We start from the raw sequence: 72089 nt of genomic DNA, 5'->3' as shown, positions 1-72089 counted from the left end.
TTTTTCCGGACAACCAAGGCATAATTAAGTGCCTGTTCCCTTCCTCTTGTGACCCTGCAATAAACTCTCTGTTTGATCAATTACGCATCAGCTTGGAGCAAGGAACACCCCTTTTATGGAGAAAATAGGGAACCCGATTTAACAGGCTTAAACATTAAAACAGTAATCAATGTTTTATCTATCAATGTTTATCCATGCTCCAATAACTTGAGCCAATCAAATGTTGGCGCGCCGAAAAATAATCCACCAACCAGGTTCCAGTAAACACACGTGGGATTCTGTCGCATCAGTGACTTTGTTAGCATAAAAACTCACCAAAAAGCTTAAGAACTGTGTGCTCTGAGGGGGCTGTGAGGGGCTCTGAGCGATAAGACACTTGTTCAGCCATAAGAATATTGTGTGCATCCCAAGTCAGCTTGAATGGAACCTGTTGCAACCTCGTCTTCAAAGAGGAAGTTTCTCAAGAGTCCCTGCGCACCTGCCACAGACCTACGACCAGCTGACGAGCTGATTTCTCACCTAACGGAATCAAGGACTGGCCTACTCTTTTATTGCCGTTAAGTATTGAAAGACATTTTATTTAACACTGACATCAAACCATGGGATAGCGTAAAACTTGTATTGCCTGATTAAGTCATTTTACTGCTGTTTGTGTTTGTTTTGCTATACGTATTCTCAGTAGTCTTCAGATTATCAGAGGGAAACAGTGAATTCTATACGATATTATATTGTTTGTAAGAATGTGGCCTGCCCTGCCCTACACAAGCAGAAAAGGAAATGTGATTGGGGCAATTTAAAATCCACTGATACCCTAATCTAGGCAGACGATCTATGGGTCTCACCTCCTGCACAGTTTGTCTCAGAAGAGACAAACCAGAAGACAACGGACACCATATCTGGGGTCAGAGATCCTGCATGGCTATGTGCCTAACATTTCTCTTTAAGTTTGAATGCAATCTTTAGATAGGCCAGTCCTTGTCATAAATGAGTCTGACCACCCTTCCCTTTTCTCCTACACCTTAACTCAGCATCACCCAATCAGGACAAACATCCTCAAGCCATGCTGGGTAAGGTATTTAAGGAAAAAGGAAAAAAAAAATGGCCAAAGTTGGGTTGTATTGCGGTTGGTTTCGGAACCTTGGAGCAGAAGAGTTTTTCTCTTTTTATTTTGGTGGTGGTTCCTTGGTTGTTTGTTTTTTAGCTGGTTTCCTTTCATCCTGTGGCATTTTAACTGGAAATGGGTGATACTTTGGCAAGGTCTGGCTTATCCATCTCTCTCTTTTCTGGCATTTCAAAAGTAATAGTTTAATGTTTTGTGTAATGTCTTTGTAATTTAGAATTAGTGAGAATATATGATTTCAATTCATTAATCTAATTTACTACAATTAGATTGAATTCAATTATTTAATCTTAAAACCTCATGTAGAACTTGTTTTGACTTGTTGGTTGATTCTACCAGTTCACTGTAGACTGACCTATCAATTAATTGGCGATTTAATTGATCATTCTCATTTTAAACATAATTATGAAATCACATAAAATCTATTTTATATGTAGGCTAAGTGAGGGGTTCTAGTACGCAGTATTGCTTGTGTTCAGTATTCAGAGTGCTGAACATTTTAACAAGGGCAGTGACTGTTGGAACCGCTGGATTCAGAAAATAAAAATATTTTAAATTAATCCTTGCTAGTCCCACAGTATGTTGGTCTGGAATGGCAAATTCCCTGACCTTACTGTTTTACATACATAGATAAAATTTCATGAGACTGATTAAATGAACTAACTACATAATATAGAGCAGCGTGTCACTAACCCAAAACACAAATTAACCTTTGTTAAATGGTAGTATAGTAACCTCTATGTTAGCCAGAATGATAATTTCCTCTGATTCGAATCGCATAATATTATTCCTCATATTATGCAAATCATTGTTTTAAATTAGCCTATTCACATATTCATTATCATAGGCAATAAATATATCCTTTATTTACAAACCATTGACGTGTCTATGACGGGTCTTTACAGACGTACCAAATACTGATTGGTTGTTGAACTCCATTGTTTTGAACAAACCTGACCAAACCTCACTACATAGGGTATAGGATTAACAATGACAAGGTTCAGAAATAAAAGCAATATCTAACCAGTGCCATCTTGCCATCACTTCCTCAGAAATAAGGACCCCAATTTCCACATTGTGGCCTTTCATTTGCACCTTGTACTTTTTAGCTGTGGGTTTAAGGCCTTTTCTGAATTCTGACCTTTATATAGTGCTCATTTTTGAAAACACACCATGATTTTAGCATTTTTTTGGCTCTTGGCTTTGAGTTTCTGTTAAAACAGTTTCTTCAGAAAGACCCCATTTATCATCTCTTTCACATTTGGTCAAAATATTTTAACTAAAGATGAATCATAAATGTGTTTTTATTGTGTTGGTAAAGTGGTTAAAATATTTTTAAGAGGTACTTTTAAATGTGGAAAAAGTTCAGGGGAGTTAACATTTTCTGAAGGCACTGCAATAATGTGCTTTCTAAAAATCTAAAAATATTATATTAATATTTAAAATATAAAAATATGAATTGGTGCAGTGGGTAGCACTGTCATCTCACAGCAAGGAGGTTGTGGGTTTGAATCTTGGCTTGGGGCCTTTCTGTGTGGGGTTTGCATGTTCTCCCCGTGTCCACGTGGGTTTCCTCCAGTTTCCTTTCATAGTCCAAAAACATGCAGATAGGCCAGTTGGAGGCTCTAAATTTCCCATAGGTATGAGTGTGTGAGTGAATGGTGTGTGTGCCCTTCAACAGATTGGCAGCCTGTCTAGGGTGTATTCCTGCCTCTCCCCCAATGCACGTTGGGATAGGCTCCAGCACCCCTCACTACCCTGCTCAGGATAAGTGGGTACAGATTATGGATGGATGGAAATACGAATTGTAGCTATAGAATTTATGGAAACAAACTGAAAAATGAAAAATGAAGACAACAGGATCTCACAATGTGATTATACTGTAGGACAGCTGCTGCCCGGCAGGATGGGGAACTTGATCGGACACTTCCATGCATCTTCCGACTGATTACAGAAGGAGATGAAAGGCAACAAGGCCGAATATCCAGGTACCAAACTAACTATAATACTGATTACAGAAAGAGATGAAAGGGAACCTCGCCACATATCCAGGTACCAAACTAATTATAATACGAGTGTAGCATTCAGTCCGCCAGAGAAGCGGATTGGTCTTGGCTGCCACGGCTGGTGGAGAGAGCACACGTACCTGGGTTGCGTTAGCTAATCAGCCCAGGTGCTTAAAGGTGTGCTGCTTTCCACAGTTCGGGGCTGAGACCAAGACCAAGACCGCGTATTTTGGAGTTTTTCTTCGAGCACGCAAGATGGAAAAAGTAATCCACCACTGAAAAGTGGGAGGAGCCAATCAGGTGAAAATCTGACCAGCTACAGGGAACTGAAAAATCTCTGCTCTGTTTTGCTTACTTTTGTCTTTGTTATATTAGTTTGTTGTTTTAGTTCATTGTTTTTGCCTGGAACCCATGAAGGGGGAGGGTGAAGGTTTTCATTTATTTGATTTCATGTTTTGTGTGGGTGCTCTCTCTCTCTCTCTCTCCATGCGGAAACCAACGGTGTTTCCTGGAACAGTCGCATCTCCCTCCCAGAGGTGTCGCGCTGGCGTGTGACAACTACTTTTAGTTCTTCGTGGGCAGAATGTGTCCTGTTAGTGCAAGGACAGTCGTCCATTAATTAAAAACGTGTACATGATGAGAGATATAAAATCATATTTGAAATCCTACCCAATGCAGAGAAAGCACAAGTGAAGTGTTGATGGCTGCCTCCATATGACTCAAATTATAGATAAATGAAGAAGTGCTGAGATAAGCCACTATTGGTCTAGGGAAAGGCAGAGTGCTCGAGTGCTGTAGTGCTAAGAAACATGGCCTGCTCAAGCACAATATAGTACTGGGAAAAACTTACTTGAAATATCACTTGTTAATAAATGCAATTGAATCAATGTCTAAAATATGTAGAAGTTCATCCAGTTCCACAATCCCCTGCGTGAAGACACGCCCTGCACTATAAATTCATCTGCTCAACAGTTCAGAATATTTTTTTTAAGTTTGTCATCTTATCAAGTACGAAGTGGATGGACCAATGGGATATGCACACAGTTTGACCCAGTGCTCGTAGAAGTTGTATTATCATGTAGTATCACCTCAAATTGACTTCATTATTTCAGATGCCTTTTGTGAATTACACTGTTTTCTTTTCATAGAAAATGTTACCAAAAGGTGACCCGCTAAAGTGGCTGAGTTGCTCGCCACCGCCGAATTCTACCAGCATTTGGCGAGTGGCGGGTGGTAGGTGTTAATGGTTAATGTCAAGCCCTGCATGGCATGACGTTTCAATATAAGACTTGTATTCATATCTGGTGCTTGTAATTTACATGGGTCTGACTACTGGAGGAATTCCTGGAGTAATTGCAAAAATGGTGTCTCTGGAAAACTTGCATCCATCTAGGATCTGCATTGGACCTTTTTAATAATGTTGATGTTGAAGCTCCACAGATGCACTTTTATTCATTTTTTATTTATATTTTATTTACATTTCAATAGGAAAATGCCAGTGTTGGTGATGTGGAGATAACTACACCGGTATAGGTTCGCACACCATATACCACTTAACCCGAACACCACAACAAGCCTAGTGTCAGCAAAATGTAAATGTAAAGGTCTGTGCGGGAGAGGTGGTGTTAATATGAAGAGAAAATGAGTGCATTCCTTCATACTACCAATGTACTGCTTGCTCCTGTATGACCACATTTTGAGTAGCAGTGCTTTGGGACTTGGCATGTTTACTTATTGTTAAACATATTGGTGACATTTTATTTGTAACTTGGCTTTTTATGCTGAACATTTTATACTGCGATGGATTGGCAACCTATCCGTGGTGTATTCCTGCCTCTTTCCAAGTGCATGTTGGGATAGGCTTCCACCCCCTTAGTGGGTTATATATGTTATTGATGGATGACCATTTTTTTATACATCTACTTACTACTGTATAAGCAAGAAGCTTTCTACTGTGAGAATCTGACATTTCACTGAATTAAAATGAATCAAATGTATATATATTCCATCAAAAAAGATTTACCACATGGTTTGGTGAAACAATTACATTAGATTTCTTGTGGTGCAAATGGACAACATCTGCAATAGCAGATTAATACTGCATTTCAAACAGCCAGACCAAAACAATTATAATAAATAAAAAACAGTTATAAATAAAAACAACTGTTATACCCCAAAAACTTTCATCTTGCATTCATCTTACATAGCCTACACAGTTGGTGGTTGCTACAAAAACTGCAAAATATCAAATGCCACCTAACAGACACAGAGAAAGTGGTCAAAGATGAGGGTAAAATGCATAGAATGAGATTTATTTTCACCAATCAACAGGAGCAAATACTCACACAAAGAGACAACCAACCAGACAAAGGGAAATTAAAAGCTAAAAATTCAGGCCTTCCCCAATGGGAAAGCAGACCTGAAATCCCTCAACCTGCCAAAAGGCGAGGAGTGAGGAATACATAGATTAAGGGGTACAGGTGAGGGTGCTTCCAAATTAGTGCAGCAGCTGGTACTTCCCAATTACCACAGGAAGTTCCAATTCAGCACGGTGCAGACAAGGGGGGAAGAAAGATAATGTAGTGTTACACAATCCATAGAAAAATAATCCAATTCAGCAGACCATTAAAAAGGATGACAGATAAATCTTGCATAATATTTTCGGAATCCTTTCATGTTTCCTGTCAACTGTCTGAGATGCCTGTAATGCATTTATAAGCCATGTTTCTTTTTCTTTGTGTTTTATTTACTTCAAAGGAACCAGTGGATTTTAAAATACACATTTCTGAGGATTAATTAATCCATGTTTTTATTGAATCACAAAAGGAAAGCTGTCTGTGGCTTTATAACCAATAGGCTCAGGAATTTACTGCTTAAAATGATCACATATTCATGATAGCTATTTGTTACCAATACGCTTCCATTAAAGGCAATCTATTCACAGTATTGAACATTAACTACAGTTGTTATCTGAATAGGGGCCTATTCAGACTTGTGGTATATGTGTGCCAAGTCAACCTAATCTGCACATCTAAGCAGACTGAGAAATGCTTAAATGATGCACAAATCTGAATTTGCGCATCAAGTAGAGGAGGTTCACAAAAAGTGAAACTATTTGAAGTTTTTTTTGTTGTAGAAATGTTTTCCTTGATAGGTTCCTTGATAACTTCATCATCAAGATTTTAGTTGAATGTGATCACTAAATCTGTCGTAGCATGCAGTGTCATATTTTAACTGAAACATTGGATTGTGATTTCAAACATTAAATAAACCCGTACAACACATGACAGCTTTTACTTAATGTATTTGATGGCTCAAGTGTAGGCTCAAGCTGATAGTCTTACAAGCTGATACAACTGTATAAGGTTCATGACTGGATTGTTTGCAAAAGCACACATGTTTTTCATGGATCTAGCCACTTAATTTTACTCTCAAAAGTACACTCAATTGATGCACTGTTAAAATTTACAAAATAATTTCAGACCCCCTACAGGGTTCAAGGTCCCCCCGACCACAGTTTCCTAAAATCCTGTCATATCATCATTAAAATTAACTCCATATATATATATATATATATATATATATATATATATATATATATATATATAGAGAGAGAGAGAGAGAGAGAGAGAAAGAGAGAGAGAGAGCTATTAATGAGTTATGTAAATTTTATCTCTTATCTGTTTAAGGACTATATGTAATTTATCATTTCATTATATAGTCATTGGTCAATTTCAAAATGATTTCAGTGAGCTATTAATTAATTTAGAATTACACAACGTTCTTCTGTAAATGTCTTCTCATATTTGTTTACTTAAGGACCGCATGTGTGTTCTTTCAATTGATGATTGCTGAATTGACACAAGAAATACTACATTTACCTAAAATTATGAGCCACAATTTGAGTCTATATATATATATATATATATATATTTATTTTATTTTATTTTATTTTTTTGCTTTTCGATCATAGTGCAACTGCAGTCTGCCATGTTAACTGACTAATTTAGCAATGGCAACCGATACAGTGAAAAAGTAGGCTGACATCCAAATCAAAAATGGACTAATTCCTCAAACAAAAGACCCCAACCTCTCCACCTGACCCATTACCATCACCCTTTTGCAACAGCAGTCAACATGTAGGGCAACAGGAAAGCTAGACTGGTGAACAATAGACTGTACAGTGACAGTTATTTCCTACAGGATTACATACATCAGAGATCCATCTCGGCTCATTCTGCTATGCCTTACATTCTCATGTCATGGCATTATTCCAAGCACACATGCATCACCTGACTACCAATTATCTCTTATGTATTAACTTGGACCTTATTATTAATGATTATTTAAATTATATATATATTAATATTATATTAAATTAAATTTATATAATGATTATTTAAATGTTTTAGAGAACAAACTCAATACCAGGTGCAAATGTTCATCAAACAATACAGTCAGCAGACTGATTTAATGTCTGGTGCTATTTTCACGTCTAGTGAAAAAAGTTGCACAGCCAATTATTTTATTTCTGTTTAGTTTCTGACAAATTGACGTGTCATGGAATTTTGTCATTTTTGTTAAGTGTGTCACAGCTGTGGGTTGGGAAATGCTGCTGTAGACTATTATCAACCTGTCAAATGACTTGATTCAGAAGGTTTTGATTTACATGTAATCAAAGCGCATCTGACAGTAATGTATATTCCGTTACACCCATTTGTGCTTTAAAATGTAAAGTGGAGGGGGCTTCATTATTTAAATGATCGATTTGGCCCTTATTTTAACACACAGATCTTTGGGGGAGCTAAAATATTGCACTCTCATTGCACTGGACAATTAGAAACAAAATATGGGCTGCACATCAACACAAACATTAGTATTTTTAATAGGCTACTCTTTCAATCGGGCCTATTGATCCAAACTGTTATGGCATTTTATTCTTTCAAACTGTTTTTCAGCTTTATAGTGACTGCTTAAAGCAATGTTTTATAGCAAATGGACAGAAACCACACCCAAGTGCATTTTATTTTTTTAAATACACTTAAAGTATAGAACTAATCTGTGTTTAGAGATGGAAATGCCATGAAAGTGGAATTCCAGTGTCCATATTGTCCACCTGTGTGCTTAAGCTTAGCAAAATTATATTTTTCCAGACTGCCAAAGGACATGTTTAAGTGGGTGTGGAAATCTGCCAAGTCTGAATAGGGCCCATACCAAATGTAAAATAACCAAATGTTAACACATAGTGGCCACCAAGGTAAAGGATATGTAATCATTTCCCAGCAGCAACAGTTAGTATGCAGTTAGCCAATTCAAAACATAAAAATATTTTGTAAAGCAAGCATTAGCAGCAGTTGTCATGCTCATCAGCCCACTAAAGGAGCACGAGATACAACATGTAAGCAGAAGTGCATCTCCTGCACCAATCATGTCAGCTGGCCAGCTATACAGCAAGTTGAGTTTTTGCAAGAAATTCTCAAGCTTATAATTAAAACCAAGCATCTGGCTCACTAATATTAGCTAACATGGCAATGGCATGTTTGTAGTAAACTCAAAATGATTATGATTAGACTTTCCCTTCATCCTAGTTAAAGTGTTGACTCATTGAGGTTTAATTTAAAAGGTAGGCAATGGAAATGTTGGGAAATACAACCAACTTATAAGGACCATATATTACTGTGCAATCGTACAGCTCAAGATTGGCTTTGGCACAGAAACTGCCTTCTTATAAGCATTAACACCATCCAGTCAATTTTCCGTGGATGTGAGGCTTGCTAACAAAATGTTGTGGGGAAACTGTGAAATAAGTTCTGAAGCTATGTGAGTATGTGTGTGTGTGTGTGTGTGTGCGTGTGTGTGTGTGTGTGTGTGCATGAGCATATGCACTGTTGAGTTTCTGCATGCACGTATAAATAATTTGTGTGTAGGTCATGCCTTTGAGCTCTGTGGGGACTCTTCCTCAATTCTGTACCTCCAGATAACACACTGAAATGTACCGTTATTTGATCCCTACGTTTTTGCCATTAGTCTTTGAAAATACAAAAGAAAACTGGGATAAGGCAGTAGGCCCTAATGGTATATACTCAAGAGGACTCAATAGGAGAAATACATTGCAAACAACAATCACTTAACATATTTTATGCAATCCCAATATGCAAAATTGGTGGGAATTAGATCAATACATGCAACATAAATTGTCTGGGTGGGTTCAACAATAGTTGCTAAGTAAAATATCAAGATAAACAACTGGAGGAGTCCTCCAGGAAATGTTGTTGGGATTCCCAATCTTCCTTATTTATGTAAGTGATCTGAATAAGGACATTAGTAGCAAAATAGTTACATTTGCAGATGACACAAACAGCTTGGATGCTACACATAATTTAATTCTATTTGTAAGACTTAGTATATAACGCGAGTCTAACATTATCTATTGCAGACATTATGGCAAAGCATTAAAAAGGTGGCAGGATGCTGAAAATACTGGAAATAAATATTGTGTGTGCATCAATGGACGTTACATTGATACAGTTGATACATTAAAATATAGTGCCTTAATCAGACCATGTTTACAGCACTGGGTGCAGTTCTAGGCATCACACTATAAGAAAAAATACAAAAACTGTTTAGGAATGAAATGTTTTGAGGAAAGACTTAAGGAACCGCCTATTGAGTCTTGGCAAAAGGAGACTTTTAAACGTTTTAAAATTCATACAAGGGATAAAAGATGTGAACTATCAATATATTTAGCTTTTTTTATTTTAGGGTTTCTGTGAGCATAAAAATGGGTTGTAGGTGTTAATTATTCCTCACTGATATCAGGAAGTATTTTTTACGAAGAGTTCTCAATGCAGTGGAACAGTCTGCCAGGTCATGTAGTAGAGCCACACATCCTTAGGGTGTTCAAGCCCGAGCTTGATGCAATGCTTGATACTCTCTAGATCAAAGATAAAGGATGCCGTCTCAAAAAGAATTATATTCTTTAAAATAAAATGAATTTATTATATTTATTATAATATTTAATCAATTAATTTCAGAAAATATGTTGTGTAAGTACATCCTTAATATATTGACAAATGTGTATGTGTGGTGGTGACAAGGTGGGCAGCTCAGTCAGCTGTTGGACAGCTAGCTCCAGAATAAAATATTTTTTTAAAGCTTTTCCTTCCCTGTTCAGCCTGCAGGAAAAAAAGCGAGAGGTCGCAGAGGGGAATTCCATCCATTCCCAGATGTCTCTCATTCTGTGATTAAAGACAGTGGTGTAAGAGGGAGAAAAACAATCCCGGAGGGGGGATGCCTCCCAGCAACGGCAAGGACGCAGTCAGTCTCATTTTCAGCCTCTCTCTCCCTTGACAATAATGTGCTTCGCAGAAGTGCGGAATCAGGAGTTCACAGGGGAGGGGAGGTGAGTTATAGCAGGTGAGGGATAGCTTGTTGCTGATGTGCTAGACACACTTTAACAAAATGACAGGGAAATGAAGAATGAGGAGACTTTTTGGACATTTCAAGAGCATTTGATTTAGTGTCTCGAGGGCTTACTCGGCCTTTATTCTCTGGAGTAGGTTAACGATTTCCTTGATGAAACATTCAGAAACTCGTGAAGGGCCAGATGTATGTACATACAAAAACTCACAATGCAAATTGCAGCCTGACGAGGGTATGTTGGCGTGTACGCAGTCTGCATGAAATTAACGTCTTACTGAGGCTACAGCTAATTATGCAGTGAGTGAATGGGATTGCCTACTAATTGCATTTTGTGTATGAAGCAGAGCTTAAGAGGCGCAGTTCAAGAAACTTCTGTTTAGTGCACTGAGTACCTTCATTGGATGTGGAGAAATCGATGCATCTTTGCGTGTAATGTAAGCGCTTATCCAGCACTATCGACAGTACAGGATAAAATGCAACTGTGATATTCCAGCTGTGGCAACAATTGTCTATTGAAATTATACAGATGTTTGGTTTTACAGATAGTTTTAATGTCATAAACGGAAATGTAAATATTTTTATTTGACAAGCTGCTTATGACCACCACTGGCCTCACTTACTAGCAGCGTCTTATCAGTAGCTAGACCAGTAGCTGGTTTTGGTTATATAGCCACCCCTGGCCTCTCCGTAGTCTGATTTTTGGAACTTCTCCAGCACCATACGTTTTACTATTGTATTAATGAAACCAGTTGAATTTAAAGTGTTATTTAAACTAGCTATGTTATTAAAACTAGCTTGATTTAGATGCTCCCTGTCAATTTGAGCACTGGAGGTGCAGCTGAGAGTGGGCAGGGTTTGTCTGAGAAAAGGCTGTAAGCCAATAAGGAACTGATCATTTAAACTACTTTCCATTTTTCAATCAAACTCTCTCACACATACTACTGTTCTCTCACATACTGACAATCATACAGTACTTTCTCACACACACACTGCTATAGTCTCACACATACAATCATTTTCTCACACATACTACTATTCTCTATGATGGTCTGTGTGTGTGTGAGAGAGTGCAATGTGTATGTGAGAGAGTATGATGGTGTGTGTGAGAGAGTATAGTGGTGTGTGTGAAAGAGTATGATGGTATGTGTGAGAGAGTATAATGGTGTATGTGAGAGAGTATGATGGTGTGTGTGAGAGGAAGTATGATTTATGGTCTAAACAGCCTCTTATACCCTGTCTCAACAGAATCCTGATTGTTCAATCCCGATTTGTCCAAAATATGCCAGGAAAGAAGCCCTATAAAATGTTTATTTGGAGGTTATTTGGTATGAGATGGAGAAATAGTGGATTACAAACTGTGTGCTTGGGAATTCTGTATAAAAAATAAGATAAGTGAGACAGGTCAGTAAATTGTATACATTATCTGGGTTTAGACTTCTTATTTGTTTTTTGTATCTTTTTTTGTTTTTTTAATTATTATTTTGGTGAGAGGAGTAACACAAAGCATTTGCTGGTTGAAACGACAATTGATGGAATGGTGTCTTCAGAAAATGATTGAAAGTGGATGTGCAATGTGCTTAAGAGTACAGCTAGTACAGTACAATGGTGGGGTGTTACAAGTTGAAGAGTTTCTGAGTTAGAAATGGGTGAGAAGGGTTAGGATGTGGGAGTGTTAGCAGGTGGTGTGACAGGAGGAGGTGAGGAGAAGGAGTTGCATACGAAATCGACCTTTTAAAAGAAAGATACAAAATCATCTGTCATTAGAGACCCAAACAAACAGCAACTGTGTACCATATTTGCTGTGATGTGTCGTGTTGTGTAATGGACCTTCTGGCATATGGCAGTTATTAAGGAAAAATTCATATTTCCCTGCTTCATTGCACCAAACATAACTGTATCTTTTGTCACCAATATTAACAGGCTCACAGACAGGCTAGACATTATAAAAGCTGGATCATAAAATAGGAATCACAGATGGAAAGTGTGGGGAGAGAGAGGGCAGAATCTATTCTACAGGCAGAATCCAGCTGAGTGAGATTAAGTAAAAGCTGGAACAATAAAAGAATAAGAAAGTAACTAAAAGCAACAGAATTTGGGGGAAATTAAATCCCAGACTAAAAGCATTGGTGGGGAATCAGTGGCAATCTTACAACAGGCTAATGTTCATGCGAGAAAATATTCCTGTCTATAATTCACATGATCACACTGTAGGACTATTAAGGACGTGATGCTGCGGTAATGATTTTCTTGGTAATATCAGTAAAGATACGGAGAAATTTCTATGGTGATTCATTTTTTTTCCTAATGTATGTCTTTGCTTGAATGAGAAGATGGAAAAACTTAGAAAATATGGAAATTTAGCTCAATGGATTTTCTTTAGTGGATAGCATGCATTTTTGTGTGCAGTTCTGACAAAATTGATTCAACCAATGTCATTTTATGGAAATTTGTTCAGATGAATAATGCAACAAGTTTACGTGTTATATATATATATTTAAATAAATATTTAAACAGCCCCACATTTTCTAGCCCACCACTAATAAAATTAAAAAATGGTTGATCATTAATTTACAAATAAAGCACTTGAAAACTTATCAGATAAATGTCCTTATAGTTTACATTAGATATAACCCTGTCTTAGTGGAAGATTGCACAACATAAATAAATCATATGTAAATTATATACGTGTTGTATCAGTCTGCTTTTTCACTTTTGCCATTTTTCTAGTTATTCTGTATTCTGACTACAGTGTTAGCATATCTTGCTGTTAATAGTGCTATAGAAAGGTAGTCATTAAAGTGTTATGGCAGGTAAGAGTGTCACTTTATTTGAATTTGAGTAAAAGCTGTGTGAAGCTGTCATTTGTCATGTCATAATGGCCAGTATTAGCCATTTGCTTGTTGTATTTGAATTGCACTAGAAAGATCCATGAAATTGTTATGGCAGTGCCACAATTCTGTCATTTTCATTCTAAGGGATGCTGCATTTAGCCTACAAATGGTATTGTATATTCCTTGAAAGCCACAAAATATCATCAGTCATTTAAAGTTAATTTAATGCCTATGATGATGGTTATATTGACATTTAACATAGTGTGTCATTGTGTTTTTAATTAAAATACTGAATAATGGATGTCTTCTTTTAAACTTACAAAAATTACATTTACAAAACTGTTGAAAAGTAGTATTTAACAATATTTCATTTTTCTTCACTAATGTCATACATATTTTGTCATGGCAGGTCACATAAGAAATTTGTCATTTGTAGCATAGTTTAGCATGCAACATAATCGCTGTTTCTGTCAATACAGTGTGTGCATAACATTTTTCACTTCATACATTATACTCATCAAAACACAGAAACAGAAATGTTTTTAGTTTGTTTTTTGTTTCTGAAGTAGTTAGGTTGATTTTGACTAGGCCATCTCAGAGTGGAACAGGGTCTGTGCAGTGTTTTAAAAGGGGAAATGGCAACAGTCTAAACAGGTTCTGTGTGAGCAGTCAGTTATATGATGATGGACAGGATGGCCGTTCATTTGTGACATCCCTCATGCTCATCTGAAGTCCCCTTAAATACTTGACTGCGCAATCATTCAAGTTTTCTGACATGAAATTTGACATCTCTATAACTCTGCACCATCTTCACTTCTACAGGGCACAGCCATGTGTACCCCACACACCCTGGTTTAGAATTAACATCAATCACTGCCACAATGAAACACTGACAGCAGCTATGGTGCATGTGTCTAAAGCATGAACTGTTGTGTCATCATTTAAATATCAGCAACATTGTAAGTTTGTATTTGTTTCAAAAAGTTGATCTATTAAATGTTTACATGAAAAGGGAGAAAAAAAAACTGCTGATGGTATCAGCTTTCATGCCACCATTCTTCATTGTTTCTTGGTTCTAATCTTACTTTAAAAAATAAAAATAAAAAAAAGTTTTTAAAGGAGGTAAAATAAAGTTTTGACCTAAATTTGACTGGCAATCTTTAGAAGCTTTTTGTCACAGTTCAACAAACTGGTCTCAGAGGAGTGTAATATCATTCAGTCTGTTATAAGAATTTTTTATAAGACCAGTTACTTCCTTTTGAAAACGTAGTAGCGTGTGCATGGATGACCTTGCTAAACTGGTTTTGACATTTAATTATTTCCTCTTGAGAAGTTATTACAGATAAAAGGTAGCATAACAGGCATTGAAATGCCTCCTCTTGATAATACTTACATTTGTCTTTTTCAAAACTAATCCCTATATTCAGAATGAATTTTGATTTCTATACATTCTGCTTTCCAAGCAATGTATTGATAATAATTTAATTTTTATGATCTGTTATGAGAATGCCCAAAGAGCTAGAGAATTTCACCAAACTCTTCATTCTGCTCTTTAATTCAGCACCAGTCATATCATTTTTTATTTTTTTTAATTCTTTTTAGATGTGTTAGTCATCAAGAATAAGCATTGTTTACAGACTGATGTTTTGTAAACTGACTGAAAGGAACACTATACCTGGAGGATAGTTGCCAGCCAAGAGATGAAAAGCATCATGATCTCTCAGTTTCGTCAGATTGGATGAATTTGCAGCAGACACCATTTATGAAACCCAGGAGTCTAAACTGTCAGAAGAAATTCCTAGAAAAAGGACACAGCAAAGAACAGATGGAGTCTGCAGCCAAATTCTTTGAGCAGTTTATTGAAACCAAATATTTACTGCCAAAAACAAATACAAAAAATATTCACCCTTGGGTTTCTGATTGAGAGAGCTATCCAAAAACATTAGCACATCATTGACTCAGTTTCAGAATTGAAGAGAATTTAAGAGTAATTTAATTAACAAGATTCCACAAGGTATTTACAAGAGTGGCCATTGTATATGTTGTATTTATACTACAAAGGTAAGGTTTTCACATGCTCATAAAGTGGTAAGCAACTGAAGATATGAAAGTAACCACATCACACCATATTTGTGTTTTATTTGGCATCGTTCCAGTGGCCTTGAACATTTTGGTTGTATATGTAGAGCTCTCAAGTTCCACGTCAATGAACTTGGCAGTAATAACAGATTAGGTGATGATCACAGCCCAGTTGCTGCTCATTTTAAGTAGGCTGGTTACAATATAAGTACATTCAGATATGGTCACACTCTAAGTGTATATCACAAAGGTTTTATACAGCATATATAATGCTTTATAGTAAGTAAGGTGTTAGCTGGGTAACAGCTAAATCAGTAATAAAAGATGTAATAAAAGATGGTCACATGTTGAAGTGTATTATTTTTAACCGTACCAAGAAAAAATGTTTTACATTGGAATTTATGCAAACAAAATACAATTATGAATTCCAGAACATTACCCGTGGCTCTGCTCCCATGAAAGTCCTAGCACAAAGCAATCTCCGTACCCACCATAACTGACAACTCAGTCATGATCTGCCAACTACTATTGTTGTTTGACAGATGAAACCTTTGAATCTACATCTTAAGGGTGACCTATCATTGTACTGGTGCATGGAAACTAACATTAAATTATATATTAACATTCTAGCTATTGTTGGTCCAATAATTTATTATAGAGTGCTGTAATCTGAATTAGTACAATAGGTAGGAGCTCCGGGTGGTGGTGATGGGAGGGGAACCAAGTTTGCATCAGAAAATGGTGAATTAATCTGCTGCCTTGTTCACCAAGGAAAGTCTGCGGGCCAGTACAGACAGGTATTGTGACTTGGAGAAGTGGCCACACAGGGAATGAAGAGCCAGTCATCCGCAAAAAGGAAAGCTCTGGCCAGAGTGTAGGGTTCGAAGATTGATTGGGGTTATGGTGGAGCTGTTCCATTCATTGCCCTGTAGGCTAGTACCAAGGTTTTAAAATTGATTTGAGCTGTAACTAGTAGCCAGTGAAGTGAGATGAGGGGTTTGATATAAGCATGCTTGGGAAGGTTGTGACAAGTCACGTAGCCGCACTCTGTATTAGCTGTAGGAGTTTAGTGGAGGGGAACTGATGAGAAGAGAATTTCAGTAGTTGAGATGTGGGAGTACTAGACAAGCCTGGACTAGAAGCTCTGTAGAGTTGGTGCTAAGGAAGCAATAGATTCTCTGGATGTTGTATAAAAAAATATGTATGTCCAGCCCACTGCCACTACTTGGGAATGGGAGAGTTAGTCATGTAGAGATACTCCTAGATTTCTTGCAGTAGAAGAGCTCCGAGTGAGCTATCATGTAGCATCTAGATTTAAGGAGAGACTTTGCAGAGATCTTGCATATCTCTGTGGTTGCTTTCACTGGCAACATGGAGAACCCCTTATTGCAGAATTATGTGCAGAATGGGGCTAATGGCTGAGTTGGATTCATGTTACTGGCAGACTCTGTATCAGTAGCCAAGTAACTTTGGCTTGCCGTTATTGTATTGAGCAATGCAATTTAACTTAATTGTTCCTTTTTTGTTTTTTAGAAAAATACTGATGAATAACAATCTGAGAATGACCCTGAACTGTGACATCAAAATGAGGGGAACAAAGTTGATTGAATGAGTGTATTCCAGTCACAGTAGTTTGCTCATAACTGCACAGGCATTGCAGTTAACCACTTAATGCAATGAAGCAGCCCTGCTGGTGGTGCTTTTTTGTAAAGATCCCAAGGGTGCAACTTGGAGGGCAATTAGTTAAAAATAAATAAGTAATTACATAACACATGCAGCCATTCTTATCATTTTCAGACTCTCCTTCTCAACCCAGGACTGCCGTCAGGTGGGAACAATTGGCTACATTGTCCCGAGCCGTGGACGAGGTGTGGGGGGGGGGGGTTAATGGTCTATGAACCTCCGGTAAATATTAGTGTCTCGGGCCCAGGAATAATATCATTATATAATTTTGGGCCTAGTCCTGAAAATTTCATTCAGCAGCCCCGTCTCAACATCAATCAATCAAATTTTATTTATATTACACATTTTACAAAGGATATCATTATCACAATATGTGTTGACTGTTTTTGCTACCCCTTCCTGGCTGTTTGGATGGTTGAATTTTGCTCTGGCCCTTGTTTCGGGCAATTAGGTGTACCTGAGATTTTTTACATGCTCTCTCTCTCTCATCTCCTGCAACTCTGGTTTTCCCTGTTGGTGTCTGGGTGGTAGCCACAGCCACAGTTTTAGTTATTGTTATATCCAATTTACTTGGAGGTCTAATAAAATATTGTGGGCTTTGAAGCCACTTTGTGTGGTGTCTTTTACATTTTGACCGGTTCAGGGGCCGGTCGTAACAGTCCGCTTCACAGTTTACCCTAAACCCCCACAGAGCAATCCTCAGGCAGACTCGTGGTGTGGGTTCACAAATATGATGTTGGTCAATTTTGGACAGTTGCCCCATTGGTGTGAGTGGGAAACAAAGAAAATAAGGTTCGGGAAAACCTATGTGCAGAAAACAAAGATACAGAGGATAGAATGGCCAACATTTAACCCTTTCCAGAAGTTTACTTATGCCAGCATAACTACTAGGACTGGTACAGAGACCCCACAAGAAACCTACTCACTCCCCAGGAGTCTATCTGTTTAACAGGGGTCACAACAACTGTTGAGAGGTGACAGTCTGTTACCCCACAACACACTACGCCTGCATGCTTTTCCAGTTCTGTATCTAAACTGTAACTGGTAATAAGCTTCACTGAAAAGGTGCTTTTTTTATGTGGACCTAAATATTGAGACTGTGTCTGATTCCCTTACATGTTTTGGAAGGTTATTTCATAGTAGGGGAGCTCTACGACCTGTCAACCTCTTGGAATGTTTTGGGAATACTAGATAATCTGTATCTTGAGAACAAAGCAATCTTGTAGGCTTGTAAGGTTGAAGCATATCATATAAATATTATGGTGTTAGTCCATGTAATGCTTTGAAAGTTAAAAGCTGTCCTATACATAGTGGTAGCCAGTGCAGTGACGCTAACCCTGGAGCAATATGTTCAGGCTGTGGTATTTTGAACCAGCTGGTAGTAAATTACATATTAGAGCAGCCAGACAACAGGGCATTGCCAAAGTCTAGCCTAGACATGGCAAAACATGTGTTAATTTCTCAGCATCTTCTAATAATAAGAAATAATAAGAAATGACTGGCTTTTGTAATATTCCGCAAGGGAGGTTAGGAAAATTCTGGGGGGGGGTTCAAAATTTCTTTTTTTTACATAAAAGCAGTAAGTGGCACCAGGCCTTTATATTAGCAATATATGCATCAAAATGCAAGAGCTGAAATGGTTCACCAGGCTTCAGTGAGATAAATGACTACGTCATCTGCATAGCAATGAAACTCCACACTATGTTTGCAGATGATATTATCAAGAGGCAGCATACCAAATGCAGCTATTCACGCAAAGAAATCCATATATTAGCTTGCTCTTGCTGTTTGCTCATGCCTGATACACACTTCCTGTTTGGTGAAGACTGGTGGAAATTATCAGAGTGTGGAAAGTTTGTCTGTATTGTTTGCCTTATTCCTTATTAGTAATTAATATTACATTGTGAATAATAAAAACGTACACCTGGTCCTAAAGTGAAAATGCCTTTAGGTGACAGGGAGGGAATTTCCCAATTTTTCATTTGACAAGTGCACAACTAGCTACTAGCTAGCCAGTTAAAAAATTCACCATTATCTAGATAACTAGTGTTTTTTGTTTTTTTGCTTTTTCTTTTTTGTGTGGCTTTTTGCCCTCTCAGGAGTAAATCCAAGAGTTTAAAAATGTATGTAAGATAGCTAACTTGTTGTTATTGTCATCTAGTTTACGTGAGTTTAATGTAATCAAATTCTGAGTTCAAATGGAAATGCTGTATTTTCAGTGCCACAAATAAGGTCTATATAGTTAGTGTGGTGAAAAAGTACACCCCCTGAAAAGTTTTGTATTTTTAGTCGGACATGTGGATATTTGATATTTATTTCAACACTATTGACATAGGTAATGTAATTGAACAAATAAAACTGATAAATTATGTTCTACAATCATTTATTCAACAAAAATGAATGGAAATATTTTTATAATAATTTCCTTGTGCATACAAAATAAGTACAACCATAACTTCAGTAGCTGGTATTGCCCACTTTGGCAGAAGTAACTTAATGTCTTTCTTTTCTTGTAACTATTCATTAGTTTCTTACATACATCAACTGGGAGGAAATGTTTGCCTTACAGAACTCCCTTCTACTGTGTGATGCTTGAGGGCCATCATGTACAGCCCACTTCAAGTCCCCCCGCAGCTTCTCTGTAGGATTGAGATCTGGACTTTGGCATGGCCATTCCATAACCCTCCATGTCTTCTTTCTGAGCCATTCCGTTGTGGATTTGCTTGAGTGTTTTGGATCACTGTCCTGTTCTAAGATCCACTTTCGGTGCAGCTTAAGCTTTTTGACAGATGGCCTCACATTCTCCTCAAGTGCTCTCTGGTACAGTGTGGAATTCATGGCAGACTCTGATGGCAAGCCGTCCAGGTCCTGAGGCAGCAAAGCAACCCTAAACCGTAATGCCCCCTCCACCATGCTTTATGGTTGGTGTAAGGTTCTTCTGTTTTCAGACAGTTTTTGGTTTTTGCCAATTATGTTGCCAGGCATTGTGGCAAACAATTCTACCTTGGTCTTATCTGTCCAGATGGCATTGTTCCAGTATTCCCGTTCTTCACCCAGGTGTTGTCTGGGCATTTATATTCATTTTTGAGTGTGTCTTCCTTTCTGACCTCCCATAGGGCAAATTTGTCTCTTGCTGAGAGTTTACTCATGCACTCTGAAATTGATTGTGGCAAGAGCTGTCAGTAGATCCCTTTATTTTACCTTTGGGTTCTTAAGAGGCTTCTTGAAGCATCTTTCAGTCAGCTGTTAGGTTTAATTTGGAGGAATGGCCTGTCCTAGATAGATTGCTTGTGATCTGGATTTTTTTTCCATTTGCAGATTATCTTCCAGATAGTGGAAAGCTTGACTTCAAATCGCTTGAATGTGGCCTTGGAACTCCTCATACTCATGGGCTTCAACAATCTTTCTTCTGAGGGCCTCAGAGAGCTTGTTTGATCTTTGCATTACGTTATCACACACCTGTATCATCTGTGTCCTGTTTTACATAATGTGGTGAAGTGAGTTAATTCGATGTATGTTGACATTTTGGGATAAACCCAGGATTTTCTGTTTCACAACTTGAGTTCCCTATTTAATCAGACTATTTACTTGGTCAACAGTATCCTGAGCCCAAACCTGCAAAAACTCAGATTTAAGTTTAATTTAGCTGGATAACATGAACATAGCCTATATACGCCAACCTTTGAGATCACACACACCAGCAGAAGAAATTAATACAACATTTGTAAGAGGTTCTTGTTCATGAAGGAGCCATCATTGTTAGAACAGCTTATCTTTATGAGCACTACCAATTTAGTCATGAGGAAATTGTTTACCTCCAGCAATTAATAGAAGTGCACATTGCCACATTTCGGAGGGAAACAGAGCCCTAATAGTGACATAGTCGCTGTGTATTGGGCTTGGTTTCCTCACACCGGAACATTTTTATATGCTGTTAGCAACGCTGAAAATATAATAATCTTTAGTTGTAAAACACTTTTCATATATAAAATGCAACACAAAGTCCTTCACATCTGAGGACAAGAATAAAAACAAATAAAACAGGATAGAAGACTGCACAGCAAATACAGTAGTGAACACAGAGAAATTAAAACAGGGCAGAGACAAAGAAGTATTAATAAGAAATAGAATGAGAAACATCAAAGCCACGGAAAATAAATATCAGCAAAGCCACAGTATGCCAAGCAATCAGAAAAAGTGAAGACACATCAATGTGTACCATGGCCATGCAAGAATGAACACTGTTAAGAAAGGTTTCTTTGCAGTTGTTGGTACATTGGATATAATTTGCAAGAATTCAGATCGAGAGGATTAGAGCAGGAGTCCCCATGGGTGCCCTCCACCAATGGCCTTTTGGTATTGCAATACACGCTCCTCAGCAGGGGTGAATCCTGGGGTTGCTGGACCCCCCACCTTCCATCTTCCTGACCTTAGCTTTTTTCAAGTTTGGCCACATTAGGATAGTTTGAGGATGTTAACCACTTACTTGTATATTGCTTTGTTGAATTGCAATGAAGAGACTAACTGTTTGCAATAACTTTTTATATTTGACTTGGACTTGCTGCCAGGTCCTTTTTAACTGTAGTCACATGCCCTTGGAAGTCATTAAAAATAATATAATGAAATGTTTCATTGTGGTGACATTATCAGAAAACACAAGAATCTAAATATTAGAGGTTTACCACCGCTTTAAAATTTACCAGGATTAAATTAGTCACTCTTAACTGAATAAATATCTAACATAGGTCTTACATATTTAATTGATCTGCATTTCTCTTCCAGGCTAATTTTTTCTTTCTGGCTGGCAATGTTTGATTTTCTGTTTTGGATGGCATTCTCTTTTTTCTTTTTTTCTTGCTCTTTAGAGGTGAAACGAAGCAAGTCTGAATTTAATTAATGACATAAATTGTTACAGCGCATGTCAAATTATCCTAGATTGTTTAAGTGACGTGTGTGAAGGTTTCTGATCTTTATATTCTGTGGGACCTTCCTAGTTACTCTCTAATAATGTTCTAATTTGCACCCTTTTAGTACACCTGATTCTAATTTTTGCCATTTGATAAGATGATTAATTATGGATCTACTAACTTTTTCAACTCAAGGAAATTGCATTTCTGTTCATTTCAGTTGTAGAAATGGTTGAAGAGTGATTTTTCAGTGCTATGTTATAAATTTCTTTTCATCTATCTATATAGTTGAAATGAAGATCACATATCCATGTGTCCAAACATGTCCAAGAAGGATGTGTATCTGTGAAAAAGACCTTTTTATGTGCAGTTAATAAGAAGACTCCAGTGGGCCAAACACCATCAACACTGGACCAAGAAAGATTGGGAAAAGGAAGATACACTTCCCACTTTGCAAAATAATTAATTTAATTGTAAGTAAAGCCAAAGGAGGCTATTTCAAGGAAAGTCGTGTCTAAGATTATTTTTAAGTAAAACTCATCTTCTAGTGTTATTGTAGGTGGACATTTGGGAAAAGGTTTGTACGTTAGTTTGTTATTCAATAAATGTGCATACATTAACTGAATTCCTCTGTACTTAAAGTAAAAAATAACAAAAACTTTTAGCTTGTACTGTATATGCTATAGGATAATTATAGAATCAATGCCAGTTGTTCTGTGCTGTGTACAGAGCAGGTAAAAGGCATTCATTGTTTTATTTTTCCCAGCTCTGACCCAGCATTCTTGATGGGTACAGCAGTGAAAAGACAGCTCTGCATATCCACATCTGCACCATGATTATGGATTAGGAATGCTCAAACTCATTGAAGGAGATGTCAGCAGTGTAACACAGGCATGTGAGGCAAATCGGGTCAGTCACGCAGACCATACAGTGACATCAGTTTATTGTTGCTGGAGACAGTGAGAGCACACATACAGTACATGTCATAGCTCATTTCTACTATAATGAGTGTGTGAATTAGCTCAATTATTTAATTGACAAGTTATAAAATCAATTGCTAGTTTTATGGCTTACTGTCATTGTGTTTGTGTGCGTGTGTGTGTGTGTGTGTGTGTGTGTGCGTGCGTGCGTGCGTGCGTGCGCGCGTATGTGTGTGTGTTTATTTTCTAAATTCGAAAACCAGTGTCCTTGCTGTTTTGTCATTTTATGCTATTGTTGGTTTGGGGCAATCAACCTATGTTGTACTGCAGTGCCATCATGCAATTCAAGATGTTTAACATGCTTTAAATTGGGATAAGCCATTATGAGCATATGGGTCTTGACTTGGCATCTAATAAGAAATGCATTTTCAATTACTGTGTTGTTAGTAAATTAAATTGTCACAAAGTCTAACATTATTCAATTAAATTAAAAAACACTTTTCTGAAACTGGAAATTCAGTAATTGGTAATTAAGTAGAATCATTTTGCATTTAATTTGCGTGTGTTTGCCAACTGACATAATGGAATCCATTTACCTTTTTAATAAGACATTAATACTAATTCAGTTGGAGAGGCATTGTCTGAAGGTGTTTAAACGTGTTTTATTTTAAATTTGAAAACTAATTTAAGTGTTAATATGTTACAGTATTTATGAATTAAGAATTATCGTAAAATTGCTTTGAACAAGAACAATGGATACTCTTCAGATTGGAACTGACAAATCACATGATCATCAAAGATGAAGGTTTTGGATATAAGAAGTGGTATATCTTGTGCACTTTAAGATATAAAAGGATGATACAATTAAACGATTATTTATCTTCAAGTTCTCAACACATTTGAGACATTTAACTCTTGGTGAATGTGGCATGGTATATGGTATATATTTTGGTATATGTTATACGCATAGCCATAACTGGCCTGGATTACCCAGTTAAGGCTATGCGTATGGCATAAATCAAAATTATGGTAACAGTAGAGAGAACTTTATTTTTTCCATATACTTAAGGCATTTCGATATGATATCACAAGAGGAATATGAAATAATCAGCTTTTATTTCATAGCATTTGCTTGTATATACAGTACATTTCCAAAAATATGTGGACCATTGACCATAACACCCATTTGAACGTTCCAAAACCATGGGCATTAATAGGGAGTTAGCTGCTGTAACAGCCTCCACTCTTCTGGGAAGGCTTTCCCGTAGATTTTTGGAACAGTTGGCATTCCAGTTCATCCCAAAGGTGCTTGATGGAAAAAAAAAGTGGAAGCTAGGGTGGTGGAGGGTGAGCAGTTGTTAGTGCAGAAATCGTTTGAGCAGCAGAACATACAAAGAGCAGTACAGGAGAGGTCTGGCTCATGGTTTAAACGGGGTGCTTCATTAGTGATGTGTGTATGTCATTGGTTGAGTATGGTTGAGAATGACATGGTTGCTGAGGCCGAGGCTGATTGACAAATCAATCAGCTGGCCCAAATAAATGTCATAGCCCAGGCCAGCAAGCACTGCGTATTGTCGAGCCCTGTTTTCTGGCCAACTTTTTTTTGCACCGATGCTCTTATGTAACCATCAGAATCCATTCTCCAGACTATACCACCAGATTCCTCACTATATAGCCAAATTCATACCATGCTACATATTTCAACCAGTATACCATTTATACCTTTATCCTGCCAGTCCCTATTCAGGGGCATACTATTTAGGAAGTAAATAAAACATTTGGTCTTTTAAATATAACATGCAAGTTGACGTATCAACAAACACAGATGGCTGCCGTAAATTTACATACCTCTACCAGTCTTGGCTGTGGGAGCAAACCAACGTACCCAGAGGAAACGCACACGGGGAGAACATGCAAAGACTACTCAGAAAGGCCCCGGACAGGAACCAAACCCTGGACCTTCTTGCTGTGAGGCAACCGGGCTATCCACGACACCACCATGCTAGCGAACTAGAAAAACTTAAAACGAAACTAAAAGGAAAATTAAAACATGATAAAATATCGACTATATCACTGAAAATGTCACATAGGTAGGGAGCCTTTAAAATGAAGTTATTCATGATACATGGCCAGGTTAAACATCAAATGAATCTATTAATTAGCGACATGGAAAAACAACCTTTGTAAATGATATTGACCTCAGCTTTATTGAAAGAAAACAAAACTGATTACACCAGTTACACCGTTACACCAGTGATTCCCCCACAAAATAAATGCAACAACAATTGGGTAAGTTCCGAAGAGCGCTGTTGATTTAACCTCAGATAACAAGGATTTCATTTCATCAGGCCTGCATTCACCTGCAAACTATTCTCGCTAGTATGAGCCTCCAAAACCACTAGGTGGAACTGCATCGGTATAGAATTCCAAATGTTTGGAAGTTTCGACTAGATCATAAGAATGAAATGCTGTTTAAGTGATTAAACAGCAAAGCTCAGAGATCCAAAGAAAATCCTTCATTTTAAAGGAGATTCACCAAGATTTGACACATCAAGGAGTCTAGAGATATAGGCACGACCTAGGGGACTTACTCTCATTGCAAAATTCAAATGGTCCAGCAGATCATGTTTGGTAATGCTCTTGGATGCCACTGATGGCATAATGTCCAGGATGTGAGAGTTTCTCTATGGGCAGGGAATAGGGTTGTGCTGATGATTATATGATCAGGTGATCGCGATTATTTGAAATGAGGACAATTAATTGATATAATCCATTATCTGTTTCCATCAGCTGTCTCATAGTTTGTGTATATTTTCCTTTTCTGTTTTATCTCAAATTCAAATCAACCCGACTATGCACCTGTCTTCCATTCTTTTACTACTAAACTGCTATGTGAGAGATGCAGTGCAGACTAACATGCAGTGCACACTGAAATGTACTGACAGCCTACCCTTATAACAGCAATTGGCATAGTGAAAATTATTGCGAAAAAACTGACCTCATTGCAAATCCCCACATGACTTCACCCATCTGGGCACATTTTGGGTTCACGACAAATGACAGAGGACGACCCAAAAATCTAGATGAGGCAATTTGCTGGATTTGCCTGAAAAAGATTGCAGTCAAAGAGGCTAATGTGACAAGTCTGCGAAACCACCTGAGAATTAAGCACCCCTCCCAATTTGAGCGGTTAGGAATAACCACTGCCTCAAAACCATCCACCAGATCACCATGATCACCTCGGCAGCTGAACGTTGCAGCAGCTTTTGGCCGTTTCACCAAATACTGCCCTGACAGCAAAAAGCGGAAAATGTTGGTGGACAGGGTGATGAGTTATGTAGTGGTGGAAATGCTCCCATCTTTTGCAGTAGAAAAACCGGCATTCAAGGAAATGTAACATGCATTTGACAGGCAATACAAGCTGCCAGGAAAGTACTTCTCAAAAATGGCCATGCCCAAGTTGTACAATGAAACTAAGAATTAAATAAAATGTGTACTAATGGAAATTGATCATTTCTCAGCCACTATAGATGTGTTGTAGAGCACAAATATGACTCCTTACATGAGTTTCATTACCTCACCAGAGATTGGTCAACAGTTATTCATAAAATGTTTACATTTTTCCTTAACATTTACTCTCAGTTAAATCCAAGTATTCCTTTCATGAACAGTGTGGGAGTTAATCCTGGCATTACCATGCTTATGAAGAATAAAACATTGACCCATGATTAAATGCATGTGTTTGTTTAAGGTTAAATGCTGTTTGAATCCTGGCCTGGTTCATCATCCAAAAATGTTTTAAATGCTTATTTTTATTTAGCAAAAAGAATGCTGTGATCAACTAAATTAAATGCTTTTGATAAATCAAATAAAATTGCACCTGTGAGTTTCCCTTGATTGTATGAGGAGTATGAACTCACTTTATATTTTCCCTAATCATGTAGTAATGGAATAATTGGCTCCCTTTTCATTTTTGTTGACTTCATAAAAGCTGTATGCATTCCACTCTTTTACTTCTGTCTGACAAACTGTTTGCTGTTAGAAGACACAGCCACCTCTGAATCGGTTTCTGTATTATCTTTGCTCAAGCAATAATGAAACACAATGCTTCACAGCAGATCCGCAACAAAGAAGGCAATATAATAGTCATTACTCTCCTTTGAAAAGTCCTTGTGAATCATGAGACACAGTATAAAAACATGCTGTTTAACAGCACCAGTGATAATGGAAAACTGTATGAAAGTGTAAATGGTGTTCAGAGGCTGTAACTGTTTTATTATGAACATTTTATTAAGTTTAATGTAGCCCTACCTTTATTCCACAATTTTAATACTTAGATAAATCAGTGAAATGGGGTCCTCTTCTCCTCACAGAGTCAGTATTTCACTGGGCCCTTATTCCATAATGTGCTGTTATGATGGTGTGGGTGAACGGTGTGTGTCAGACTGCAGTGCTTCGTGAACGAGTAGTTTCATTTCTTTTTTTAATACCACAAGAAAAGTTTTGTACATGCACACAGATGTTGCCTCCCTCCCCCATTTGGATCTGTAGATCCAAATGCATTTGTTCTAATGTTACTGGATGGTCCATGGGTCTCCCGGGAAGGATGTCAGCTTAAGGTCTCACTCAAGACCAGAGGAGACTCATTAAAGGAAGAACCAAGGCTGTTAGGGCTTAGCTTTAGTTTTTGGCTACACCAAAATGAAGATGAAGTTACACCATTGGTCGGCCGAGTTATGAAGTTACACCATTGGTCAGCCGGAGAGGTCCAGCCATATACTAGGTTTTGACCTGGTCTTGTTAAAAGGTGTACATTTAGGCGTTATGGATTTAGGCGTAGCTGGATTAACCCAGTGCCCCAACATCTTTCTTTGTAATTTTGAAAACATTTTTTTCCAGAGCTATATACAGTGGTATGGGTTGCACATCATTGTAGTTATGTAATCTTTCTGGTGTGAAAAATGTCAGAACACTCGAAGTATGTGAGTGGTGCAAAAATACATCTTATTTTACGTGTCAGACTTGCAATCCATAAACTAGACAGCTCTGATGCCCTCTGAATCTTCCTGTGCCTAATTTCCTGAGGAATTTTAATCTTTGCAGTGTTTTTCTGAATTTTCATTACCACACTGCTGCGTGCAGACAATGCTATTGTGTTTAGCAGATGATCTAGATTTTTAAACATACTATTTTCCTCCTTTTGTTTCTTTTTTAAATTGTGAAGTATTTGTGACAATTAGAGTAACACTACCAAATAAATAAATACCAAGATGTATTACTCCTTATTTGAGATAGAATAAATATTTACTTATTTATTCTATCTCAAATAAGGAGTTTATATGTTTGGTAAAACCTCGTAATGCATCTGTTATATATAAGTCACAATATATTGGCCAAGTATAAAATTAGTTGTGCATATTGCTTATCTGTGTGCTAACTAAAAAGCTATAAAACTACAATGGTGGGCACCACACAGTATGCTGCAATGCCATGGAAACAGACCATACATTTGTCATTTCATAAACCCTTTTTACTGAACATGAAGTAATGAGAGAGAGAGGAGCCTGGTGAGGGAGAGAAAGGATGGTGTGGACAGAAGTAAGATTTTCACTTCAAAGGGCTGACTTTCTAAAAATATCTTCTATGTGGTCCAGAGCAGGAGCAATGATGATTTTTGCTCTCAAAACCAGAGGGGTGATGGGGCGTCTTGCTGGGTGTGATTCATTAAGCTGAGCCCATCTGAAATCAGTCACTCTCTGGCAATTACCTCATGCACCTGTACAATAGAGGACAAATAAGGGACATAGAAAAGTACCAAAGGGTTTAAAAAAGCAAAGGAGCTGTCCTGTTTTCTAATATATGGCTGCCCTGGTTTCCATCTGCAGATCATTTAGCTTCCAATTACCAGTTTCTTCTCAAACAGTAGTTATTAGCAAAGCTTCCATCGACTCCTTTAGTGGTGTTGCACTTAAATGTTTCCCCTCTATCCAAGACTGACACATCCCTAGTTTCATGATGCGTATGTAAGCCAAATATGAAAGAATCTAGAATTTAGATTTATTTTGTTTTATTTTATTTAGAGCACAGCAACATACTGATTCCCTTTTGTGAAGCTCAGTAAAACATGTTGTGGTTCTATGATTTAGATAATTAGATCGTATTTTGTGCATCTGGTGATGCAACACGTAGACTAACGTGAGAAGTTACTAGCATGTAGGTTGCTCACAAACAATTGTCTCAAAGAGGAACGGGGAAGGATTTCAAGGCTCCAGAGTGTGGATAATGCTCTGACAATTTTCCACTCTTCAGACCTAACATCAGTTTTCCTGCCTCCACCCCAACTTTAATCAATTTAGTGTTTTCTTTTTAAAAAAAATTTTTTATTTTATCTTGGTTATTTTAACAAATTCAGAAATTACCTACAATTTAGATCCTATTCAGTCTTTCTAATGTCTCACATAATGTCTTTTTCTCTTTAGCTTTTTACCCTCTGCTCTGGGTATCCAAGGTGAAATTCTCCAAAATTGCTCAACATCCAACCCATTGTCACAGTGTGGGAGATTCAAAGGAAGAAAACAGCAGTGCTTGATCCTGACCATGCTTCACCAGCAACAGTATGTGACAAGCAACAGCTGTGAGTGCATACCCCCACCCAGAAGAGGGCTCGTCTTTGTGAGTTGTGATCAGAAGCACTCGTCAAACGTTGGTCATGCTACCTCGGCAATGGCTTTTTTCATCTTAAAGCTACTTGTGAAAGAATCCTCACTAAATCCTGTCATGTTGATAAAATGAAGGCTATGATGGGAGAGATAAACAAAACATCCTATTAGTGGTATCATGGGAATTTTTAAATGATCATTATGAAATTCAGAAAGAACTGCAGCTATTACAAACGTCATCTCAGTTGTGCAAATCAGAACAAGGAAATACAATGTTTATTTGGTTCTACTTTAGAAGATGAGACTGACTGGGATTCCCAAGCCATTTTTAGATATTTGATCACCACTTTCATCACACTGGGAAACAGAGTTAAATTAGTGGAAATAAGAGGAAGTGATAGTATAGTGGGGAAACCACATAACCCTGAAGTCATCCAGTGGAGGGAATAAGCTATTTGGACAAGAATCAATTGAATGGGTATGAAACCAGAAGTTGCATGCACAACCTTGTCAAGCACCTTATTAGCTTCATGGTTCCTGTAGGCCTGATACTTGCTTCAGTCAGACGGTGAGTCCATACTTGTCTGAGATCTCCTGAGTTAACAGATTGTAGTTATGTGCTTAGCTTACGAATACAATTGAACCTTCAAATTGCTAGGAAAGGGGTAAAGCTATGGTCTCGCAACACAAAAAAAGAGATTTAAAAAAACATTTTTACGATGGATTTTTCTGTGAGTTGAGTGAATGTTACAAACGAGTCTCTTCTCTCAGCTTTGAGTTGTGTGCAAGAATATTTCTGGACAAATAGATCAATCTAAACAGGACAAGTAGATCAAATGTGAAGATATATGGGTTTGTAAGTGTAAAATGACTCATTCCCATGCGGCAGGGCAATTCAACTGGAGGCCCAGGGGTCAGATGTAGCTCCTACTCTTGGCCCTTTGATCACTGAGACACTGAGAAGAAGAAAAGAGGTATTTCTGATTCATCAAGAAATGTGATTATATCCAGATCTTTATCTGCATTCTCAGCATACATCCCACTAGTAACTAAATAATAAGTAATTGCTATGCATATTGTTGGGGAAGTGAGGATTGAGCAATATGTGTTTATATGTTCTAAAATCCAGTAGATTTCACAGCTAACACCTTTGTTTATCGTTCGGCATTCTGAATACTGTACACAAGAGCATCAACGGTTAAAACTTCTCATTTTTCCAACATACAAAATATTTTTATTTCATTTAATGGGTGATTATCATCAAAAATATCAATAAGTTAAATCACTGAATTGGTTAGCGATCTGTTGGATCAACCTATATCAAAATGTACAACATGCAACAATATTAAAATTAAGACATTTTTTAAACTACAACAATTATTCAGCATCTAAAGACAAAGGTTCAAACTACTTGAAAGGCCCACATTTTATTTAGTTGAAGGAGGGGAGTGGGACACCCCCTCTGCTTCTGGCCCATTCATACTTAATGAATGATCAGGGGAGGATGGTGATGCTGATTGGTGAGGTATGGAAAGGGGGTCAGACAAGGACTGGTTTATCAAAAAGCTGATGTTGCCATTGTCAGAAGCAGGACTAAGCACTATGATATCATAATCAAAAGATTTGTGGTTTTAGCCTCTTTCTATTGAGACCAAACATGGAGATCCTGAAATGATAATCCAGCTCAGCAATTGAATACCTCCACAAAAAATGGAAGTTTACTTCTGCTTATAACAACAAAGGCGATAGTTGTACACAAATAATTGTTAACTCCAGCCAGTAGTGATGTCTACCTTCATGCAAAATATTTTCCACGTAACAAAGGCAAATGGAACCGTGTTGGTTTCCACTTGAAACTGCAACTGCTTCTAAAAATGTATATTCCAACTGGCTGGCCTCAACAACCATTATCTACAAAGCCATTAAGATTCAATTAATTATTCCAGTTAAATGTCACAAATTGCATTTCAACTCCAAATTAAAAAGACCATGATATGTGTGGCAGTCTGTGGCCACACTGGGTATTGACCCCCAAATAGTACAGGTATTCTATGTTTTCTCCAGAAGATAATAAGGTAATAAAAATGTCAAAGAAAAAAAAAAAAAAACTATAGGACATCACAGGTTTGTATATAAATAAGACATGCAATGTGACTTCTAATTGCCCCAAGGATGTTTCCTGTGGAGGAGAGAGCATTCCTATGGTTGAAACAGAGCAAGCTACTCAATCACAAGTGCCACTGCGTGGACTACGAGCAAGTTTGCCAGATCATATTATAATGTCTGTCTTTCAAAGAGGATAATGTCAAGACTAGATATCCGACAATAATTTAAGAAGGCATACACTTTTAAAAACACATATGCATGCATATATAATACACTCATGTTTTGCTTTACAAACAGTATGTGGGAAATGTTTCACCCATGTGCACATTTAAGAATCTGTCCCCAGTTATGAAGTCATTGAAGAATGTTGCTAAGAGGAACATGGTGACACAATAGCTATGTTGGCTATATTAATTTGAGAGCTCTCTAGCTTGTTCAGATCAAACTATTGCAAAATTTACTGCAGTTAAGTAACTGAGTTTATACAAATTAGGACATATTTACTACCAAAAAACATGCAGGCTGTGTCTGGGTCAACTCTTCTTTTCTTTCCTCCCCTCGACCACACAGGTCAATGATAAGATCTCTTCCTGCCGGGTGGTGTTTTAGCATACTAACCTGCATTGGCCAGCCAACCTAGTATGAAGCGCTCAAACCTCAAGCAAAAAATGAAGTGCTCTCTTCCTTCTCACCTCAACAACGAGCCTCTCTTGAGCCTCCTGTCGTGAACTCTCAATCACGGTTGATAGCACCACAGTGACTGCCTCTCACTCTGCCAAGAGCTTCGGGTGGTCCTGGATGACCAACTGGACCTCAAGGAGCACATCAAGGCAACATCACGGTCCTGCAGATTCCTCCTGTACAACATCAGGAGGATTCGACCATACCTGACGACGCACTCCACCCAGCTGCTCGTCCAGGCTACGGTGACCTCTCGCCTTGATTACTGCAACTCTCTCCTTGCAAGCCTGCCAGCTTGTGCCATACAGCCACTACAGATGATTCAGAATGCCGCTGCCCAACTCATCTACAACCTCCCCAAATTCTCCCACGTCACTCCTCTGCTGCGATCACTTCACTGGCTACCGGTCGCTGCCAGGATCCGGTTCAAAGCCCTGACCCTTGCCTACACTGCTGCCAACAGGACAGCCCCCATCTACTTGCAGGACATGACTCAATTCTATGTGCCTTGCCGACCACTCCGCTCTGCGGCAGCAGGGCGCCTTGTAACCCCTCCCAAAGGGATCACAGAGCTTCTCCACCCTAGCTCCCCAGTGGTGGAAAGAACTCCCCATCCCTCTCCGAACCTCCCCCTCACTATCCATCTTCCGCCGTGGCCTGAAGACTCATCTCTTCAGACTATACCTAGACTAACCACCACCACGCTGTATAAAAAATAAAAAAAATAAAAAATAAAAAACCCTTTTTCCCTGTCACTTGTTACATGTTGCCCCATCCCTGCACTTCTTGGTAATTTGTATTTGTCCTAATACTGTAGCTTATTCTTCTGCCTAGTTGGCTTTGCAGATGTTAGGCCAGAATAGTGTTCATTGTTCTCGGCTAGAAATAGCTGTTCAAAATAAGTATTGTACCTTACTGAACCCGTGTTCAGCAGTTGTCTACGACCATGAAATGCACTTTTTGTACGTCGCTTTGGATAAAAGCGTCTGCCAAATGATTGTAATGTAATGTAATGTAATGGAAGAAAGCAGAATTCTCAGGATGAATTATAATGAACCTACACAGTTCAAAGTAGAAAGGAAAAACAATAACACATTAAATAATATCTTATGTAAAAATAATCTTGAAATTTGACATTATAAAGTCTTGTGCCTCTGTTCATATTCCTCACTTCGGTTGCAGTTGTTTCAGTGTACTGTACCATACATGTGTCTGCACAGCCAAAATATTTTTATTGGCATTGAAACATCACTGTATAAAATGTCAAACCCTCATACACGCATCTTCATAGTAAACTATGCTTCAAAACACAGTTTGCTGAGCAGTAGTACAAACCAAAGAAAAACTGAAATGAAGAAGATTTAACTTCTAATTCTAAATATTTATTTCTAGAGTCCTGGATGAACAAACAGATTGCATGTGATGTATGAGCCACCTGAGTGATGTGTTGTCACATTGCCTGCTTGTGGCTTGATTAATGGTTGGATTCGTGTGTCCCAGATGGGCTCTCTGAGCTGTCCGGCAGCTGACAGAAAGTCTAAACAAACAGTCATTGCAAATAAAGTTTTGCTTGGTGCTGGCAACAATAAAATACATTCACATTGATAAAAAAGGGATATAAATGTGAGGGCTCCTATGAGAAAAGGCTGTTGTCTGCTTGGATGGCTCTGGGAAAAGTAAGATGATACTTAACTGGGAGAAATCACAGAAAACTAAAAAAAAACAGAAGAAATCATGGAGTTTTTTGTGTTCATTTATTTTATTCATTTCATGGTGATAAGATGAAATAATACAGGGCCAAGTTACTTGAAATAATCCAGGAAACATTGTGTAGCATTGCTTTGGAATGCAGCTTGTTTAATTTGTATGATCTAAGATAGCCAATATTGTTTCTTGTAACTTAATTTTGATATGAATACTTTTAATGGCAGGCCTAGATTTTGCCAGTTTGAATTAATAACTTATAGACAGTGCTTTATATCTGTGAGTAACTTGCCATTTTTGTTGAAAATGTGTTTTTCATTAGATAGAACTATATAGAACTACATGTTATAGAACTATATTGCTTGGTAGAAGAATGTTATTTAATTTTTTTAATAATAAATGACTGCATGTATTGAACATTACTTCATGGGTGTCTTTTTTTATTTGGCAATAACGTTAATTATGTTTCTGCTGTTTTATAAAAGCAATAAGGCACTTGAGGCCATGCTATATTGTGAATATAGTCACGGCTGAGGGGGTTGCAGGCACTCTGCTTTGCATCATGCCTAACAACAGTACTATGTCCATAATATACCATGGTGTCTAAAGCCTTATTCCTTGAGGATACCAGTGATAATAAGTGGAATTTTGATGTAAACAATGACATAATTTGCAGAAAGAGATTGTCCTTAAAGTTTTTTTTTTTCATATGGAAATGATGACTCATTAATAGAATCTTTCCTTGATTGCCTGTTTTGGCAGTTTAAATGTCCAGAACAAGAACTGGCTGAATGGTCTTGTGAAGGTCGAAAGTAAGATTGCTGGTGTTGTCCAGATACCGCTTAATGATATCTTTGTCCGCCAGGCCACTTGGGAGGCCTGATCTATTCTTAGCTGTCCAGACCACCCACTTAACTCTAAGTTTCAGGTTCATCCATCAGGCTACACATTCAGGCTTCCAAGGGCAAAATGTATTAGATGGAATACCTATACCCATAGGCTTACTGAACTCTAAGACATAGGCCCACAAATTGTTTTTAGCTTGAAATAGTTGAATGTATTGCAAGTATTGTGACTGTCTGTTATGGTTGCTGTGTTGTATTGTTTTTTTTTAGTTTTTACCCCCTGGCTGCTGTAGTGGTGCAGCGGGTGTACAGCGTAGGTGGGATAGCACAGGAACACACAGACAGGAGGTTACAACCAAAAGCCCAGAAGGGTCATTCATTAAACATAAAAGATTTCTTTTTAACAACAAAAGGACAAGGAAGAAGAATAAAACCAGAAGCCAAAATGGTAGTATTTAGCAGCTGGGTTCATAGTGTTATGTGAACAGTTTCAAGGTTAGGAAAACATCAGGCTTTTAAGCTGGGCTCTGGTTGGGAACAGCCACGGTTTGTAGACTGTAAGAATAAATAAAAATGTACAAACAGTTAGTAAGGCACTCGGGGAGCAGAAACTCCAGAAAGACTGGGTGAGGCAGCTTTTTAGGCCTCCCCTGTGATTCCCTGGAGTCACAGCAGCTGTGGCTTCTCATTCTCTTCACTCTTATCAGGTACGTTGATGGAATAATTGAGTGAAGAGAATTTCCTGCATCGCCGCTCTCCTGGGTCTTGCTCCACTGGCTGGTAAGCCGCCACAGTCTGTGGTCTTGGCTGGCTGGCATGGTGGCAGAGGACTGAACTGAATTTAGTGCATAAGTGGGGCACTGGGCTGCAATGTATGCAGTGACCGCCTGGCGTCTGTGACCCATAGGCACCTGCAGGTGTTCAGCCTCTTCTCTGGTGATGCTCTGACAGGCCTGTACTACAGCCATCTTCAGTTCCTGCTTGCTTTGGGGGGTAGTTACCTTAGCTTTTCTCTTCAGCATATGAAACACATGTTCAATTGGAGTAAGATCGAGTGAATGACTTAGCCAGTCAAGAATTTTCCAGTTTTGGGCTTTGAAAAACTCCTTTGTTGCTTTATCAGTATGTTTGGGATCATTTTCTTGAGTTTGTAGCATTTGTTTGAACTTGAGCATAGGGCTGGGCGATATAGCTGAAAAATTTATCTTGATAAAATGTTTCATTTCAGTCGATATCGACAATTATTGATCATTTTTAATTACCTATTTTTAATAAAGACCAGGAGAAAAAAGGTTGAATTTAATCATCTTACTTTGAATTTAACCACTTTATTTATCAAGGCACAGGTAATAATTTTACTTTTAGTGTTATTAAATAAAACGAGAGCCTTTAGTCCCAAAGTTGTCAAAGTCAGACTGGTGGGTCTATATTTAACGTTAACGTGTACCTTACAATTTTAATTTAATTTAATGGTAAGGGGTGGTTTTATGGTTTTAAACACTCCGCGCTATGATGCCATTATAAATAGATAAAGTGGGTGACTGATGAGCGTTTTTATGATCTAAATTAATTTGCAGAATATAGCGTTTTTTCCCCAAAGTTGGTATTTCTCGATATAATTGTGCCGCCATGTTAACACATTTCTACTCTTCACGGTAAGAAGAAATTTTAGGATAGCGCTTCCGATATTGCTTGTATCGAAAGTGCTGCGACGGAAACAGCGACAGATTTACCCACCAGCCACATCTGTCCAAAATGTAAACAAGTCAGGCAGTTTTCACGGTCGAGAAAAAATATATGACAGCGTACTCCAAAGGGTGGAAGCGGCTAAGGTGATAAAATAAGTTTGTTGTATTCCCGCTCTTGGTCGGGACGGTTTTCCTGCACAGTTTACACACAACGGTGTTATGATATGTTGCTTATGATGTTAATCACTGCTGTTATGTATGACGCATGTCAGGATTCACTGTTTAAAAACTGTGTTTTTAGGCTGCTGTACCCTGCCTTGTTAAACTTTAATTAATTAAACTATGAAACTATATTGGTCAGACTAAAAAAAAAAAAATGGCAAGCTGACATGTCCTTTTTTATCAACAATTTCCTCACTGTCTGCACACAATTTCTCACTCTACGCTGTTGTTGTGTCACATGTCGATGGCGCAACCGTGGAGAGCAGAGCCAAATAAAAAAATATATATACATTTAAAAAAGACATTATGGATTTCACTGCACATGTGAAAGTTCTACTCATTTAAAATACTAGAAAAAAATAATAAAAATATAAATATATATATAATATATATAAAAATAATTAAAACACAATTGAAAATAGTAATGCACATAATATTGAGGTTAAGAGACATTGTTATGAATTTCTAAGCATTTTAACATCACATGGTCCCACATTTGCATGATTCCATTATGGAGGCCTGGGAGAGAATGTCTGTAATTCTCTTCGGTTCAAAAGCGCACAGGGTAATTGAGCTGCTTGTCCAAGCGGCCCTGTGTTAAATCTCACACAGGTTGAGCCTTAGGTGTGATTTTCAGGACAGCTACGGGAATTTCCTTATGTTTTTTCACTAATGGTCTTGAACACATAATGGAACTAATTATTTGCATCACCAGGCAAATTTGTGCTGCTGTCCAGGTCTGAAGTAGCTGATGATTTAAAGATGCCAGCAGGACCTGAAAAAGCCCAGGCTATGTGAGGTCATCCAGGCAGAAACTTTAATTTGTCCAGTTATGCTGCTAATCAGCTCATTTAGGGCTCAAGTGAACCACAAAACAGAGGACTTGGCAGCGTGTAGAGACCATGTTCTTCCAAACAACAATACAGTATGTGACATGAACTGTGATTTTATCAGACTTCTGTGGTACTGTTTTTCATGTTTTTGTGTATGTAGGTCATGGCAGCCACACTACCACCCCCCTGCCCAAAAAAAAGCAATAAAAAGAAAAACATACCACTAATGAAAAAAAGCAAAGTGTCTAAACAATAGAACATATGCCTCCCCCCAATGTTGGCTGTTCCAACATAAAAATTACAACTGGGTTGTGAAAATGAAAATCTCCTTTGGTAATCTTAATATTCAAGAGCATTTTCCATTGCATTTTTTAAAGTACCACTACAAGAATAGCTCTAATTGCATTTAAAATACAGTGGCATATGCAGGCGCAAAAAAAAAAAAAAAAAAAACAGGTGCAGCAAGATTTATGGAAAGAAGACATACTGTAACTTTAGTGAAAATGTCATTATGGCAGACATTATTGCTGTTTCTTCTTCGTGAATAAAGTCCCTCCACTTTAAATAACCCAATCATATTTCCAGTAATAGGCAGATATTTCTTGCAACTCAAATATTCAAAAAATGATGCCAATACAGTATCAGTAAATATTAATAAGCATGTCTACAGGGCTTGAAGTGGCTGAGATAAGATAAAACTCAATTATACTCTGGCCATAAAGGGGTGTCTATATACAGTTACTGTCATGGAACACTGATCAGAAAATTTGCTGACTCAGATTGCAGGTGGTGCTCTACTATTGTACTCTACAGTAGTACCACAATTTCTTAACTGCACAACCGTGTGTAATAATAATAATAATAATAATAATAACACATTATATTAAATATATATATAAATTGTGTAAGACTCCCTGGGTAATGGTCCTCTCAATAAATACTATCCTGTTACAAGTTTTGCCTTGATGTGTGTCCTTTTACTTCCTGATATTTTTGTAACTCTTATGGAAATATGCCATAGAGAGAGTTCCAGTGAAGTCCTTGCTACAGCAGGTCAGAGAATAGCTGTTGTGCAGCACTGTGTGAGGAATAGTATGCAGATTAAGTGGGGAAATGCAGCAGATGGCAAGCTTCAGCTTTGATCAAACCCCTGAAAAAATAAGTGCACCATGTTCCAGAATTGCAGAGCAGTCTGTTGTGCCGTAGTGGTGACTTTTTAAAATGAACAGCTGAGACACGTTTGTTTTGGGGAACTGCTAAAAATAAGTCTTTTCCTTGAGGTTGGGAACTAAATTTAAAATAAAAATTGAAATAACACCATTTTGCATCCTTTTGTTTTTTACCTGATTAGGTAACGCCCCCAGCTGTTACTTGTGTGTAAGCCAAACTTTCCCAGGCGTGCCAAGGAGTGGTAATTTGTCAAGTGTTCCAACTGTATCTGAAGTGAGCAGGATTACTGATTTAAAAACGTAATGAAATTTAAATGTCTCTCCTCCTTTGTGGATGCAAGAGACAAGATCCAAAGCCGGAAGCTGTGAGGCCAGTGTTGCAAGTGGGGTATTTAAGCCTGGAGTTCTGGATTTCAAAATGGATTGATGCCATTCTAATGGCATATGTCACCACTCCCTTACTAGGAGGTCACTTTACTTCACTAAAGGCCGAACACACAGGTGCCCCAGAAAATATGCAGTATACACCAGCAACTCTTGTTTTATTGTACCCAGCCAGTTCAGCCTAAACAATGCGGCCACAGGTGCTAATTGAAACACCACAGTAATAGTAAAATAAAACTGCTCTACATGAGTCATAGCATGGTTTTATATACTGCATTTTACAAATAACTTTTCACAATATGATTCACAGTGACTTAACCCCCCCCCCCCCCCCCTTCTATGGATAGGAAACAAAGATAATGAGTGGAGACATTACAAAATATAGCCCTGAGCTTTCAATGGCAGCATAACTACTAGGACACACAGAGAATCCACAGTGCCATAACAAAGCAAAGAAACCTACCCACTGCCCGGGAGCCTGCCTGTGAAAATGGGGACGCAGCTGTTGAGGGGTGACAGTAAGATGACTGTGTCACCCCATAATACACTATGCCTGCATGCTGTATGTCAGCTCTATGTCTAGACATGAACTGATTCCAGGCTTCAAGGCAAAAGTGCATTTTTAATCTAGACTTAAATATTGAGACTGTGTCTAATTCCCTTATGTGTTTTGGAAGGTCACAGTGGAGCAGCACAATAGGGAAAGGTGCCACCACCTGTCAAGTTATTTAAAATTCTCAGGAGGACAACTAGATAACTTGCATTTAGGAACAAAGTAACATTGAAGACTTGTAAGGTAGAAGTATATCTGACAAATATATTTGTGTTAGTCCATGTAATGTCTTGAAAGAACCTTAAAACGAGTCCCACTTAATTATTAACCAGTGCAGCGATGCTAACACTGGGTAATATGTTCATCCGAGAAGCTGCATTTAGAGGGAGCTGAGTGAAATATTAGAGCAGCCAGATAATAAAGCATTAGCAGTAATTTAGCCCAGACATGAGAAAAGCATGCATTCATTTCTCTGAATATTCTAATGGTGCCTGATTTCTGAAATTGAAAACAGCCATCCTGGAGATGTTTTTAAAATGAGCACAAGACCCAGTGCCATGGCAATGCCACGGTCTTCACTGCCACATTTTGTACAAATATTCAAGGTTTAAATAAAGATTAGAATTTTTGGACCTAAAATCAATATTTCCATTTCAACTCTGTCTATAAGCAGAACATTAAGTGTTATCCAGCCCTTTTTTAATCAAAAATACATACCTGTAAGCAAGAAAACTGCAGCTCTTCCCCTGGCTTCATTGAGATGTATAACTGTATGTCCACACAACATTTACAAGTACATAGCGACAAGAGAAGTGGTCCTTGCACTCACCCCAGTGGTACACCATATTTCACCTTTGAGAGAAAATCCTTCATCAAGTTGAACTAACTGGGTCCTACCACATATGTATGATTTAAACCATTAGAGTACTTACCCCAAAGTCCATACCGCACTGGAGACTGTCCAATAATGTGTAAGACTGCACTTACTGTAGGTCAAAAAGTACTAGTATGGATACGGAGTTGCAGTCTAGTGACAATAGTAGTTAATTAACAACCTTGACAAGTGCAGTTTCAGTACTATGGTTTGATGAAAACCGTGACTGGACAGTTTCACGGATATGGTTTGAACTAGCTCAGCAATAAGTTGCTTAACAGTTTTCTCAAGTATTTTGGATAGTAAAGAGAGGTTTGGGATATAGTTTTTACGGTTATTATAATTGGGTTAGACTTAGAGGCTTTCTTAAAGGGTAATTACACCCAAGACCCCTTTAAAAAAAAAAAAAAAAGGTGTAGACATGTTTGTATGCGTACTTTATAATGAAACGGTTTAATCCATGCCGTTATTTAAACATTCTGAAATAATATAATGATATCTGTTTATAGGAAAAATAGATTTAAAAAAATGTCTTGGTGCTGCCCTCTAACATTTGAAAAATGCTTCCTGCATTCCACTCTGACACTTAGGTACTGATATCTAAGTACCTCTTTGGAGATGCCACCACGTCATGTAGATGTAAAGCAACATATTCGGATGGGAAATTGTTGCTGCCCACAAATTTGTCCGTTTACTTTTTAATACAATTGAACACTGCCAGCACCTGATTGGCAAGATTGGTTTTGGCCCAACGCTTTTCAAACTGGAGAAACATAGCAGCCTATTCATAAACTCTCATATTTCACCACTGAAATATGTTGTTTCAAAAACATTTGAGATGAGAAATAGGCCATGTAATTGCTGAATCTTGATTCATATTTGATCTGCAATGCCTTGTTTGACAGTTTGATCTGAGTTTCATGGGCCTATGCTGTACAAATAATTTGCATATAGAATACTTTACACAAATGAGATGGACACACCTACTCCACCCACCCCAGGAAACATTTTTCAGAATTGTGTAGTAGGTGGATCCAGACTGAAACAGTGAGTGCAATTACTCTAAGCATTGGCTGAATAAAGACTCTGGCACACATCCTGTTAACAGGGATATGTCAATGATTTTAAGTATGGGCTGGCCTAGCACAGGAAGAAGTTCTTCGACCATTTTAGCTGGAAAAGGTTCGAACAGGCATGTAGCTGCTTTTGAGGTTATAGCCAGTTTGATCAGCTCACCTACTTCAGTAGGAGTAAAACAGGTTATTGCTGCAGCCGTGGCTTTTTCATGTAGTATCCCAACTCCGAGCTTTTTGCAGCTTTTTTCGGATGTGATGCCGGAAGAGGGAGAAATCAAGGAGAGTGGGTACCTAAAGTTTCTAATTTCTCATTAAAAAGTTAATTAAGTCATTACTACTGTAATTAAGAGGGCAATTTGTTAATTTTGGTAATTGCATTTTATTCAGCTTGTTTACAGTACTAAAGAGAAATCTTGTGTTATGTTTATTCTGTTCAATCTGATTAGACAAATATAATGATCTAGCAGATTTGAGGGTCAGTTTGTACAGATGAAGGCTATGATTCTATGCAAGGTCAAAATATCTATAATTTCTATGAGCACCACTTTTGCTCCAATTTTCTTGTTGACTGCTTCAGGTCATGAGTCATATTGTTGTACAACACAGCAAGATTCTTCTGATGATGTTTCTTTTAGGAGTGAACATGGGTGGAAGTTCGCCTCCTCAATGGTGGAATATTTCAACTGGTGTTAAATTTCCTGGAAAAGAAACGAACAGAGTGATCAATTCCGTCAGCACCTTCCTGCAGCAGAACAGCATCATCTCCCAAGGCACTTGTGTCTACCTCTAATTTAAATGGCAGTGCAAAATCTGGGGCAGTGAGTACAGGGGTACTGCTCAGCGAAGCTTTCATGCTTTCAAATACATGATGGCAGTCTGAGGACCAAACAAACGGCCTGGCAGGAGTGAGCAGACTACTGAAAGGTGCTACTATCGTGGAAGAATTCCTGCAGAAGCTACGGTAATAACCAGCCATACCAAGAAATCTATGCAACTCACATAGTAGTGGGTGCGGGAAATTCTGTAATGGCTAGAACTTTGGCCTCACCAGGGCGCACTTGCCCATGACTAACCTGCCCTTCCAAATTCGCACTTGGCAAAATTCACCATGAGAGAGATCTTTGCAAATCTCTTGAACACAGTTCTTATTATTTGCACATGTTATGCCCAGGTATTAGTGTACACAAATAGATCATCAAGGTACGCATTACAGTTGGGAACATTGACAAAAACCACACTCACCACCTGATAGGAAAGTTGTGGGGGCATTTCCCAAATGCTAAAAGGTTATACTGAAGAAAGTTGGCGGGAGTTAGAAAAGCAGAAATGTCCGAAGCACACAAAGTTAACAGGATCTGCTAATATCCTTTTTAAGGGTCATGTTTACTTATGTACCTAGCTGAACCGATATTTTCAATGCAATCCTCCATCCATGGAAGCAGGTAGGAGTCAGATACGGTGACTGCATTGACCTGTCTGAAAACCTGGGAGTTCCACCCGACTTTGGACAGGTATTAGGCTACCTGGTTTGGCTTCCCAGTAACCTGGAAAGTGTGACACTCCGACAGTATTGAGCATCGTCGTTATCCCATGCCAGAAGTGCTTCAACATTCTATTATAGATCTTTGTTAGACCTGACCTGATCATTGGTTCTCATGAGCCAAGGACAGCACCTGTGGCGGTAAACTGTAGGTAGCACCACCTGGTAAATTACAGCCCAATCCGAACCTGCAGCAGCTGGGGAAGACCATTTAAGCATCAACATGCCATTATCTAAGACATAGGCTGCAGAAATTCTCTTCAGCAGCTTCACGTGTGACAACTCGGGTAAAACATTTTGTCAAGGATGGGTCGCTCTGCTGAGCAGAAATAAGTTGTTCTCATTTAACAGGTTATTTGAGTGAGGACCAATCCACAGGCAAGGAGTTGTCTTTTACCTCTTTGTTTGCCGCTGAGATACTTTATATTTAAAAGAATCACCAGTGAACAGGGGTACTAAAACGAAATCCGACAATTCAAGTTTTCTCCCCATTTGTGACAGGTGCTGGTGTTTTGGTCCGCAAGTAGGGCAAGGTAATTTTTCAGTTTTTTACAGATTATGAAAGTGCAGATTATAAGCTTTCAAATGATGTGTCATACATTGAGATCTGAAAATAGTTGAAGAAGATATGCTTATTTGAATGTTGGTACTCCTAAAATCAAGTAGCAGAGTAAATCCCCTTGAAAGATCTTGAACTTTTCACACTTCTCACAGGGAGATAATGGGTGGGAACAATAGCTAGTTAACTCCACCCCAACCACTCCCCCACTAGAGTACCTGTAAATCCTTGCCCATTTAGGGGTTACCCTATTTAAAGCTTTATAACTCCAGATGTGAATACCACAGAGACTAGAAAATGTCTTAAATGAAGCAATACATTTGTACCATTTATAATACTAGCTTATGTGGCAGCGAGTACTCACACAAGCGCATCCATAATAACATTTAGACACACAGGTTCGTAACACTCAAAAGGGCAGAGACGTGGTTCCAATTTGTAAAGAAAATAGATCTTTATTTTACACTCAACTATTAAAATATTTTTAATACACGATTAGAAAACACCATTCATACAGGGAGGGAAAGGGGAACCTAATCAGGGCTGAGGCTTACCGGATGGACAGGGGCCAGTGGGGAGGAAGTCACCCAGCAAACCAAAAAAAATCACCCACGCCCACGTGAACACACACACACACGGTTATGACAACTTGAATCCCAGGGAGCACAGCACACAACATAAAAAAGGGGGGGAATCCCGCCACCAGCACCGCCACCGACCTCAGCAACTGAAAAGGGATAAAACAATTAGTGGAAGGGAAATCAGGAAAATAAACAACTGAAAATAAAAACCAACTTGTCTTAATATAAAACCACAGGAGAAATATGGAAATTAACCCAAAAACAAATAAGGACTGAAGGGGGCAACTAAAATAACTAAATCAAAATAAACAAACAAAAGTAATCAAAAAAAAGACGTATATTAAGAATTAATCCAAACTAATAATGGGAGTAATCCAAAACTAAAAAAACTAACGAAATAAACCACAAATCATCCACACAATTACGGGAAGGGGATTTTAACCCCGGCTAAAAGCCTTGTGTATAGCCAAACAGTCCGGTCTTTGGATAGAGAGAAAGCAGAGCGGCTAGCTTTGCAATACAACCATGCAGGGCACAGAATGTAGCGATCAGCCAGAGGCAACCGTGCGGAAAAGCAGCACACAAAATGGCATACAGCGCAGCACGAACAATGAAAAAGTGGCAGCCGGAGACAGAACAGCAGCAGCGCAGCAGCTCGTCACGTCTTGATGTTCGGTAGCGGCGGTGAATATCAGCTGATTCCAAAATATCACCTTCAACCGCAGGGCATTAACACAGAGGAGGGAGGGAGAGGGGCCCACGCACCCCAGCAACTCAGCTACCAGCGCTTTAACCACAGCGAAACCAAGCGAGCGGCACACAAGCCAAAGACGCACTCAACGGCGGGGCGCACCCACAACTCTGTCGCAGACAGCAAAACAACACCTATGACCCGGAAGTGACACAACGGAAGGAGAGCAAGAAGCAGGGGGGAGGCCACTACTTAAATACGTGACCCCAGCTCAATAAATAACTACCAGCTGCGCTCTAAAGTGACACACCCACCACCTGGGAGCGACACCCAACCAGGAAGTACAGAGAAACCTATTTCTATGCTGCTACATTCTACCCCCCCTTCTTGCATCGTCGCCCCGACGATGGACAAATCAATGCGAGCACTAAAAACTAGCTCCAAGGTCTAAACAGAGCAGATACTGCGTTAGACACAGAAGCTGAAGGGTTAGCAGCCTGTGCATTTCCGGTTGGCCGTGGCAAATGATGTACATTAGAGTGGTGGCCAGCAGTTGACCGTGGAGTCCGGCGACGGGCCAGCTGGTCGGAACCAGAACAACTAACTGGAGGAGCAGCCGAAGATGTCGATGCTCCAATATTTACAGCTGTGGAAGGGCCACAACCAGGAGGGTTGAAGCTGGATGATGGCACAGGCATTTGGGGCGCCGGTGGGATCACTGTGGCTAATCCAGTGGAGGGCATGACAAAGGCAGCCACAGAGGGATGTTGCCCAGCAACCAGCAAGTCATACTCAAGGGCGCACTCTTCCTCAGATAACAACTGCTCTACAAGCGGAGAGTTATGAGGAGGAGCACACTCAGATGAATCGACCCCAACCACAGCCTTTAACATGGTACGATGGACCTGTCTAGCCTTGGTCGGGTCATCTACTGGCCCAATGGTGTACACCGAGCCACCTTCGTGAGGTGCCCTCAACACTCGATACTTCACCGAATGCCACCGATCCCGGGTCTTATGAGGCCCCCTTGCACTGAAGTCACGCAAGAATACCAACTGACCTTCACTCAGCGGTACATCTTTAACATGCTGGTCATGGACACGCCGTCGACGGTCAGCAGCCCGCTGCAAGCGTTCCCGTGCACCTTCAACTGCCACCTGCAGACGGGCTTGGTGCTCCTGAACCCACTCATGAACAGACCCACCAACCGGGCTTTCAACTCTACCCAACAGGAAGTCTACTGGCAGTCTGGGTTCCTGACCAAACATCAGGAAAAAGGGACACTCTCCTGTAGCCTGATGGGGAGTGGTGTTATAACAGTAGAGGACCTGGGGCAGACATGCATTCCAGTCCCTCTTTCTGGAAACAGGCAGTGTGCGCAGCAAGTTATGGAGCGTGCGGTTGAACTGCTCACATTGACCATTCCCCTCAGGATGGTAAGGAGTAGTACGGGATTTCACGATGCCGTACAAGTTACACAGCTGCTGAATGAGAGAGCTTTCAAAATTGCGGCCCTGGTCAGAATGTAACCGAGCGGGGGCCCCGAACTTGTAAAACCACTCCGACACCAGAACCTTAGCCACGGTGGCGGCACGCTGATCCCGGGTCGGGATAGCTACCGTGTACTTACTGAAGACATCTGTCATCACCAAGACGTTCTCCACACCATTCTGGGCCGGCTCTAGAGTGGTGTAATCAATGGCAAGGATTTCATTAGGGCGTGACGCCAACAAATGCTTCATATAGCTGTTAGCTTTGGGGTGGACATCCTTGGCAACCTGACACCGCTCACATGTCTGACACCATCGTGCCACATCAACGGACATGCCGGGCCAGTAGCATCGAGACCGCAGGAGTGCCAACGTTCGCTCCACTCCCTGGTGCCCATGCTCCTGGTGAACTTGGGTCAAAACCTCACCATGCAGCGCATTAGGCAACAACAGCTGAAACATGGCTTCAGCGCCATCTGGGCGGAACACCTGCCGATACAGAACGCCATTTTCCTCAACCAGGCGGTCCCACTGCCGGAGCAGCACCACTGCAGCCCGCGACAGTCGTTCCCGCTCCTCACGGCTGGGACGCTGCTTTTTACCCCAAAACTCCAGCAGTTCCTGGATAACAGGATCAGCCTGTTGAAGGGCACAAAGCTCAGAGGAGGTGTGCTGTGGCATAGCTACAACGGCAGCTTGAATGGCCTCCACCTTCCTCAACTTCAAGGCTTGTTGCAAAGGCTGAGGCATGGCGGTACCTGGGAGCATAGCCTCCACATCCTGGGGGCCAGGTGGGTGCTGACGGGAGAGAGCATCTGCATTTGTGTTACTTCTGCCTGACCGATACTTGAGCTCAAAATCAAAGGAGGCCAGCTGGGCTGCCCACCTCTGCTCGGTGGCAGCCAATTTAGCAGAAGACAAGTAACGGAGGGGGTTGTTGTCTGTAAACACAACACACTTATTGCCCAACAAGTACTCTCTAAATTTCTCTGTCATGGCCCACTTAAGGGCCAAGAACTCAAGCTTCATGGAACTGTAATTCACCATGTTCCTTTCAGTGGGTTTCAGGCCTCGACTAGCGTAGGCTATCGGCCTCACCTTCCCTGCCTGTTCTTGGGAGAGCACTGCTCCCAAGCCACCATGGCTTGCGTCCACCTCCAGTATAAACGGGAGGGAAAAATCTGCGTAGGCTAACACTGGTGCAGTGGTGAGCCTAGTTTTCAGTGCGTCGAAGCTCTGTTGACACTCGTCAGTCCAGCACAAAACCCCCCGATCGGACTTCCTACCAGTCCGAATGCTGCCACAGTCAGCTACAGCCTTATGCAGAGGAGCTGCCAGCTTGGCAAAACCCTCTACAAAGCGCCGGTAATAACTGGCGAAACCCAGAAAAGACCGCAGCTCCGAGGCAGTGGTGGGAATCGGCCAATCAGCAACCACCTCAATTTTACTCGGATCTGTAGCAACGCCACTACCGGAAATCACGTGGCCCAAGTAACCCACCTTCTTCTGGAAGAAAGAACACTTACTAAGCTTAGCCTTAAGGCCCTCATGTTGCAGCCGCCCTAGCACCACCTTCAGTCTCTCCAGATGTTGATCCACAGTGGAGGAAAACACAACAATATCATCCAGATACAACAATAGTGACTGGTACTGCTGATCACCGAAAATACGCTGCATTAACCTCTGGAAGGTGCTAGGAGCGTTACAGAGCCCAAAGGGCATTCTGTCCCACTCGAACAAGCCAAATGGGGTACAAAATGCAGTCTTGGGCCGATCTGCCTCAGTAACTGGCACTTGGTGGTAACCACTGGCCAAGTCCAGGGTGGAAAACCAACAGGCACCAGACAGAGCATCAAGGGACTCCTCTATACGTGGTAGAGGGAAGGCGTCTTTTCGGGTTTTACTGTTGAGCTGCCTGTAGTCAACACACATACGGATCGAACCATCCTTCTTTCTCACCAACACGATAGGAGACGCATAGGGGCTACTACTCTCACGAATGACCTGTGATGACAGCAGCTGGTTGATGTGCTCCTTCACAACCTCATATTCAGAGGGTGGAATACGCCTATAGCGTTGCCTGATAGGCACATCATCAACCAGGGGGATGTCGTGGGAGATTAGGTTGGTACAACCTAGGTCTCCATCGTGAGCTGAAAAGACAGAGGTGTACTGCCCAAGCACAGACCGCACCTGACCCTGTTCCTCAACAGACAATGAGGACAGGTCCATGTCCTCCACCTGCTGTTGTGCACTAGGTGAAACTGTCTGGGAGGACATGGTGGCCACCACTGATGGTACCTCGGTGACCCCCGCAGGAAGACTGACGACATTCACAAAGTCCAGCATGCCAACAGCTGTGCTGGGATACAGTAGCATATCAGTGGATCCTACATTCACCACAGGTATGTAGGTGGTGCCTCGGATTACCTGAACCAGGGCAGGGGAAGCAAGCAACCCATCAGGCAAACCAGAATCCAGGGGCTCAAAAAGAATGGTGGAACCTGAGTACTGCTCAGAACACGTGGCGGTCACGATTTTCATGGCACCGCCAGGAATCCGCCAGGCCTTCTTACCCCTGACCTTCACCCTCCCTGGACTGTCCCGAGGAGCCTGAGTGCTGGCATAATGACACTCCTGCAATGCTCGCACAACAGACTGAGGGGCCCCTGAAACGCAAGGCTGTGCAAACAAAACTGCACCATGCTGCACAAAAAGCTCGTGGTAGCATTTACGAATCACGTTCATCCCCAGAACACCAGACACTAGAGCAGGCCCACCACCAGGAGGGTCCCTCACAACCAACACTCCACAGTGGGGTATCAACTTGCCACAAAGTTCTACCTCAAACTCCAGGTAGCCAAGATAGGGAATGGCCAGACCGTTAGCAGCTTTAAGCTCTAACCAGTGACATGATCGGAGGCGCTCCTGGCCCCAAGGCTCAAAATGTTGGCGGAAAAAGCCCTCAGAAATTGTGGTTACCATAGAACCAGTATCCACTAAACAAGGGACTTTAATCCCACCCATGTCCACATCTAAATGGGGGCACGATGAAATCAGCTTAGAAGCCTCTAAGCTACTTGAAACCTCTGGTGAGCCAGTAGCGGCCCCACCCAAACTGTGGCTCTGCAGTTCGGTGGGTACTAGTTTTCCGACACCGAAGCGGTGTGGGACGGCCTAGCTGGATTGGATGGGGGTTGTGGGGGAACCTGTGAGCGAGAATAAGCACGCACTCCATCACAGTATCGTGCCATGTGACCCGGTTGATTACAGCGCAGGCATATTATGGGGCCAGTGCGAGGTGGACGATTATACTGTTGGGGGTTCTGCAGCCGAGCAATGCTTTCAGTAAGCTGATTAAGCTGCTCTTGCTGACGCTTTAACATCTCCTTCATTTCGCTCATCTCAGACACTGAAGATACGGGGACGGACGCCTGCGGGCCACCTTGAACACCATACTGAACACCAAGCACTGAGGGGACCGAGTAACTGCGGCTCCTCACACCACCAGGTAAACCCTCACGCTCCCACCGGATCGCCTCTGCCCTGACATCAAGCAAAATGGAGTCAGGCTGTCTACGCACCAATTGCTTCAACTCACGACGCAAGGAACTATTCAACACATGCTCAACAAACTGGTCCCTCAAAAGAGCTTCAGCATTTGGCACAGCAGCAGGTGCACGCTGCTTCACCTTCTCCATGAGACCCAGCAAAGCGAGAGAGAACTCCTGAAGAGTCTCTCCCTCTTCCTGTCTCCTCGAGAAGAAAGCCTCCTGCAGAGCAACATAGGAATCTGAGCACCCGTACAACTCCTGTAAAATGGCAAGTATTCTAGCAGGGTCCTTTCTCTCAGCGCCAGAGCGATACTTTATCTCATCTCTAGCCTCGCCTTCTAGATGATCAAACAGGAAAAACGCCTGGTCAGACTGAGCTAGGTGCCGGGCCCTCATACACGCCTGCACCTCCTCTATCCACTCACCCAACCCTATGCCTGTCCTCCCCCTAAAGACTGGACACTTCCTATCTCTAGGTACAAAAACTAGTCTCTCTGCTACAGGGACACTAGAAGTGGGAGGGGCAGTAGGTGGCCCAGAAGAGGTAAAAGAACTAGGGCCAGCCTGTCCCTGTTGCAACCGCTTGTTATCAGCTTTTAACTGGGCAACTAAATCTCTAAGTTCCTGAACCTCTTCCTCCATGACTACTACAACTTGTATTACGACACAAAGTTTGTATGGTGCACCGGCACGACAAAAAGCAAATCTAGGGAAACAACCTCACCGAACCGTCAAGGGGGTCCGCTGCGAACCACTGCTGTTCTGTCTCCAAGCTCTCCAATCTGCACACAAAGAAAACAAAAAAACAAGAAAATAGGAAAACACAAATAAAGCAAAAAGGAACGCTTCTCAGCCTTTTAGTGAGTCCTGCCGACTACGCCAAGTTTGTGGCAGCGAGTACTCACACAAGCGCATCCATAATAACATTTAGACACACAGGTTCGTAACACTCAAAAGGGCAGAGACGTGGTTCCAATTTGTAAAGAAAATAGATCTTTATTTTACACTCAACTATTAAAATATTTTTAATACACGATTAGAAAACACCATTCATACAGGGAGGGAAAGGGGAACCTAATCAGGGCTGAGGCTTACCGGATGGACAGGGGCCAGTGGGGAGGAAGTCACCCAGCAAACCAAAAAAAATCACCCACGCCCACGTGAACACACACACACACGGTTATGACAACTTGAATCCCAGGGAGCACAGCACACAACTAAAAAAGGGGGGAATCCCGCCACCAGCACCGCCACCGACCTCAGCAACTGAAAAGGGATAAAACAATTAGTGGAAGGGAAATCAGGAAAATAAACAACTGAAAATAAAAACCAACTTGTCTTAATATAAAACCACAGGAGAAATATGGAAATTAACCCAAAAACAAATAAGGACTGAAGGGGGCAACTAAAATAACTAAATCAAAATAAACAAACAAAAGTAATCAAAAAAAAGACGTATATTAAGAATTAATCCAAACTAATAATGGGAGTAATCCAAAACTAAAAAAACTAACGAAATAAACCACAAATCATCCACACAATTACGGGAAGGGGATTTTAACCCCGGCTAAAAGCCTTGTGTATAGCCAAACAGTCCGGTCTTTGGATAGAGAGAAAGCAGAGCGGCTAGCTTTGCAATACAACCATGCAGGGCACAGAATGTAGCGATCAGCCAGAGGCAACCGTGCGGAAAAGCAGCACACAAAATGGCATACAGCGCAGCACGAACAATGAAAAAGTGGCAGCCGGAGACAGAACAGCAGCAGCGCAGCAGCTCGTCACGTCTTGATGTTCGGTAGCGGCGGTGAATATCAGCTGATTCCAAAATATCACCTTCATCCGCAGGGCATTAACACAGAGGAGGGAGGGAGAGGGGCCCACGCACCCCAGCAACTCAGCTACCAGCGCTTTAACCACAGCGAAACCAAGCGAGCGGCACACAAGCCAAAGACGCACTCAACGGCGGGGCGCACCCACAACTCTGTCGCAGACAGCAAAACAACACCTATGACCCGGAAGTGACACAACGGAAGGAGAGCAAGAAGCAGGGGGGAGGCCACTACTTAAATACGTGACCCCAGCTCAATAAATAACTACCAGCTGCGCTCTAAAGTGACACACCCACCACCTGGGAGCGACACCCAACCAGGAAGTACAGAGAAACCTATTTCTATGCTGCTACACTTAGATTACTTTATATTCATAATTTTGTAAGAAATAAAGTGCCACAAATGCAATTGTCAAGGCAAAAAATCTAAAATGAATTTGCTCCTTTTTTAATTTGCAATGAAATACTGTGAGATTGCGGGTTAAAGTATACATGTCCTGGATCAAAAACTTCTTGACCACAAGTTCATAAAATCTAAGGGTGGATATGTAGAACTACTAAAGATCTATGAAGCAAAAACTAAGCAGTGTACCCAGCATCTCCAAATCTACCCACAATGTCTAAATTATTAACACTGGTCTAAAATAGCTAAGGGTCCAGAAACAAATCCAAAATCTCTCCAAAAAGTAATATAATTTGTGTCCATTGTAAAGCATATGAGCCCCTTATGAAGGTTTAAGATGAAACATAGATATAATTTAAACATAATGCAAACATATAGTCACACAATGCTGCACAGTATCTAAATGTGTAATAATTAACTCTTTTATGTAGCCTATTTCTATACTCTGTACACTCCTATGTTTTCTTGTATGGGAATGGGACGATATAAAAACATTTTTCAGCCGTCCACCACGTTTTGGCAATGTTTCAACACTCTCCTCATCACTGTTGTATGCGTCACAAAAAACATTACACTACTAACGCTTGCATTACAGTGTGAAATATCCACATTACATAATACCACTAACCTATTTAAAGACACTCAATTTCTAAAATAACGTAATAACCGAAATATTTTGAGCAGTAATACTTACATAGCAATGATGAAATCGTATCTATGTTCAGTAGATGGAGACAGAGACAGTAAATCAATGACAGTTATATCCGCTTCTGTTTTGCTCCAGAAAACGATGTCAGATAGGTCTATCAGCAAACATATGGCTTAGCTATGCCCAGAAGTCCTCAATAATAATGGTATTTTCCAAGGAATTACGAAAAATCGTTGACAACGTTTCGTTAGGTGCAACGTCTTTTAATGCTACCATATAGAGCGAATGCCATGGTAAGAAAATGTACGGTTACGCTAACCTATAAAACGCTATTCCAAAAGTAAAATTAGACATGTTATACATCGTTAGAAAGCTTATACTCTCACCTACTGATTGAGCGTCCGCCATTTTAGCAACCTCACACAGTAAACAAACATAGGCTACTACCACACGGCTTTATTTATGGGCGGTGGCTTGACCGAAACAAAGTGACAATAGCCAACGAAATCAAACATGCTAATTAAACTGCACCCCCATCACGCCTCCAAAACCCGGCTGTAAGAATCACTAAAACAAGCCGACTTTGCTGACAAATTATAAGTATTTAGTGACCCTAAAAATGTTGTTTATTCTATTGAGTGACTTCTCCAACACTTTAATTTTCGTAATATGAAAAAAAGGAAAACAGTAAAAAAAAATTTAAAAACCTTTTTTGCCTCCTAGCGCGATTTCAAGATTTGCGACTTGCGGACCTTTTCTCCAGCACCCGTCACATTTATGTGACTGAGCCTGAGTGAGTACGCAGGCAGGGAAAACAATGGGAACTGACTGAGACACCGGTTCCGGTTGATTTAAAATCTCAAGTATAAGTTGCACTTTCCCACCTGCTATATCATTCCCCTTGATGAAGTTCACTCCAGGCATTGGCAAGCTGGAACACATTGCAACTGTAAAACAACCAGAAACTAAATCAGTGAGAACATGCACCCTATGCAGTGGAACAGAGACAAACCCTATTTCAATTCCTTGTACAAATACATTAGAGTCACAGGATGACTTATCTGACAAGGGCAAGACATCAGTTTATATAAATGATTGTGAAACGCCGGTATCCTCAAGATCCTAATTGGTTTGCAATCGTCCCGCTGCCCAGACAAAGATAGGAACCCATCACAAATAAATGGATCATAACCAGTTCCGACTTTTGAGTTATCGCTACCAAGAGACTGGGGAATGGTTTGAACAAATTCTACAGGTTTTGATTGACTGGGATTCTGTGAAGTCTTCTGCTTAAGAGCTAAACAATCAGCAGTAACATGACCTACTTTATGACAGTATAAACCCTCGTCCTTTTTTGGAACATGTAGGTGACAATCTAGAGTGCTTAGTTTGAGACACAGCAGGAGGGTCAACAGGAACAGCTGGCTGGACACGAATACATTTTTATGCATGAGTGAGAACTCATCCGGAAGTACAGCAGCCTTGCTTAATGTGGTAACCTTCAGCTCATTTAGGTACACAACGACAAGCTCAGGTGCACATTTTTAAAATTTCTCCAACAGAATTAATTCTCGAAGCAATTCGTAGTCCGCTACCTCTGTGCGGACTGTCTTTGTGGCAAATTCTACAAAAGACTGGGATAAGGTTTTCTGATGATTGTCTGTATGCCTCTGGCACCAACTCATATGCACGAAGAACAGTAGTTTTAACGACATCATAGTCCAAACTCTTCTCCAAAGACAGAGTAGCTATCACTTAGCCAGTGAACGTACACTGCAGCAGTGTAGCCCATATTTCTTTTAGTCAATGAAGTGCTGCAGCAAGCCATTCAAATGTACTAAAGTATGCATCAACCTCAGCCTTCCTGTAAGAAGGAAGGGCAACGTGCCTTCTCACATCATAGGTGTACCCGAAAGAAGTTTGTGGTAGGGACATACCTGGTAGAAATAAGAGAGCCGACAGTGCAGCGGCACTCTGCAACTCCAACTGCCGCAGTCTGATCTGCGTCTCTGCCTCAATGTCCATCTTTCACACAGACAACTTGAATTATGTTCAAGTTTGTGAGCCTGTGTCCTGGAGTCTAGTCATTAGCATAGGCTAATGTGGCCTAACAGTGATAGTTATTAATGCCAATACCATGCCAAGGCTTTCATTTAACTTGTATGCATGGGGCAGGCATTGTCTCAATGAGATGAAAAGTAATTTCTATGTCCCTTATATTTCACTTTGATCACTTAGTCTTAGTGTTTGCTCGGATGCCTTACCTGCTTCTAGTTTTCTCCTGCTTAATCAGTCCTCAGTCTTTCTCGTATTCACTCCTGTTTGTTGTTTTTCTCTCATTTTCAAGTAAAAGTTTTCATCTACTTCCGTCTCTGTATCTGGATCCCTTGCTTTTCTCTTGTGCCAGTAAGCCCAAGCACATTCAGATCCAGCTGAGACCAACCATCATTGCCTGCCATTAATGGCAGAGCCTCTCAGAGAGCCTATAGTCTATCACTGCTGCAGTTCAGCACATGTCAATATCTGCCACTCCAGAGTTCCTCAGTGCCTGCCATGACTAACTCAACTATAACCAGTAATGAACAATGCACACCTCCACAGGAGCTTCATCTTCCCTGCTTAGGGAAATGTTGAGGTTTCTTAGCCAAGTGTTTCTTAGCATTCAAGCTTCAGCCATCTAGTTTCACCACAGGTTGCTTTTAGGTGGCCTTTGTCATTTCATGGCTCTTGTTTGCGCAACCGCAGTGCAGGAACAGCAGTCTTCTGATTGCTTGAATATTCATTCCTTCGCTGGTGAGATGGGTTAAATTTTTGATCATCCTGGAAGTGGGCAAGCGGACGCTAGGAGGCACGTACCACTGTGGCAGGGCTTGGGCAGTGTCGCTGATTATTCAGTTGAGCTCTAGACACTTGGTCTTAGAGTGTATGGAAAGAGGGGGCATTGGTAACAAGGGCAGTCAAAATTGAAAAACTGACCTCAAGAGATTTACTTACGTGACCTCATTCAATTAATTACTCTAGGCATCTGCATTGATGGGCACTTTTGGGAGCCTGAACACCAGAGAGAGGGACTTCCTCAATCCAGCACAGGATGTCACGGGCCATCGGTCTCTCCCAAACATTCACAAACTCAGCCGAGTCACCAGATGTTAGCTTCTCTAGTGCCAGTAAAATTTGTCTGGATGAACCCATACAGCTGGGGAGTACAAGTTTCTTATTCAGATACAGAATGCCACACCAGGGAGAAATGCTGCCTCTACTGCGTATGTCAAGGTCACTTTCACAATGCTTCTCCTGAACTTTTGTCAAACGCGTAGGCTTGCCAGGGTTTGCTTTTTTAACTTTTCCTTGGGAGAGTCCCTTGATTGATCTGTCTGAGCCTTTAAATGTCACTGCACTTGATGGTAGACCGAATGAATCAAGAGAAATTAACTAACTTACCTCTTATATTCAGCTGCAGATACGTGACTATCTAACCCTCTTGTTCAATCTCATGATTTCCTCACCTACTAGATCCTGTGTCTGGTACCCTCAGCTGGGGAGGATGAACTTTTGAACAGTCTCCCCAAATAGTGCTCTCTGATACTGTCATCCTCCAGTGTTTGCGAACGCAACCTAAACTTCCATTTCTTTGTTAACTGTCCATTGACGGGCAGGCCCACTCACCCGGATGATCTTCTCCTTGTTAGCTCCTGTGACTATGATTATGGAGGACTACATTAATGGCGCTTTTACTGCACGAACGCTCAAGATTGTCTACTTTGCCCACAGGAGTGGCTGGAGCCCTGATAGCATTTAAGGAGCTTCCCTTACTGAGATTTGCAGTTATTAGAAAGGACAAGTGCACCCCTCCAGCTCAGGTAGAGAATGTCACTCTTCAATAGGACAGGTTTTCCCCCAAAATTATTCACGAAACTCATACCATTAGGTAAGTCCCACTCAGACAGCCAGTGATTTAGTGATGTGAACCTACTCTAGACCTCATCACCCCTACCTGTTGGGAGTGGGCCAGACCCTATTACTTCCTGACTCATATTTGTCTGCCAAATAATTGATTGCAAATGTGAGTGTGGTGCTGCTTAGCAGTTCAAGGGTGACAACGATTTTTCTTGAGAACCTTGACAAAGTCAAGTATGATATCGGCAGGAAAAATGTGTGTCAATGCTTGCATCCGGATCATGCGAGATGGAGAGCGTCAGTACCTGACCTTTCTAGATATGATACAATATACATATGTGAGCCTCTAAGTCTACTGCCTTCTGTGCCATTTCTAACTTTCTAACTTTCACTGTTCAAATTTGGCAGCAGAACATGTACTAACCATGTTTCACATCACCCAACATAAATTTGCGGTAGATTCCATTATGGATTCTTAATGTATTGATGTGATAACTAATCCCCGGGATGTTTCAGTGTGTGGAGTTCTGTTTCTGAGCTGAATTAGGTTGAAAAATAAAGCACAATGAAATAAAAACAGATGAATACAAAACAATTTAAGTCTTGTGCAGGTGAAAATACAAAAAAAGTGAGAACTTAGTTCAACATCAGCAGCTACAGCATGCTATGTTCAACCAACAAACCCTTCACCTGAAAATATCTACAGCTTATCAAACGTATGTCAGCTATATCATTTATAACCTTTCGTCATAAATTTTGTATTTCACTGAGCTTTTCAATTCGCGCACTAATCCATCCATATATTTTACTGACGTCAATGTGAGATTGCACTGACCAATACGTGATCTACTCAATATGGAGAGCTACAGTGTCAACCTAGCCTCTGGAAATGCAAGACTGTGGAAGGGGATCGACTTGTTGATACACTGTTTAGGCCAATACAAATAATACTAATAAAATAATAATAAAAAAGAGAATAAGAAAATTTGAACAATTATAATTCTTATTACATTCAAAAATTGCATAATGAGATGGTGATTGATGCCATGGCAATGAAATAGTGAAAGCATTAGTTGTCAAATGTATGTTCTTTACTGTTTAATTTTCATGCAGACCATGTCATTATGGAAAGAAGCCCTGCTCATACAACAGGATGGCAACTTGGAAGGACAAAGTCCACTTTATCTGGTGTTCATACATGTCAGTCTACTGTTTCAGCACACAAGGCTTTCCTAGTTAAGATTTAATGAACTGATGGCAGCTGGGACACATGGGTACCTAGGAGAGCTTGGATGCGGAAACAACTCATTAACATGTTCCAATTACAAAACATGGTCACTCCAAACAGTTTCCTCCTCTATGCACTGCTGAGGCGTAACAAGCTTCTAAACAAAAGATCTTTATTGACAGCTTCTAAGTCACTGTGTTTTGTCACTGTGTTTACTTTATTTACATCGATAAGAAGCTTGGCATATTTTAAATATAACCCATTCTGTATATCGACTGCCATGTTGATGTATTTATTAGGACACTGTACCCCTTGTGAGAGGCAGTCTGATGCACAAGGTGGTCTCTAAATGAAGGATGAGAGATGGGTCTAGCATATAATGTGTAGTTTGGTTCGTGTGATGTAGGAGTAGGTTAATGTGCATTCTGAATTGGAGCCTCTAGAACAGTGGTTAACCTGTGAGCACCAACCCCCAGTTTCATAGCTCATTCACAACTCTCATGACTGTGCCCACTAACTGCAGACTAGACTGAGGTGGACCTCTCGGCGGAGGCTCCACCGAACCTGAACCGACTCACAACCTGGTCGCACCAGTTAAGAACATGCTCTAGAATGATCAAATGTGGAGTAATAATATATCTGTGATTGTAGTGTTTCTATTGGGAGAGTTTGGACTGATGGGTTAGACAGTTCTGTCACCATCATCAAAACACCAAATGAGGAAATGTCTTTTGGATAAACAGTGTTCCACCCCTCCAGTAGAGTTCCAGACAGAGACTTGTAGAATCTATGCCATATATATATATATATATATATATATATAGATGTATATGATGGGGACTAAAAATTATAATATTATTCTTTCAGAATTTTTAAAACAGTCTGTCACATTTGAACACTGGCACATACTTGCTCTGCTTCTTATGGGGTTTGCCAATGTATGCAGTACTTTTAACTTGTAACTTATATCACAATTTACATGGATAAAAAAGTAGAAATACATCTCTTCCTCTCTAATAGCAAGCTGGGCCCATTTAAAATCAGCAGGTTTGGATCAATTTTCAGAGGAAACCACATAATTAAACAAAAACATTGTTGAATTCCTGTCTAATATAAAAGGCACATTTTAATACACTGCACGACACATTGACAAATGTATTTATTTTTAACAGTGCTAGAAGCAGTTCGGGTTAACAGGGTAGTCAGCAGCCTCCTACTCATTGGCATGCAAATGCTCCCCTGTAAATATCTCTTCACTGATGCTATTCATTTTATTATATAGCTGTAATCTTCCCTATAGATTGTTTTGAACTCAGTCTGGTCCATGTATCCTCTACCTAGGGTTTTTTTTCTTGGTCACCTAGTTTTCAGTTACTCGTCACAAATGCATTGTTTATGACATTTGAACGTACAGTTTGTAATGTTTTTGTTTTTAAGCACAAGATGGAAATGTTCATTTTTTGCCAACAGTTGTGAACAACAGACAGGTTTCCATTATGCTGCATCATTCAGAATGCTGATGCAGGATTTAAATGCTCTAAACAAATGCTTATAACTTGTTTGATTATTGATATTAATTTATAAAATGATTTATAGCTACATTACGACTTAGAGACCGTTAAAATAATAAAGGCTAGAGTAATAAATGTGAACATTCCAAAAAATGAACTAAATTAAAATGATTGTATTTTATCAATAAATAAATAAATATGAAAATAACTACTGAAATTAAAGATAATTAAAGATGAAAGAAATACACAGGCAAACAAATAAATGCAGAACTACACACACACACACATACACACATACGTCGGTGCTGGAGCCTATCCCAGTGTGCATTGGGTGAGAGGCAGGAATACACCCTGGACAGGTCGCCAATCTATCACAGGACACACACACCATTCACTCACACACTCATATGTATGACCAATTTATGGTCTCCAATTAGCCTACCTACAATACCTGTCTTTGAACTGTGGGAGGAAACCGGAGTACCCGAAGGAAACCGACACGGGAAGAACATACAAACTCCACACACTGCTGCCCTGCCATTTACCATTCATACATTATTTCCATTATATACCACGTAATGGAAATAAGTAACTCTAGTTCTTGAATGAGCCCTGTCGGTTTGTCTTTTTGCTTCCCAGTATCTAGGCCATTACAGCAGCTAGCTATAGCAACAAACACTTTGTTGAAATTTGATCTCAAACCACAGGCTCTGTAGGCCACACCCACCCATCCACCGAAAAGAGCGCCACACCCAGAAACGTCCTGAACACATATCAGAATAACAAATAAAGGTAAATGTGCACAAATTTGGCAATAGTGCGTAAAGACAGAAATTATCAGTACATCATAGATATGCCTTGGAGCATGGATATTTCATAATATTCTCAAGTTAAAAATAAAGCATGCATAGTATGTCTTTAACTGTTTTTTATTTTACTAAATTTCTAAAAATAATATACAAATTCTAAACATATAAATATTTTAAATATGAAAATTATATGCAATAACACATGCTAATCTGGCTGAACTCTCTTCAGTGTACATTTTTTAAATAAAATGAATATACATTTTACTGAAAATGTCCCTGTAATAGTCAAATACCATTACTTTCTCTTGTCGTAGTGGCCATAGAGAAGGCTCAACACTATATTTTCAAAAACCCCAAAGGAATCCACCCTAATTGTCAGCCACAACATGTAGGATGTGTTTTAGCCAGTTACTAATGGTAGAAGTCAGATGAGTCACTTTTCACAAGTGTGTTGGTGGAGATAGCTCAACACATTGCCTTAGTTTGTTCACTGCTCATCTGAGCCTTGTTCATGCATTTTAAAGGACTTTGATATGTTCTCTAGCAAAGTGTTCAGTAAGTGATCCTGCATTAAGAAAAAGACACTGGTTGATTTTAAAAACATCTGGAAAGTAAGCTCCCCTTGCTGCTTGGATGTACACCTTACCAGCTCTATATGCAAATAGAGGCAACTTGAGCTTCAAACACTCAGTGTACAGGCTAGTGGCATGCTGATTTTGGTCACCTTGAAATCAGAATGTTGGACTTTTGAATCTAAGGTGGAGTCCTGCTGTACCCTTGAGCAAGACACTTAACCCAAATGGCTTCAGCAAATGTCCCTTTGCATAAATGGTGTATATGTGAAACTGTAAGCCACATGTTACCCTGGACCTGGGCAAGTAAATACCATAGTGTAAAGGGTGTATCTTTTTTTCTCAAGTGGCAGAATGTTGAGTTGAATGGCCCATATAGCCTTTCATCATCCCCGCTTTGGTCCCTGTTGCTTCAGCACTCCTTCAACATATAAATGAGTTTGTTCCAAGCGATCTGTTTTCCAGTCCAATTCACATGACTGTGTTCAGTTCTCCAAGATGGCAATCCTCATGAAGTGCAACAGGCCGCGACCAGACCACACTGAAAAATTAACTCCCGCTTACATAACCATTCATCTGTTACGACAGATTATAGCATACTGTTGCCAATAAAGCAGCTCTGATTCTGACAGGGTAATGCTCTCTCTCTTTCTCTGATCTGGTCTCTCTATCTATCAACCACTGTGACTCAAATCAGGAAGCATAGATTGTCATTCACATAGTAAGAAGCTTGTTGCACTTCAACCCAGCATGAACACACACACACACACACACACATATACACTGGCCCACTTAACTAATTTGTACATTATTTCCATTATATGCTATGTGCATGCTTTTTCTCTGTTCCTATAATTTTAATTCCAATGCAGTTGGCTTGTTCAAGTCACTGATCGATGATCATGACACAGTTGGGTAAGGTAATGATACAGCAACTCCTATTGCTTGGATACAGCTTTAGATTAGTATGGTCTGAAGCCTCCCTGCCAAGAAGTCAAGGACAAGCAGTTTCTTCTTTTTTGTAGGAGCTGTTAGAAATAGCTGCCATTAAAAGCTAAAAAAAAAGGAGGCACGGTGGTGCCGTGGGTAGCACTGTCGCTTCACAGCAAGAAGCCCCCATGTGGAGTTTGCATGTTCTCCCCGTGTGCGTGTGGGTTTCCTCCGAGTACTCCGCGTTCCTCCCATGACCCTGACCTGGATAAGCAGAATGGATAAAAGCTAAAAATGTTTGCTCTTCCCCTTTTGTTCCTACTGGGGTCGTCTAATGATGTTATGCATTATAAACCAGGAACAACACTATACTGAAGAATAACAAAACGGCGCATGCAAACAGTACTACGCTAAAGAAAGAGGGGCTCGTTATATTTTGACAGTTATCGGTTTTTGGAGGCCATATCAATTTTTGACCAGTTAGCCTCTTAATTTGGAACGGTACAGCATTTTGGAATCAATGCAGCTCTATCTTAGACATTTGGATCAGCGCATCATTTTGACTGGTGAGTCGATACACCCCCATTAAGTGGGTGCACTGGCCTTCAGAGGCTGAATATGGCCCATTGTGAATGCATAAAACTTCCAAAATGAAACGTTTGATCGTTTTTTTTTTTTTTCAGTAGTTTGTTGGGATGGAAACATTACAGGCGATTACAGGTGGTCAGATCCCACAAGCTATCCCTAGTTCTGAGGCTGGGAGGGAGTACGGATATGGAATAGAGAACTGGAGCCTGCTCCTGATGAGAATGAAATGAATGATTTTAGTGGTGCCGGGGGAATTGGTTTCTCATACAAATGGATTGTAGGAGACACGCTGTTTACTCCTGGCATGGGGTTGCGGGATGCACGCGGAAAAGAAATGAGTTGGTTTGGCGGCTCAGACACGGGCAGAAATCAAAGCACGAGGATCCCCTGCCGGGTCACGGTGTCGCCGCCGCTTTGATTGCCCGGGCATTGTTTTGGGCAGCGGGCTGGCGGCGTGCTCGCCCCCAGGGCGCATGGGGAGCCGTTTGAAGTGGAGATTATGACCCCTTGTGTTGCCAGCAAAGGTCAGAGCTCCTAAAATATAAAACCCTGCCTGTCAGAGAATGCCAGAGACTACAAGAGAGGGATGGCACTTCACCTATTTCGTCAAATAGATAAAATAGTATATCCTGGTTTTAAGTCATTTATATAAGTTCTACGTAATTTCTGTATGGAATGTCTTACTCGAAATGTCTTGATATAATTTTTAATTTCCAATATCTAATAATGGTAATACAATTTATTTATATATGCATATTTAAATGGACTTTCTATTATTTTATTTCTTCATGTAATTTATGTAAGTTTTTTATTTGTTTTATTATTATATCTTATTCTATTCTGGGTAACTGACTGGGTATTGTGTAAACTACACATGAATTTAATCAGGAAAAGCCAAAACTAAACTCCATGTTATACTTCAGTGTTCCAAAAGATTCAGTATAGAAAGGAAAGGGAATGGCACACTGCTTAATACAAAAGGGGAATATCACCAAGGAGAGAAAAATAAATATTGATAAAAAGACACATTTTTATTGTTCCAGTATTGTGTTTAATCATGATAAACATGAAATATAAAAATAAAGGATCCACTACATAACGCTAAACATTCATAAGCAACCTTATTGTACTAATCGATAAATCATTCCATCAATCAATGTGAGATCCCATCAATGTGGGAAGCAGCAAAAATGAATCAGTGTCAGTCCATGCATGATTCTAATTTTTATTGAGACCATATTGAAGTACCATTTTCATTTTCAAGTTTTTCACATAAAAGACATTCGGGCTGCTAAACTGTGGAATATTGTATATTGAGGACATGAAACATAGTCAAGTGCCTTCCCCTTTACATGCATGAATGGTCATTTTTTGATAAGAGTGGATTTTGGTTGGATATAATCATATTGCTGCCTAGGACAATTCTGACAGTAGTGGGCCTGGGATGTCTTTTGATTTACTGCCAAAGACAGAAAAGATAGGCATAACTGTAGGCTTCATCATTTCTGTCTCCGCAAGAGTTAGCCTCAAAATTCATGCACAGATATTTGGTCAGGTTAGATACAATCTCTCTGTTAATGTGCCTTTTGTAGAGCCTTTGGGGGCTTATAGGGTTTTAACCAAAATGTTTGAAGGACACATCCTGATCTGCAATTTGAATGGCGCGAGGAGGGTGATTATGATGGCTTTACGCAAATAACCACAAGCTGATTATTTTAATTACAGTCAACCCAACAGAAGCTGGATTCATTTTTGTATCTGAATCCAGAAGAAGAGGTTAGAAAGCAGTTTTACTTTACAGTAAGTTTCTCCTGTTTACCGCACATAATTACAACTTACACTACATTTATTTAGCAGATGCTCTTATCCAGAGCAACCAACAAGGGGAGAGAGTATAAGTATGTTCACCTGAGCAAAACTGTCAGACCTGGGCTTTCTTTCACGAAAACAATTTACGAGTATTTTCACTCACAGATTGCAATATCTTGTAAAAACACATTTCACAAAAATGCAAAGCTTGCAAATCACAAATGAAAGTGAGATTACAAGCCTCTCATACACCCAATTCTTCCCTTGCAAGTACGGCATGCCATTTCCTTTGTGCAGTAATTGCATGCTCCAAATGCACCTACCCTTCATATAACTACAGATACAGAGTTATATATAAACGATCGCCATAGCATGAAATGGCCCTACTAGTCTCGCTTCAAGTGTCCCCATATGAATCAAAGCTTATTCTTAAATAGATCAGGCCCCTGTACTTAAGTAGATCGAACCCTATTTTTATTATAACAATATTGCATGCTTGGGTGTAAGAGGAATTGCTAGTTTTGTCTCCTGCAAAGATACAAATATTTGTTGGCTGCACCAAGTTTGGTAGCATCATGTTCTGAAGTAAACTCGTTTGTGTCAACTTGGGTTGTGTGCCACAATACAGGGTGTATCAACAGAAACATTCAGCACAGTGCAAGTTTGGTAGTCAATAATGCATTTGCATTTTAAACCTAACCGGACTACGGGCCTTATTTATAAAACTTGTGGCAGATATTCTGAACTAAAAGGTTATGTACGCTCAAAATAAAAATATGTACGTCAGACATATCTTGAATATCAAATCTATCAGTATGCTCACCTGTATACAATTTTCTTTTATAAATCAAAATAAACTTGAGATTTAGAGTACGTGCACGTGCCTAGTATCCCAATGACTCCCACAATTTACCATAAATAGTTAAAGTAACTCCTGATGTGAATATTGATTTGCTCATAAATCAGCTTTTCGTTCCAATGAATTGTCAGAGAGGATGGAGAAGTCAGACCGCAAAACAAAGACGAGAAAATAAAGACACTCGTTATGGAGGAAGAGGCCAAAGTGTAAAATCAAGACAGTCATTACAGACGAAGAGGCCAGACAGGCCATACTGTTTGGTGGAAATAGTTCCGGCATAAGCAATAATAGGCAATTTGTGGAGTGGCAGCATGCCACAGAAATCTCAATTTTTTTCAAATTTAAAAAGAAGAGGTCCAACATTAAAGTGGATGCAAAGGCACAACATAAATGTCTGAGGTTGTTGTATCATTGGGGGGCAATGCCCCCCCAAATAGAAACACATGCCCCTCCCTTTATAATTTCATAAGGTTACACTACCATAGCCAGGAATTAATTGTTGCTATTAAAATATGACACTTATCAGCCTGTGATGAGACATTACTAAAAATATGATATGATACAATAATATTTTTGTCTTGCATCTTAAAATGGCACAGTTTCACATAGCTGATACCAACACGAAAGACTTAGTTGATACCACAGAAAAACATAGATATTACATCCATGTACAGTAAATACCTCTCTGATTCAACCCCTCACGCATAAACTGAACATTGTTGTACTTTGAATTTATCTTTTGAATGAATTCTGGAATACAAGAGCATTTGAAAAGAGCAAGAAATATTTTGTATATTCCAATTGGACTACTTGATATGTAAGCTGTGTACAGTTATGCAGTCCAATGTCGACTATTCAGGCATTACACCTGTATGGTGTTAATCAATGAAAGCTACTTGAATGAGAGACGAGAGGAATGTGGGAGACTGGCTCTTCACCTGTCAAATAGTGTAAGATATGTATTAGTTAAATGTGTGTAGGTGCACTGGTTCATGTTAGGTTCATTTTTTAACTGCCACTGCCACCGCCATATTAGGCGGTGCTACAAAGAGCATATTTACAGGTAGCACATTTCTAGTTGCTGTAAGGCAGTCGCGACTACCCATTAAAATCATGGCTATTTACACTATTCAATGAGCCCAGAACACACTGAAAACTTTCTTTTATTTGTGTGTTTGACAGGTCAATTGTGCAAACCTTTGGAACTTTAAAAATGCCTTTCAGATGTTTGGACTTGTCAGGTGGTAGATTACTCTATAGCCATCAGAAGGTCAATGCATTCTGTGTAGTGTGCTGTATTGTAGACTGTATTGTATTGTACATAGTGGCAGAAGTGGAGTGTGATGGGTAAGGAACTAGGTTCAATTCCAAGGTAGGACGCTGTTGTTGTACCCTTGAATTAGGTAGGGTAGAGCGGGGAAATAACAGTTTTCTTCGTAATTTATTAAATTCTGAAAATATTACTAGAGATAGAGCTCAATCTCCATCTTCAGTCAAAGTATTATCCATGTGACATGGCCAGTCGTATCATCCTGGCCTCTGCATGAAACTGGAACTGCCTCTAAAAATGTATATTCCAAACCAGAGGGCTTCAACAGCCATCATTGTTATGGACATTGAGTCTTTCGATTCATGTTTTCATACATTGGCATTCAGACTTAGGGCCATGTTTTAAAAAGCATGCCGTCAGTGCTGCAAAATACTGCGTTGCCATGTCTTCAATTTAGCGGGGTATTTACTAAGACTGATTATGTATATGAGCCCAGCCGCTGGGAGTTCATTTAAATCCACTGCCGGTATATTTATGATGTGTCTTGCGCATGGCAGGAGAGCATCATTGTTCTACTGTTTTTTGAGCGAGCCAAGTAAAAAAAAAAAAAAAAAAAGTAATTTTTGGGTATAAGACTTTATTTGCAATAAATCAAGGCATACATCATTAAAAAAAGTTATCTGTCCATGAATGGTATAGTTTTCGAAGTATATTCTAGCAAGAATTGAATGCTTGGTAAACTAAAAAATATGATGTCCTCCTCTGTGTAAACAGCTGTTACAGTTATGCTGCCTCTGAATTGCTAACAAACAATGTGCTCTTTTTGCTGTTGTATGTTTGCAGAATGCCATCTAAAGAGAAAACAAGAGGGTTGTAACCCAAAATTGGGTTTAATATTTATTAAATAAATTAATTTTACTCATCAACGTGTTTGGCTTTTTAAGTTGGTTCAGTGTTTAATGTTAAATGTGTTCAGCTAATGTGCTTGCTATGTTGACAATGCCTCATCTTCTGTATGCTCCAAGTGGTTAATAGAAAAGGAAAAGCAACCTGGTCACAGACATTTATGAATTATATTGTCTCTCTCCCAAATACAATAATCTAAAAACTATATATCCAATAATATATTTTAAATACTTAAACAACTAATAAAATGTATGTATACTTTTTTCTGGAATTATACTTTGTATACCATTTAGAACCTACTTCTACACTTTATATCCTAAAGTGCCATACTTCAGGTATTTAGAAACCATGATCTATGTTTAATTTAGTAAAGCGCACCTTACACTATCTGGGATTTAGTTCAGAAAAAGTGTGCTCTAGGCAAAATTTTATAAACTTTTTTTGTGAGGGTAGACAGCTCTGTACTTCCTGGCAACCCGCAGCTTCCTCAGGGTTGTTGAACAATGGCAGCCCTAAGCTTTATAAATACAGATCTCATTCAGTTCCATGAGCCCCAGCACAGGTGTCAAATGGAACTTACACACTGTATGGTCTCCCAAAAGTCCTTAGTGCAATTGATGGATTGCAAATTCCCATCAGGGCTCTGACTGAGAATGAAAAAGATTCCACTTGATAAACATACAAATTGTATGTGATGCCAGTTACATAGTATTAGATGCTGTGGCTAAATACTGTGGGAGCACATGGCAGCTACATTTGGAGCAACTGTGATTTGTGTCACTGCTTTGTCACAGGTGACATTACTGATGGATGCATTTAGGTTTAATTTGAATACTACAAATAGCAAAACACCTAACATTACTATAAAGTGTATTAATATAAGGGCTGTACTGTCAAATGTGGCCAACCCACACAGAACAAAGGAGAACTGCAATGTAGTGCACAAACACAAAAGTTCGATACAAGACCAAAAATAGCCAGGGGGATGAGAACAGTTGCTTATTTACTGATTGCCTCCATAAACATACTTTACAACATGCATTTTTGGTTTGAAATTGCAATTTATACATGAAACATTCCAAAAAGAGCAAGGAAAATCACCTAGCTCAGCTTGTATGTTGCAACTTTAATGAAACAGCCTCAGGCTATCAATATTCCTAGACCAGCAAGTGTGCACTGTATGCAACATCATTAAGGCACTAATGCAAGTTTAGGCTGACCAACAATGCTAATACAATCCCTGAATGTATACTCTTTACATACAACATTTAAAACCATGAAAATACAAAATAATGCAACCTAACTTAATAGCCTAAATAATACAAACGTTAGAGGGTGGAAATGGAAGGAGGTCCAAAATGCTGTATGAAGCGGTGGGTTTTCAATCTGCATTGGAAGATGGACAATGATTGTGCTGTCTTGACCATCACGGGAATTTACGCCCCTGCACCAGTACAGACAGGCGTCATGACTGGGGAAAGTCACTGCACAGGGAGCTGCAAGGATGTAGTGGCATAGACAGGGAAACCATTAAAAAAAAACCTACTATGAACAGGTGATCCATATGATTGCTGATATTGAAAAATAGTTTAACAGTGTTTCAGGAGTCATAAAGGTAGGTTCTCTGACCCACTATATAAGTGGCTCACTGAATTCCGTATAAGATAAATCGGAAATAAATGAGTGGGAGGTCTTCCTTTTGAAGAAGCACCAAGCCACTGAAAAAAAAATGGCAGTGACTCAGCAAAATGTTCACAGTAACAGGAAGCAGAGAGGAGAGGTGGGAAAGAGGGGGAGTGAGACAAAATGACACAGATTGGTGCATTTGGCTATGCCAAGTTTGTTATGCTCAGAAACAAAATCAGATATGGAGGGGGAGACAGAGAAAATGAAGTGCAATGGAGAAAAGGACTAGATATCAATAGAAATGCTCTGATGCCAGTACCAACCAGTACTTTTTCATACCTTCAGGACTTCTAGGCTATTCAACAGTTCCTCTACAAAATAATATGAATAAAAAATGAATAAATTATTAGTTTTATATCTTTTCTCCCAAATTTAATTGTCTCTCTTTATCTTTGGATTACTGATCAGAATCACTGCGAATCACTGCAATTCTTGTAATGTGAAAAAACTAGTGGCGTTCAATGTTTAATATCTCCATGTTGTCAAATGGTGATGTATGCTGCTTACCAGAGAGTACTGTAGAATGTTGTGTTTATTTGGTTATGTATGGTGCATTTATGTTGACCTGCTGTCCTCAAATTGTGTCACAGCTTGCAACGTAACCAGAAGACTTAAGCAGGTGCGTAAGGAAAATGGACCAAAATGAACCAAACCTGTCCCTGACAACATAAAATGCAGATGAAATTTTTAAAAATGACACAGTCTTAGCCAGTGTAGTACCTGTGAGGCTTTTGTTAGTTGACTAAACTTGTATTTTTCCCCCCTCTCATCCCTATCTTGCTTGCCCTGGTGCTCATAAACCACAGACCACTTCTGCTGTGATATTTAGTGGCCAAGACAGGGCTAGGAGCCAGCAGACAGGGCAAAATGCCTACCCTCCTGTCAGAATCAGTGTATGCTGAACTCAAAGACTAACCGTCCACACGGCTGCTGCCATCCGAGTGATGGGAGGGGGTGAGTAAGACCATTTCTTGTGCATATTGACCTAATTCAATGAGTAAAAGATGAGGCTGTTCAAAAATCCTGTCAACCTTGCAATATGCAAAAGGGGGAGGGACACTTTCCCAAAAGATGGCATCCACAGTAGTTCTACTGTGAGAGTAACTATTGTTACATTTATTTCTTGCGTTTTATGCTTACATTTGAATGTAAATAATAATACAGCTAAAACACATGATGAAATAAAGCGGTATCACTGAGATGGCACTACTGAATGCAGCTCTGGATTCTGGTATAGGGGTGACATAGCTCAGGAGGTAGAGCGTTTGTCTGGCTGTCGGAGGGTTACCGGTTCGATCCCCTGCCCTGGGTGTGTCGAAGTGTCCCTGAGCAAGACACCTAACCCCTAATTGCTCCCAACGAGCTGATTGGTACATTGCATGGCAGCCTTTCACCGTTTGTTTGTTTGTGTGTGTGTGTGAGTGAATGGGTGAATGAGAGGCATCAATTGTAAAGCGCTATATAAATTCAGTCCATTTGGTTTGTAGTCTCGCAGTATTTTTCTAAGGAGGCTTTGATGAATTGTAATGAATAATAACCCAAAGAATTGATCTCATGTAGTGAGCTCCATAATGATTGGGACAATTACATTTTTTTCTTGTTTTGGCTCTGTACTCCATAATTTTAGATTTGTAATCAAACAATTCAGATGGGGGTTTAAGTGCACATGCTCAGATTTTATTGAAGGTTATACGACGGCTTGGCTGAATACTCAATTCTGATTGGTCCAAGGGTGTGCATTCATTATCAATGGACACCTGGCTATGAAGTAACACAGTCAAAAGCTTAATCATGGTCCTAAATTAGTGCGCATCAACGGTCTGACTCAAAAAAAAACAAACATGGACAATGATCATTTTTTGTCGTAAATTGCTAGCGAACAAATGGTTAATGTGGGTAAATGTTAAATGGGGATGTGTCCAGGCACTGCTAACTCAAGCATAATCAGCTTGTTGTCCATGAAAGACTGTAGAATGTAACGTTGGCTAGTCTAGTTATTATAGCCTGTAGCTTACAAAAAAAGGAAACTTATTCCATAGTTTATTACTAGACTTGAGTCTGTAGTCAATGTGAGATGTGTGTCACACAGTGGTATGGCACAGTTATCCAATTGGATGCACCCAAATTCAGGTGCATGAATATTCCATTAACTTTGGAACACCTAAGGTGTACCATAGGCAGCAAATCAGAACAGATTGCACAATATTTTGAATGGGTAAATGTGTCACTCTCTGCACTGGGCTGACCAGGCTATTTCAGAGTGACTACTTAAAGTAATAATCTCAAATATTTTCATTAAAATAAATGTCTGTTAAGTCACTATCTATCGCCGAATTAGGTAACACAATGGTGATTGAGCCTATTATTATATTAATTTATATTATTATTATTATTATTATTTATGATTAAAGAACTGGGTGTCTGTGGCGGCATTCCCAGGAAAAAATCACAAGCGGCGCATAGTTAGCGATGCGTTTTCCATCACCCATCAGTGGTTGGTCCGCCAGAGAGGGTAGACAGAGCTAACGCAACAAGCTCGCTCTTGAACTCACTTGTGCGTGAGCGGCGTACTGTTTTTTCCGGTGTCTGTTATCGTTACAATAACAGAGAAGGGGGTGGGGGGGGTTATGTAATTAACACAATCTAATGTCAGCTAACAATTAGAAAAAACGCTAGCTAACGACCGGTACCGACCTCGCAAAACGTCTCTCGAATGCAATGTTAGCTTGTTGCAACATTGCAATGTAGCTAAATAAAGGCCAGTTCAGATCAATGATTCGTAACGAGACTGGATGCAACTTGCACAATTCCAAGACGTCTGATTGTAAACGTTCTAAAACTGCACTTGGCGATTTGACAAGGTGGGTCTTTTGAGACCCCAGGCAATGGCTTCAGACTGAACTGGACTTAACGTTACTGTTATTTACATTGCCATCAAGTTCATCAATATATGTGACGGGTGCTGGA

This window comes from Anguilla rostrata, chromosome 6 (genome assembly GCF_018555375.3).
Source record: "Anguilla rostrata isolate EN2019 chromosome 6, ASM1855537v3, whole genome shotgun sequence".
Classification (NCBI taxonomy): Eukaryota; Metazoa; Chordata; class Actinopteri; order Anguilliformes; family Anguillidae; genus Anguilla; species Anguilla rostrata.
The sequence above is the reverse complement of the archived record's forward strand: the minus strand, read 5'-3'. Positions refer to the sequence as shown.